This window comes from Miscanthus floridulus, chromosome 5 (assembly GCF_019320115.1).
Source record: "Miscanthus floridulus cultivar M001 chromosome 5, ASM1932011v1, whole genome shotgun sequence".
Taxonomy (NCBI): domain Eukaryota; kingdom Viridiplantae; phylum Streptophyta; class Magnoliopsida; order Poales; family Poaceae; genus Miscanthus; species Miscanthus floridulus.
Genome location: NC_089584.1, coordinates 25,274,120 through 25,345,557, shown reverse-complemented (window position 1 = coordinate 25,345,557; position 71,438 = coordinate 25,274,120). Strand labels below are relative to the sequence as shown.

Genomic DNA, 71,438 nt, shown 5'->3' with positions numbered 1-71,438 from the left:
TGCATAAATATATCCTACCTATGAGTTCCTACTAGTACAGGTCGAGTAGCTTGCTATGCTCAGGATGTCGGTAGCGTGAGTAACCTGCCGTTACTCAGCAAATAGGTGATTAACTATGATCACTCATGATGAAATGATGGAAAGGAAAATGGTGACCGGACAGGGATATGGTTTGGGTACTGGTGGGTGTAAGGGGTTGTGTCCTGCGGCCAACAGGACATGACTTGGTTACACTTTTTCCCTGTCTGTGTTAATTAAGGACCGGTCGTTGCAATGGACGCTAGGCAAGTCACAGATCTATTGTCCCGAGCGCATACTTGGGTATGGGCACAGGGAAGGCTTGTTGCTCTCTTGTCGTGGATCCAGCTCTTTTTCGGACCGACTGATGGGAGGCGGTGTGGTGGAGGTCCTTGCACCGCACTGAGTTCAGGGGACTTAGGAGTGGGGGCTTGGAGTCCAAGTTTGGACGGGGACCTGAACACCCGGGACAGGGAGAGTGATGGGTTGGTCCGGCTTGTGCCTGGGGTACAAGCGGGGCGTGTGTTTCGGGGCACCCAGTTGGGCACATTGGTTCGTGAATCGCCGCCGAGTCGGTATGGCTTGTCTTAACTCTAGCATCGTAGTAAGAACTGGAAGTTGAAAGGAGAAGAATGGAACTGATTGCTCAACTCTTGCTTGAAAGTAGAACAAGGAGCTTATATAGATTGACTAGATAAAAACTTAATATGGCTGATGATAATAATGTATCAATAAGGACTCACTATTAGTATTGCTTTTTGCTAAAAGAGAACTAGCAAACCATAAAGCCTAGCATATTCCTTGGAGTCGAGGAAAGTATTCCCACTGGTCGGATAAGTCTTGCGAGTACATTGTGTACTCAGGGTTTATTTACCCCTGTTGCAGGTGATGCTTGAGGAGTACCTTGTGTGGAGGATTCTTCTGGTGGGCTCAGACGAAATCCTCGTTATCTTATCGCTAGATGTTATCTTTTAATATTCCCTAGTTTATCATTCCGCACTCTGTATTTGGTATTGTAATAATGTACTTTCTAAGAAAACTCTAATGTATGAGATGGACTTGTGTTGTAACTCGTTTTCATTATTGGATCCTTGGGGAAAATGTGGATCTTTCGGAGTTCTCCCTCGGGGTGTGCCCGACGGACACCGCTCGTTGTAGTTGCTTTCGGGGTGCTTAGTGTCTGGTGGAAGACGAGCGCCTCCGTAAGTACGCTATTTCGGGTGGTTCTGCCACACTTCGATCTAATTACATGTGGTGTATATGCATTATGCCTGCTAACTTCGATCCCTTTCAAAGGTTATCATGAGGATTCAAGTATTGTGTACATTGTTTGCACTGCTTCTCAAGAGGATTTCACAAACTTTGCTTTTTGGATTAACTGTAACTTTAACGTTGATATTTAATTTTTACAGTATTATATCTTATCGTGCGATCCGTATGTTTTTAGTATAAATTTGTTAAGCTATCCCGTAGCAACGCACGGGCACGCTACCCCTAGTTTATTTATACAAGAGATCTAAGAGTAGGAAAGACTGAGAGCATCTCCAAGAGTTTTCAAACTCACTTCCAATCTTGATTTTTTAAGCAAGACTAAAATAACTGCTCTCCAACAACTCCCACTATAATCGTTATGCACTTGAAAAAATCAGCCCCCCAATCGCGCGGTAATATACGCGCGCAATATCGATCGGACAATCTAGAGATGGAAGGATGTTGGGAAGAATAAAGAGTATGATAGAGTTCCCATATAAATGTGGCAAGAGAGAAAGAAGCTATAAAAGGTGGGTAGGGTGATTTAGAATAGTTTGGGATTCCTGATGCCAAAATTGTCCTTCTATATTTTAGGAGGCGAGATTTTGGAAAAAAAAAAACTGTTGGAGAACTCAACAAATGTGCTCCTAACTTTTTTAGCCACTTGGAAAACTCATTGATTTACCAATTGATTTTTAGAAACTCTTGGAGATGCTCTAATGGCGGATCCTACCCAATATATTTTCAAAAAGTTAGTAGATATATATACACCTATATAATATAGTTAACCTTCACAATTGCTATTCTCTCCAACTTATTCATCCAAACTCATAGCATCTCACATGATCAATTTACCTATCGAATCCATCCATTCCCATCGGCCGCACCCGTGACCGGTATTCAGTACCATCTAGCCTTTCCCCAATCCCACATTCTCCACCTGTCCTAACCACACTGAGCCTGTCTCTGTGTGAGAAAACGAGAGGCACCATCGACGAACTAGGAACCCTAACATCTAGCACTGTGTGACCTTGGCCACTGCCTGCCAACCCCAGCCACCACCTGCCTGGAAAATAGAGATCTATTCTAGGGCGATTTGGTAACACCAACCATTCCTGAAAATATAGAGCATTTCTAGGGTAGACCGATAACACCAAACACACCTACAAATTGGTTATAGGGTTTGTTTGTCTTTGAAACTATTTTTAGAAGTGGTTTTGGATCTAACTGTTGATGAAAAACTTAGGTGCCATTAGAAATCATACATTTTTACATAGCGTTTGAAGATTATGGTTTCTGTGATCCAGATTTTATGTGTTCTCCTTGCCCCATTGCCCGATTGACGCGCTTTTTTACTTGACCTATAACAAACAATCATCAGGTTTGTACTTTGGATACCCTTATAACCATCAAAGGTCGTTGAAGTGTCTAATTCCCCTAAATAGGAGACATTGAGAACAAAGAAATTCTTGGAGCTATCGTCCTCTAGCATTAATATAATTCATTGGTGTTAAGAAAAACCTCTTGGGGGGAGGTTGGCCAGAGATTTCTTGGAAAAATACCAGCCCCCTTCGATCGAGTGTGGAAAGCTTGAATACAGAGAGGACCCTAATTATCTATTATTGATTGCATTGACCCTAAGAGGTTATATATATAGGTACATATGAGGGAGACTTGGAGTACAAGATATAAGTTCTACTAGGCTTAATCCTATTTTAACTCTAGGATTGTATCTTTATCTCTAGAGTTACCTCTATACAATATACATCCCATTATCTCTACACATGCATATAGATCTGTACTTCTAATATTTTCGATCAGTCATAGATGGAGTGAAGTGGCCAATAATTGCAAACTAGATTGGAGTCTTGTGTTTCCACTATCTTTTTCACTTCACCATCATTAGCTGCATCTCTGATGGATGATCCGACACCTAAGGCGGTGCCTGTGTCCTCTTTTGATGCCATCCTTTCTTTCTCCTCTAGTCCCTCCCGTAGTCATAGTGAGTGTCATGGACGAAGCGATGACATGGATGCTTTTTGACAGATGATATGTTGTAGACATGGTCCTTAGTTATTGATGTCTAGGTAGCCGACGCAGAAGCCGAGGTCGACTATCCACACGTAGCCAAAGGCACACAAAAGATACGCAATTTGATGGATTGTATAAGGGACATTTTGATGTTAGAGGATGCCAACTAGCTAGGAATGTCTGTCATTGCATGCTGCATATGTCAGGGGATATTTGGCTGATGCAGCAGTGGTACGCTGCATTTTGTACATGTGAAGTATGCGTGGTTTCAGTACGTTTGCATTGTTCTACACTCCAGGTATACATCCCGTAACGTGTATATTATGCTGCATTTTGTACGCACCTTGCATTGTATTGTATAGGTCGGCGAGGACACATCCATCTGCAGATCCATCACTATACGACATACATACGTATGTGCAACAATGCAAGCCGGTGAACGAATATGTAGTAGTTGCAGCGGTTAGCATGTGCAGTACGTGGCGCAGGTTTGCTGCCAGCAGTGAACGAAACAATGATTGAGCGTAGCAGCTATAACCCCAGTCGCGTGCCTGCAGTATCCAGACCAGTATGGGAAGCGCAGGGTTCAGGCTTCAGCACCTAGCCTAACTCGATCGCACGCAAAAACAGTTCACTGTGGTATGAATGAGGCAGCGAAAAATGCAAAAGCAGGCACGTACGCACGCAGCCAAGCTACAACAGCTAGACGACGAAATGATGAGCTAGAGCTGCACCGCAGTCGCACAAAGGCAACAAACTTGAATCTCACACGGTAGAGACTTAGCTTGGAGTTGCAGAGCTAACTGCCTGATTTAGTTGCAGAGCACATCTGCTGATCCGCATGCTAACTACTTGTTCGTTTCGCTGAAATTTGGCTTATTATGATGTTTATGATAAAATGTTGTGAGAGAAAAAATACTTTTAATTCGTTAAAAAATATTGTTGGAGTAGTGTGGTGCCTTGTGGGATGACTTTTTTACTGCCAAGGAGTGCTGGCGAGCAAGGAACTTGACGTTTCGACCGGGTGGGTTGTTACGGGCCGGCGCGCGTGCTACTGCAGGGGCAGGGCTACCTGCGGCGCTGCTGCAAACCTGCAGGTAAGTTAGTGGCCACTCCAGGCAGGGCTACCAATGCAATGCAGCTTCAGTCAGTAATGCAGTGCTGCGCCTGCATGCGCTATTGCAGTTGCAGGGTGCAGGCTACATCTGCGTGACCCGGCCAGCCGGGAGAGCGTATAATTGAGCCCGGAAAGCCTGGGTGTTGGTCGGCACGTTTGGGGCCCCGGCGGTCCGGCCGTCGCCGGCCGTCCAACCTCATCACCACGAGCCTGTTCGATTGGCTGGTTCGTGTGAGAAAAAAATATTGTTCCAGCTGAAAATTTACGATCATTTACGACAAACAAACAGGCTGATGATCATCTATCCCTCGTCCGATTATCCATTTATCCTTACTAGTACTACCGGACCAGTACTCTCTCTCTTCCAGAAAAAAAAAGTCATTAGATTAAGGCTTTGTTTGATTCTCTAGTCCATACACTAAAAGTTTTAGTCCATTTTAGTCTATGAACTAAAAGTGGACTAAAGTAGTGTTTGATTCCTTGAACTAAAATGGACTAAAGTAGATAGAGAGGGCAATAAATGAGAGGCATGGGTGTCCCTAATACCTTTTAGTTCATTTTAGTCCAGTTTTGTGGACTAAAGGACTAAAGGATTTTAGTCCACTTTTAGTCCAAGTGTTTGGCTGTTTAGTCCAACTAAAGTATAGATTTTAGTCCAAAATATTTTAGTCCATGGAAACCAAACACCCCCTAAATTTTCTCAATTTTAACTAAATTTATAGAAAATACGTGCAATATTTATATGTCTAAATAAGTTTATTATAAAAATATATTCAATAATATACCTAATGATACTAATTATGTATTATAAATATTAATATTTTTTTTATATATAATTGGTTAAAGTTAAAAAATCACTTATCAGGAAGCGAGAACGAAGTGTTCCAAATTTCCATCTAGCTAGATTACTCCAGCATTTTGAGCGATTTGTTTGCTGCCATATATGCATCCATGGATGTGCAAAGCATGCACACGCACGTCCTTTGCGGGCTTTAATTTGATTTTTCCATCGCCCATCGGCTTCAAATCAAAACTAACCGAGTCTGCGCGCGCGAGAAGAGCCCCGGCGCCCGGCCGTGCATGGCCCCTGCTGCCTCCCAATCCCATCAGAACCATGCGATGCATGCATGCACGGGCCTGCACGGCCGGCCGGCCGGCCGGCCCCGTTCATGTCCACGCGCGTCACCTCCCTCTCAGGCCTCAGTGGCAAATGGAGTAGACCACCTGCAGGTGGACCCATGCTGCCATGCACGACCCAAGGAAAATGCAACGACGACGGCGTGATACTACGAGAGAGAACATGAACGTGATCCATCCATCAATATCAAGGCTGCAAAAAACCAATGGCGGCTTTCATTTTCATGCACTTTGCATCGTCTCTTCTCCTCTTCTTGGTTCGTACTGCCTTAGCACTATTGGATACAGGATCTTTACCGAGTGCCTGGGGTACTCGGCGAAGCTCCAAAAACACTCGGCAAAGGATTTGCCTAGTGTTACACTCGTTAAACGTTTTGACGGCAAACGCTAGTTTGCCGAGTGTTTTTTGTCGCGCACTCGGCAAAGACGTTGCCGAGTGCCCAAAAAACACTCGGCAAACAATTTTTCAGAAAAAAATAAAAAAACAACCCTGCCGTCTTCTCCTCGCCGCCACCACGCCGGGGCCGGATCTGGTGGACGCGGTGGAGGAGCGCCGTCGGGAAAGGGAGAGGCAGGGGGAGCGGCGCCATGCCGAGAGAGGAAGGGGGAGGGCGCCACCGCCGGGAAAGGGAGGGGGAGGGTGCCATCGCACTGGGAGAGGGAGAGGGCAGGGCACCGCCGCGCCGGGAAAGGAGGGTCGCGCGCCAGATCCGTCCGCCCGCGCCGGGGCCGGATCCGGCCTCCCCGTGCACCACCGTCGCCGGATCCGCCCGCGCCGGGGCCGGATCTGGTGGAGGCGGTGGAGGAGGGAGGGAGGTGCGCCACCGCGCAGGGAGAGGCATGGGGAGCGCCGCCATGCCGAGAGAGGAAGGGGGGAGGGCGGGCCACGCCAGCGAGGGAGGAGGGGGAGGGCGGGCCGCGCCTGTGTCGGAGAGGGAGGAGGGGAGGGTAGGCCGCGCCGGCGCCGGAGAGGGGGGAGGGGAGGGCGGGGGCCACGCCGGCGCCGAGAGGGAGGAGGGGGCGGTGCGTGCCCGTGCACGGAGAAGGGAAGGGGGCGTGCGGACGCGGCGCGAGGAGAAGGGGAGGGGGTCGTGTGGGGAGACCTAGGGCGCGTCCGCTGGGGGTTAAAAAAGATTTTTTTTCGTTTGCCGAGTGTCCCAGATTTGGGCACTCGGCAAAGTTTTTTTCCATTTTTTTTCTTCTCCTTCTTTCCCAGAAAAAATATTTTTTTCTTTGTCGAGTGTCCTAAATCTGGGCACTCGGCAAAGATATTTTTTTCATTTTTTTTTCTTCTCCTTCTTTCCCAGAAAAAATATTTTTTCCTTTGCCGAGTGTCAAAAAAAACACTCGGCAAACCCCATCTTTGCCGAGTGTTTTTTTACACTCGGCAAACCTCCTCTATACCGAGTGTTTTTTTTTTGCCGAGTGTTTTTATCGCAGCACTCGGCAAAGAACTTGTTTGCCGAGTGCCCGAGAGAATACACTCGATAAACATAAAAACACTCGTTAAATTTGACGTTTCCGGTAGTGTAGGTTACCTAGGGCTCTATGCATATATATATACTTATTCATCCATTCGTTTCAAATCATAACTTGTTTTAGCTTTATCCTAATATATAAGTTAAATTTCTCTAATTTTGATCGAGTTTATAGAAATATAAACAAACATATAGCTCCACCACCTCTCCTTCGTCCATAAATACCCCTGTTCATATGGACTATTGTTGGCACGCAAAAATGTCCTGGCTGAAGGCATCTAGGCCCTAGTTGAGTTTCGGTGATTAATGATGATACGAGATTACTATGACTAACATTTGTTTTGTAGAGTCAATTTAAGTTAGGTCATGGTAATGGAAATTGATTGGGCAATCATGGTTGTCATGCCCCTATCGATGGAAATCGTTTCGGTTTTCAAATGAATGGACGATAAGGCTAAGGATGGACTAGTTCTAAGTGTCGTTTGATGTTAGAGAGACACTTAGAGTAGTTTAGGACTTTGTTTTTCCTTTGGCCATACTATTAAGGGGGGTATGGACTAGTAGCTTGACCTAGATGGGTCTAGTGGGTTAGGAGTGGTGCACACTTGTCAAACCTAGCACTAGGTAGCTCAGGAATAGCCTTAAGACCAATTGGAGTCAACTTCATTCACAAAGGATTTCGAGTTGGAAGTGAATGGAGGGTCAAATGACTGACTGGACGCTGGTCTAGATGTGACCGGACGCTGGAGGGTGAGTCCGGTTAGTTCATTTGATCAACTGCAGTTGTCTGGTACTGACCGGACGCTGAACAGTAAAGTGACCGGACTCTAGGTGCCAGCGTTCGGTCAACTCTAGAGAGGTTTTGGAGAGGGTTTTTCGTGACCGGACGTGTCCGGTGGGTGCTAACTGGATGCTGGTCAGAATCCGATACCTGACCGGACGCTGAACAGTGAAGTGACTGGACTCTGGATGCCAGCATCTGGTCAACATCAGTAAGGTTCTAGAGAGGGTTTTTGATGACCAGACGCGTCCGGTCGGTGCTGACCGGATAGAGTCCGGTTAGAGCTTAACGGCTCTCTCTAACACAGTAGCGGGTATAACTGATCGGAGTGTCCGGTCACACTGACCGGAGCATCTGGTCAACCTATAGAATGCGGACTCAGCCTCCAAACATTGTGTTTTGAATGACGGGATATAAATACTTACTCCACTCGTCCATGGGAGGCCTCATGCCCATTTGTTCAGCTAAGAAACACCTTTGGAGTGCAAGGGAGAGCAAGAGCCTAGTGGGGTGATTGAGATTCGATAATCCAAGATTAAGGACCTCATTAGTGCATAGGGAGTAGCAAGTGTGCATCCACCCTTCTCATTAGGCTTGTCTTGGTCAAGTGAGAGTTTGTGCTTGTTACTCTTGGTGATCGTCATCACCTAGACGGTTCGGGGGTGATTGGGAGCTTGGTGATCATCCGGTGGAGCTTGTGGATGACCCAAGTCAAGTTGTGAGCGGTTGTGGGTGATTCACCACGATGGAGTTTCAAAGAATCAGCCCGTAGAAAGCACTTGATCCTTGCATGGATCAAGGGGGAGCTACACCCTTACGCGGGTGCTCCAACGAGGACTAGTGGGGAGTGGAGACTCTCCGATACCTCGGGAAAATATCGCCGCATTCCTTTTCCTCTCTTTACTTTGAGCATTTATACTTGAGCAATTCTTTTCATGTCTTTACATTCCTAGAATTGTTATGCTAGAGTAGGATTGGAACCTAGAGTGTAAAATTTTTATGCAGGGAGAACAATAGAAACACATTTTAGGCACAAGGGGTGAAGTGGGCTAAGTGTAGGCTTAATTATTGCAAAAATTTAGAATTAACCCTATTCACCCCCCCCCCCCTCTTGGGCATCTTGATCCTTTCACCGGCAATGGAATTTGGGCTACACCATCAAGTTCTTGACATCAAGGACGTGCTATGAGATATTTGGTGCAACACAATTCATAGCACAAAAGCAAAAAGGGGAGAAGGAGATGGTGTTATCCGTGCCTAAACCAGCCAGGCCGACTGCCTTGTTGTCGGGCCGGTCACACTGCCTAGCGTCATGAAACCCAGCCTAGCTGACTTCCAAGTTGGCTTAGACGACTTTTCTGTTGAAGTCCAAATTGATTTGATTCCAAATCGGTTTTTGGATCTATTTCGATGTGGGAAACTTGGAGAACGCATTTTGGACATGTTTCCTACTGGGATAAGACCACCTCCTCTATATATATGAGAGGATCATGTCCGATTGAGTATCCCAACTTCTAGTCATAAAAAACACAACACATACCATCTTTTGCCCTACTTCCTCTCTATCTTGTTCGTCACATCTCTCGGTGAGATTTGGTGGCATTCTACGTGGCGTTGCCGACCCTCCACATGCTCCTCCCCGATGGTTCTTCCCAGGAGGTGTTCGGGAGTCTACCAGGCGAAGAATGGGCTCAAAACCGGCCTAACCAACCCCTCAGTTGGTTTCATCAATTCACTGCGTTCTTGCTGCGATCAAGGTTCGTTGCAACCTCGTGTGTGCTAGCCCTTGCTGGTGTGTGATCCAATTCAGCGTCAATACACTATTTGGCGACTCCGTTGGGGAAGAATAAGAAGAACACAAGCAGATTCAAACTACTAACAACATGTCGGATGATGATAAGACCAAGGGGAAGGAGGATCACACTGATCCCTTCAACCCAAAGAATGTCAACCATCCAACATCAATTGATGATCTTCCCGATGAGCTTCTCAGAAGGTTGAGCCTAAATTAGCTGCCTATCTAAAAGCTTTCCTTGAAAGTTGCACCAAGGATCGGCGAGATAGGATTACTCAATTCTATGAGCCTAACTTAAGTTATTCTATTGCTTCTACATCCGCTACACCGAAGGTAAAGGTTGGTGCGTAAAAAGGTAGATGATCCTTGCCCTACTCATGCTGATTATGCTTAGATGTTGCGAGGTCATAAGACGGTTAATGATAACAATCTTATGACTATTGTTAGCATGATTGTGTCATGTTTTGATAGACTAGAGGGTAAGATAGCCGATAATGTTGATCTATCGGCCAAGAAATCTACTTCTAAGCAACCACAATAAAGCATGCCCTACAATTTTTATGATAATCAAGGTCTTTATGTCGTGGCTAATAAAGCCAAATTGGCCTCTTCGGCACATCTATGCCAAAGTCACTGTTGCTCAAAATTCAGGTCGTAACACAAGAACCGATCATGGACCGGCAGTGAATCAAGCTTCGGCAAGGTATAATATGGTTCTTCCTAACCCACCAAAGTCACCAAGTCAAATTCCTATGCTTAGTAGTGCACCTATGGCTCCCATTACTGATTTTAATAAAACTTTGAATTAGTTTGAAGATGAATTGTCTAGATCCATTGAGAGTAGCTTGGGTGTACAAATCAAGCCTAGGAGGACCACTTATCACAAACCATACCCTTCACATTTTGATTTCTTGAAAGCTCCCGATGGTTGAACGGTACCAGATTTTTATAAATTTAGTGGTGATGATAATAAATCTACTATGGAGCGTGTGAGTTTGTTTCTTGCTCAAATGGGTGAAGCTAGTACCATGGATTTTTAAGAATGTGCAACATTTTCCTTTGTCTCTTACCTATACAACTTTTGCTTGGTTTACATCTTTACTCGCTTGCTCTATTAGTTAATGGGCTCAATTGGAAGAGAGATTTCATGAGTCTGTTTATAATGGAGTCCATGAAACAAAATTGTCACATCTTACATCAGTTCGTCAAGGGCACGATGAATCAGTCCTTAATTTTGTGAAGCCCTTTAGATATATTAAGAACTGATGCTTTCCTTTATCAATTTCTGAAAGAGATTTGACTTATTTGGCTTTTAATGGTTTGCGCTCTAGCATTAAATAAAAACTTGAGCATATGAGTTTCTTACTGTTAATCAATTGTTGCAAAAGGTTGCTGTGGTCGAAGCTCATTTGAAAGATACTCGTGATGCACATAGATCGCACCGTCCCAATATGCATGTCATAGAAAGTTATTATGATAGCTCGAATGATGAAAGTAAAAAATGTTGTGTTACTAAATTTGTTTGGCCTACACAAAACAAATTGGTTACTTGTTCTTCTCATAAGCCAGTTCAGAAGAATCGACAAGAAGATATAAAATTTACTCCATCCATCACAAAAAAGTGATGTTCTGGGATTTTTTAGATAGATTAGTGGAGAAGAGAAATGTCCTTAATACCCTTAGTATGACACACATGATTCCCTTAAAAGAAGGGATGTCACGTGGTTTACTTCCTAATTAAGACATGTTGCTTGCAAGCATGCAAAGATCTGAGGTAGGCAACAGACCGTAGCGCATCTCAATTGATAATTTGGCACCGGATCTGTGGGGCAAACTTTAAATCATAGAACATCGCTTTTTTGGGACAGAGGGAGTACTTTTTATCCTGCTAAATGCGACTGAATCTTTGATGAATTGCTTAGATTCGGTTATATTAAATCATCGCATACATTGCCACATCACTTGAAGAGTTGAAAAGAAGAGCTTATTGCAAAATGGCACAACTCTTTTTCTCATGCGACTAATAATTGCAGTGTAGGTCCAATCGTTTCTCAATGAGGGATGAGAGTCTTAGTCAACTGCAAGTTGATCAGGTTCTTTTCCTGATCAATGTGGTTGAAAAGGAGGATCCCGCTATTTTGATCCATTCAGAGCAAGCCGATATAACCATTGGCAAGAATGTGATTTATTGATGAGCCTCGGGAAGCACCAAAAGTTGAGAAGATTTTGGGGCACAAAATTGTGCTTGAGAAAGATGAAGATGGCAAAAACAAGCTCAAGGTCATAGCCAGATCAGCGAAGCAATTGAGCAAGAAAGGCAAGAAGAGGCGGTGGCGGCTCTGTAGAGGACGGCTAGGCCACGTATGACACTAGCCATGCAGAAAAGCCGGCTAGGCTGGTTCCAGGAACCGTCTAGGCTAACTCACGCAGCTCCAGCAGCTCCGGTTCGTGTAATTTGTGCACTTATGCTCCAAAGATACTAGAAATTGGCACGTGGAAATCCAATGAGGAGAAGAATAAAGGAAAAATCATGAAGCTCCAATGCACTTTTGACGGGCTCATGAGCAAGTATAAGCAACAAAACGTCAATTCTATGAATCGGCCATTAAAAAAAGATCCTACACCTCCTAAGCAAGAAGAGTAATCCAAGAAGATCGTGGTGTCACAAGTAGTACCTCCATTGTAGTAGAGGGTTACTCCACGTGTATCTCAAAGGGTTCCATATCCTACTATGGAGTTTGGGTACCATATCCTCCTACTATGGAGTTTGGGTGCCATATCCTCTGGCGGCACGTATGCAACATCAATAAAAGTAGAGAGAGCCTGCTGGTCATGATTCACAATGCTCTGTATTCAATCGATTGAGCTATGGCCAATCGACCTTCAGCAGTAAAAGCCAAGGATAGGTGATCATATCTAGGACTTTGACTCCTTAAGAGACGGGAAAGGCACCTATGCAGCAAGTCTTTATGCCTAAGAAGAAGGAAGAAACTCTCATTGCTCATACACCAAAGTCAGATCCTTCGGCATCTATTACAATCGGCTCCACGGAGGTCCCTATCACAAATAATGATGGGCTAATTGTAATTGGGGATCTGACTCCAGCAACAGCTCAGGATGGATCTACCCTAGCCCGTCTAGCCGATCGATCTAGAGCTTCAACATCATTGGACCACCAACCATGCAGCAGCAACAAAGAACGAGGAGTAGTAGTAAATGGGAAAAGGGAGGGTAAATGGTGGTGTAGATGCGTTTTTTGTCGATTGGATAGATGGATACTCAATAGGTCGTGATCCTCTCATATATAGAGAGGAATGTGGTCTTATCCCACTATAAAACCTTTTCCACACGCAATTTACAAGTTTCCCATGAGATTGGATGATTTTTTCTAAAGAAAAAAACATGACTTCAGGTTTAGACTACCAAAACTGGCTCAGACCAGTGTCCAAAACTGGCCAGGGCTGGTTTCTACTGTGCACAGTAGGCAAGATGCCAAAAACCGGACTGGGCCAGTTTGGGAAATCAACTTGGGCTTGTTTAGTTTTCACAAACCGGCCTAGGCTGGGTTTTTTCCTGGACAACACCAAACTAGGCCAAATTGCACCAAATTTTATCATTTTTGCTCTTTTCTTGTCTGCATGTGTTTTCCAATTCATCTCTTCAAGTCTCCTGTCATACTTTGGTCACCAATAAAAATGTTCTGGATATTTTCTGTAGTGACTTGAATGGAGTATTAAATTCAAAACGAGGACCACATATGTTCTAAGATAGATCAATGCACAATAATTGCACATAGTGGTTGTTTTTTCCAATTCATCTTCAAGACTCATGTCATATTTTGGTCATCAACAAAATGTTTTAGATATTTTTAGTAGTGACTTGAATGGAGTTTTAAATTCAAATCGAGGACCACCAATGTTGTCAGAGAGGTCAATGCACATTAGGCATGTTTGGTTTTCCCCTGCTAAAGTTTAACTACTAAACTTTAGTCACTTTAGCTACTAAGGGCATGTTTGGTTCCTCCCGTTTAGCTACTAAAACCAATGACTAAACTTCACCCCTGTTTGGTTCTAGTGACTAAAAGTGACTAAATGCCATTAAAGTAGTTCAACAAAGGCCAAACTACCCCTAATGATTGCCCAAATCAGGGTGGGGGACCAGCAATAATGAGGAGCAACTCTTGTCCACTGGTCACTTTAGCCCACTTTTAGCTACTCTTGGGTGACTAATGTGACTAAACTACTTTAGTCCCTTTTTTGTCGGTTTGTTTGGTAGTTTAGTAGCTAAAGTGGCTAAACTTTAGCAGGGGAAACCAAAACTGCCAAACAAACTGACTAAAAATGGACTAAAGTAGTTTAGTCACATTAGTACACAAAGGAGGTGCTAAAGTGGGCTAAAGTGCCCAGTGGACAGGGGCTGCCCCTCACTATTGCTGGTCCCCCACCCTAATTTGTGCATTCATTAGGGGTCATTTGGTCTTTGTTGAACTGTTTTAATGGTCTTTAGTAACTTTTAGTCAATAAAATCAAGCAGAAGTGATTAAAGTTTAATTATTGATTTTAGTAGCTAAATTTTAGTCGGGGAAACAAACGGGGCTATAGTAACACCAATGGTTCTGACACAGACGGTTTGATCCCATCAGCTAGGTAGTGTCCTATACGCAGTTACGCATGGGGAGTCGTAGCATTTTGCTTGGAAAGCATATATATTCCCTCGGAACCCCTTTTGTCTTCTTCTCAATCACCTTTAGAGGAACACAAGAACAAATTAAAGCAATGATCGACCATTTTCTCAGTCCTGTGTTTGATACTGATAGCTAGCATGGGTGCACCTAATTAAATACTTCCTCCGTGTTCAAAAATAAAGTCGTTTTGGACATGGCTTGAGTCAAACATTAAGAATATAAATCATGAATAACTTTTAAGTCGTTGAGTTTGGAAATGTGAAAGCCATATAGATAGATTTGTCTTAAAAAATACTTTCATAAAAATATACATATATCACTTTTTGATAAATATTTTTTATAAAAATAAGGAGTCAAAGTAATACTTTAAAGATCGTGTTGCTGTCCAAAACGACTTTATTTTTAAGTACGGAGGAGTACCTGATACTGACGTTGTAGTAAATAGTAGTTATTTAAACCTCCAACGTGATCGATCGTACTAACACAACCGCATAAACAGTAATTAAACAATCACAGATCTCGTGCCATGCATTCATGTCTTGGCTACGTGCAGCGATTTGATTCAGAGTTATTACTCGATATTTACATTCCAGTATAAAATTAGTTGCCCCTACATATTATGTTATAATAAGAGTAAAATGAGCATGAGGACGGGATGTTCAACGTATATATTCAAAGAATCAAAGGCTTAATAATTTCACTCAAATAATTAATTCAGGGAAGATGCAGTGAAAAACTTATTTAGTTTCAACAGTTACTATATAGTGTTTTTAAATATTGTAATGTGTCATCTATGTCCTATTGAAATGGACTTACTTTAGGCTGATCTGCCTAAGCTACTAACTCTTGTAGGATTGGACCTAAGCTGCATATATTTTAGGCTCTGCCTAAGCTACTACAAACTCATGTAGGACATCAGAGTTAAGTTTTTAGTTAAGTGCTAGCAGAAATTCAGATTTCATATTTGTATAGAGAATTAAGCAATCCAGTCCAATGCAAACTATAAATATTCAAGCTCTCCAAACAAAGCTTCTACCTTAACTTCTTAATATAGGGAGAAAAACAAATCTCTCCTAAACGGCACAATTCTTCACTAACTTAAAATTAAGATGCAAAAGCTAGCTAAGACTAACCAAAGGAGAAGTCTATATAGTCTCTCATGCGGCTATAGCATTCATGTCTTAGGGACTTCCATTGCATTGGCTTTTTGCTAAGGTACGGTGTTGTTTTTGACATCCAAAGAATCACCTACACTAAGGGTAGCAAAATCAATTTTTAAAGCTACCAAGTTGTAACATATTGAATCATTCATTAGAACACTACTAAAACAACATTGCAATGCTATAATTTACTTTATGGCACATGCACTACAAGATATGTAATCTTTCATGTTGTTTAAAAATTTAATTATTGTTTGATATATGATTAGCGTTCTTTTTTTTTCTCATCTAGCCAAAAGCTTCCTAGTGTAATTGAAATAGCTTCGTCGATACATTAGCCACTGTTTGGAGATCTTAAAAATCCAGTGGTGATGGTAACAAATTTATTTAGTTAGAAACTAGCTACCTACATACTGAAATAATAATTAGATTTCCATGCCCTATGAGAAATAATAGTGTTACAGAAATTATTACGGTTTGACCTTGCACTACTCTGGAAGACAGCATAATATGATTAGGTCATGATGGGTTAGAAGCTCCTTCAAAAAGTTTGCAATCATAGCATCAAATGGTACGTTGTTGCTCTGAGTCATGTTGATCTAACCATGTAATAAGTGTGCCAGAGACCGGTTTAATCGGACGACGGTCGAGTTGCCCTTCCGAAAAGAACTCGTATGCGCACACTTAAAGGCAGGCTTAAAAGGTCCATAGTCACATTTGAACCTTTTCAATCACTCTTTTCTTTTCTCCCGATGTCTTTCTGTTGGCTTTCAGCTCCTTTAAGGAAGTGTAGTGTAGGGCTCTCTCCTCTTTTTCTATTGATGTGATGTTTGCACAAGACCCAATCGAGCTGGACTGGTGCGCCGGGAACATGCAGGTCGATGTGTGCATACTTTAACTCACGATATTGTTGGCACCTGTTAATAAATAATTGAGATATATGCATGGACCAGGCACCACACGGAAGAATGTTTGCTACTCAATGTACGTATTCAATAGGTATATATATGCAGCTAAGAAGTTAATTAAGCAGATTGAGTTGTGGTAGAGACCAAACACACTACCTACTAACTAAAATTGTAGCTAGCTAAGGTTCGGCGTCGCAAATTTAGTTGTCAACCAAAACAAGCCCTAAGAGTCACAATAAGGATGTACCCGACATCGACGAACCTCAATTGGGTACAAACAAAATTTATATAGGCATCTAGTCCCTCAGTTTTCAAAATGTAAGATGTTTTAGGTTTGTCATAAATCAAACATCCGTAAATTTGACTAAATTTATTTAAAAAGTAGCAATATTTCTAACACCAAACAAATATACTATAAAGTAATGTGAATTTAATGAAACTAAATTCATATTATAAATGTGCTTTCTTATTTCTATAAGCTTGATCAAATTGAAGAAGATTGACTTAATAAAACAAAACTAAAATACCTTGAATTCTGGAACGGATGTAGTAGAATGAAAGTTAACACACAGCTTGGGAGTAACCCAATAATAATACATTGAGATTACTTATTTATACCTCATGTTTTCTCAAGAAAAAAATCATGAAACATGTGTATATGATGTCCGCTTAACTAATATGATAGAAGTTAACTTCATCCATTTATATGTCAGAAAATCATTTGGTAAACTTTTGTGTTTAGGGTAAAGTCCATTTTTCAACCTCCAGCTTGTACAACAGTCCGATTTTCAACCCTGAAGTACAAAACCAGGTCCCGAACGCCCTCCAACTATTGTAACCATAAAAATTCAGTTCTCTAGCTGGTTTCAAAGGTGATTTTCTATTTTATAAAACTAGAAGCATACCCCGCGCTTTGCCGCAGGATTTTCTTAAAATAAATCTGTTATATACATAGCATTACTATAGTATTCTATATAGTGTGTATATATATGGATTCGACTTGCATATTGTTTTATTGTATCAGCTCTGGTAAAAAAATCGGTAAGCTAATAGAAGAAAAACCCATAGAATATTTGATTACATTATAGAGGATAGGTGATGAAACAAAAAAAACTTATGTAGATGACTTGCATGTAATACATTAATTAAAGGTTAAAAGTTTGCACATGATAGAGATGACGTTATCATTCTTTTATAATTAATAAGGGATGACATGAACTTAGTGGGGAATGATGTGGGCACCTTGCATGAAGAGATAGAACATCTAGTGGGGTCACTTAGTAGGGAATGATGTAGACACCTTGCATGAAGAGAAAAATCATCTAGTGGGGTTTAGCTTTATAAGAGTATATATAGATCTGCTTTACTTTCTAAAATGTCATAACTAATTTATCTTAAATCATAAAAATTGAAACTAGTACCAATTTTATTTATAAAAAATTCTATCTATATGGTGGCGCACTATTTATAGTAGATCTTATTTATCCGTGCTCTTAGTGTTTCATTTCTTGTAGCCAAGTTTATTATTTAGTTTTGTGCTCTAGTCTAGGTTGATCGCATGACGAGTTGATTGCATGACATTTGAGGCATTACCTTATTTGAAACATATAATCAAGGAATCAACACAAAGTAAAAATGCTAGCCTATGCAATGCCTTAAATAAGATCTATACCTATGGTGAAGCATGGCATCGATGAGGTTGGTGTCGTCTTCCACATCTTCTTATATATTCATAGTGTGCCAGATTCTCTTGGTCAATCTCCAAGTTTGATACATTTACAATAAATCAATAGGTATAAAAGTTCTAAATAACTCTAAATAGATCACCAACAGATAGATAACAGTTTTAGAAACTAGTTTCATATTTTTCTGATTTACAATAAATTTGTAATAAAATTTTAGATATTAAACTATATTTTAGAAAATATAGAACTATCTTTAAAACCAACTAGATGACCAAATTTGTTCGATTCTAACAGTGAGAGAAACTCTGGTACCTGATTTCATATAGTTGTGCATGCAAGTTGGAGATTGGAGAATGGACTTGACATACCATTGTCCTTATCAATAGTTTTTTTTTTTTTTTTTGCGAATAGTCCTTATCAATAGTTAAACCACCTTCTTCTTCTTTTTTTGCTATGGGAAACTTTGCACGCGCCCTAATAGATGTTCTAGAGTACGTGCACTGCATATTTAGATATTGTAGCTAGCATGCTGTATATATACTACGAGGTACACTTTTAGAGCTGCAGTAAAAAAGGACAGAGAAACAGTGAGTGAACGCAATACATGGGATCGAAAGGCTCGGGCGGTAAGGTATCTGCCGTGCCCATACTTGCATTGGCATCTCATCACAATCTCCTGGCCTAGCCTGGCTAGCTTCTCCCTTTTGTGCAGTGACCCCGGCCGACATGAATGGATGTGGGGCTCACCGCTCATCTGATCAGTCCTCTTGTTGTTACTTTGTTTTCTTTTCAGTTTAATTTTCCGGGGTTTGTAGGGCAGCCGAGTACTGCATCGATGTTGGGCATTCTCCAGTTTTGTTCTTGGTCTTGCATTGGAGGAGGAGAACTGGAGAAGGCCCAGGGACCAACATTTTTGCAGCCCCTACCCCTTGCATTGCTGCCGTGGAATCATACATCACAATTACCGAGGCCACAGAAAGAGTGTTTTTCCTTGAGGAAAAGGGGTAGTCCCTTTATTCCAACCACACACATGCACAAAAAGTTGGTGGTGGTGGAGTACACTATAATTAAACTAACTCATATATATGTAAAGATAAAATTCAAATTAATACCACCCAATTCTCTATTTTGAAATGCATGCAAGTAGTGCCAGCTTTAATATATTCTTGACTACTGTCAGCTACTACTACCTTGCATTTCTAGCAACGGCTAAGAAAGAGATCCAAAAAAATCATCCAAAAAAATATATTGAGTGTTCGGCTATACTACTTCCAGCTTGTTTCAGCTTATTCTCTCTCACAGAATACTATCCCCAAAAAAATCCAAAATCTACTATTCTACCTACCAGCCGAACGCGCTGCATGTGGTGAGATTAAAGAGAGTCCCCTCCCATGTGAAGAGAAATATATATTGAGTGATCTTGACATGACAAACTTTACTTAACTTTAATTAAGCCCAACAACGTACTAGCTATATATTGGTATTATTGTTCAAAATCATTCCAATATTTTTTTTTTGTGAATTACATAATTAGAGGCGCAGACACTCAACACGTACGCATGCTCATCTCTATGAACACACGTATACAATACACGGCCGGCTGGGTAATAATCTTGTTAAATGAATCTGTAAACCATATATAGTACATTTTCAACTTGGTATCTTTTCTACTTCCATTTGGTAGCAACATGATTTGACATCTCTACGTCAACTCGTCAGACAGACAAATACTTATTGCACATACCAAAGACAAATAATAATTGACATTACTTTTGCCGTTTTCTGTGGACCATTTTCTTTTCTCGAGAACAATTTGTACCATTAGTACCAGCAGTGACTGATCGATAAGGCGTTTTAGCCCTATATATGACTAATACACCCGAGGGAGAAAAGACTTGTCTCTTTGGTGCCATATGCATGTTTTGAAGGCTATGCTTCGGGATCTAAAGGCCCAGATCCTACTAGCCGAAATGTTATAATGATGATACGAGAGAGAGAAAAAGAGAAGAGAGAGACATCAGAGAGAGAGAGAGAGAGAGAGAGAGAGAGAGAGAGAGAGAGAGAGAGAGAGAGAGCTTTTCTTGGCTAGCTGATGCCTTAAAAGGAGAGGAATGGGAACAAAGGTACCCAATGCAAGCAGATACATAAGGAGGGACGGACGGACGGGTAAAGCGATGAAGCCTTATGGGCATCTCCATTTCTCAAACCCGATAGAGCTTCCTTTGGTGGGGCGTGTGTTCTTGAGAGATTCTAAAAGCTCACCACCCATGGAGCTATACTAGTGCGACGACCTTTTCTTTCTCCCCTCTTGGAAGTAGCATCGATCGATTAAGATCCCCTTTACAGCCACCATGATGGCAGCTTCGTCGTCCTCCTCCAACCTCAGTGATCATCTCGTGCAAGATGACCTCGTCCCGTGGCCTGCTTCTTCTTCTTCCTCCCTGCCATTTGCTCCTGCTCCTCATCACAGCGCCATTATTGGAGGCAACCATGGCCAGCAATGGTGCCAGCATCCCATAACGCTGTAAGAACCTGCAGCTCTAGCACTACTACTGTTAAGTTTCTAGCTTAATTATGTTTACAATTCTCAGGGCCAAAATTGAACTGTCTTGAAATGTATTTTGGTTTGTTCTTTATCCACTGTGTGTCATCCTATTGACCTATTCTCCCTTCCTTTCTCTCAAAGGAAAGTATGCATTCATGTTCTTTGTTAATAGACTGGATTCTTCCTAGGATTTGGAGTTTTCCTCTGCATGCTTGTTCTCTCCCAGTCTCCCTCCCTGTTGTCTCTATGGAGTCTAGGGAATTGTAGCTCGGCAAAATGACAACTCTAGGCAGAAAGAGATAAATAGAACAGATGCAACTTATGTGTATGACTCCATCCACAAATTTGTTGGTTTCCTCCGCGACTCCGAAAGGTCGCTGTGCATTCTTCCTTTTGTCATGGACAGTCGTCGCCATACGACATATATACACATACACTTCTTGTTTGGCCTGGCCAGATGAATTCTTTACAAAAAAAATTATATATTTGATTCATTTTATTTTTACTGCAGAAACTGTGCTGATCGCTATCACTACGAGGAGCTTGAGGTGCTCCTCTCAGCACAAGGCGGCCACCATCACAGTCACAGCAGCCATCCTTCTCCAGTGATCCCTCCGCTCAGCTCTCTGCTAATGATGCAAAACCTAGGGTTCCAATGGAGCAACTGCGGCAGCTTCCTAGACACCTCGTCGTCCATGCCGCCCATGAACGTCCAGCAGCACGATGGCCACAACAAGATCAAGGAGGAGGACACGCTAATGAACTCATCAAGGTCATCGTGTGCGAGCACAGCTATAGCAGCTTGCCATGATGATATTGTCCTCGACGGTGGCGGCGGCGGCAGCCTCCATGCCATGGCCGCCGTTGCCGCCGATCTTGACGGCGCCACCGTGCTCCCGAGCGTCAACAACTCGCGGACGACGACGACGACGCACCAGATAAGGCCGTTCCCGGCGGCGCCGCCACCTCTCCCGGGCGACGCGTTCGAGATATTGGCTTCGTCGAGGCTGTGCAAGACCCTGCTGCTTAGCCAAGCTTCTTCAGTACTGCTCCATAATGGCACCATGCCTTTGTTGAGATCAGAGCATGTGCCCTATGGCCCTCCTCCTGCTGCTGCTCATCCCCATGGACCATCCATTGACAACTACAAGCAGGTCAGTCAAATTAAAGTACGGTGTGTAGAGCTGAGCTTGCATTGCTTGCACAGTTTTTTTTCCTCTGAGAGAAAAATCAAAGGAGAAGGATGAGGGTAGGAGTACTAGAGTAGCTAGCTGCCTATCTAGTAATGAAGCTGTAGGGCTAATAAGTGTATATTTTGCTTGTGCTAACAACAATAGTAAATCCAGCACCCTAAATACTAGCATCTGATTCAAATTGATGTAGAAATTTAAGGAGACCTCAACCGAACATGCCTCGTCAGCTGCAACTGCTGGTGCTGATTTTTTTTTCTTTGGCTGAACAACTACTGATGATATGTATCCTGCAGTGTCTTAAAACCCAATCATCAGTAAGCATAGCCCTTTTGCACTACTTTCTTGACAGGATCTCTAAATTATTGGCTTCATATATTAGATTTATAGTAGATAAACTTGAAATCATTTCAACTCTAAAAGATAGCATAAAATCTTTTTTCTGTGATTATAACATTTGTGATTTGTGGCATGTAAGTAAAGATACATGGTATTCCCTCCACCTCCACAAAACTATATGCTGACCTAGCTAGCCGGTTGCATGGTTGCCAAGACAAAACGTGTTTTTTGAAAGCATGAACTATGTGTGTACGGTATATAGTGATTATATGTACGCATGCATGTATACACATAGAACCATACGCCGATATATATATATCATGCAAAAGTAGGCGAGAGTTCAAGTCAGTAACAGTTACTAATAGCTCTAATCGATCTTATATAGGCTCGCATATATGTGCCTGTTTTGCTCATATTCTGTCTCTCTATACATATATGCGCTGCGCGCGCATGTCAGAGAGAAAAAAAAATATATACGTAATTTTATTTTGACCAACATTTAGTCAAATTATATATGTTTAGTGTATATAACAGGATTAATCGTTTTTCAACATGTTTCCAAACTATATTGCGGGTTTTAGTAATCATAAACAAATAAATAATATACTTTTGGAGAAAATAATGGTCAATCTGTTTTTAAAGCCCAAAAATAAAAGCAATGAGCTGTATTATATATACATATGCTGTACGAGTACCTAGCTATAAGCTACCTTACCTATACAGTATGCCATAATAACTAACAACATTTGTATGCCAAAAGACATTGCGCTTTCAGTCTGAGGACCATTATATTAGTTGTTCTCTGATCACGGACAGCAAGCATCATATCAGCTACTACATGCTCCTAGCTAGTATGGTAGGACGATTCTGATACTGATGAGAGATCGAGCTTATGGTGGCCTGGTAGATACACAGCTAGCTCATTGCGTGCCTGCTACCAGCTACATGCATGATATGATGTCCTACTCCTCATGCGTGCATGTCCTGATGTCCCTGAACAGTGTGCTGCCAGTGCATGCTCGCTCGCTCTCCTCCAGTCCTCCTGCTCGTAGCAAAGCTAGGCTAGAGCAACTGGGAGGGGAGCAAGGCTAAACCAGCTAGGCCCCGCCCGGCCGGTCCACGTTGTACAAAGAGGAGAGTACAGGCTCTCCTTTTGCTAGCTCTGCGTCCACGCAGCTTTAGGATCGGAGTGACCTCCTGCGTCATCTTTTCCGCCCAAGATCGTACCACCCATACCATATGCATATGCATATGCCCCTGCCCCTCGCTCGCTGCACTTGCATCTTCACTTAATTCCGCACGCATCTGTTAGTAGATCTGTTGTTCACAGGCTTTATTTAGTTTGCAGGACTAATAAAGCCATTTGCAGTGCTGGCGCCTTGTCATCATCTGACTAATTACACACACATTATGCATATATACCCTCCATAGTTGATTGCCACCTCTATTTACGATAATTTTATATACTAATTTACGATAATATCAATACATATTTATGATAGTTGGGTTACTATAACACATGGGGATATTTACCATAACGTTATAGTAAACCACTTAGTAAAGAGTTACTACAATCTCGTAAATTAACATAGTAATTATCGTAACTCAAAGTGGCTACAAAATAAGTTATTTTGTAGCCAGCTACAGGGTAGTAGTTACGATAATCACTATGTTAATTTACGAAATTATAGTAACTCCTTACTAAGTGGTTTACTATAACGTTATGGTAAATATCATCATGTATTATAGTAACCCAACTATCGTAAATATGTATTGATATTATCGTAAATTAGTATATAAAATTATCGTAAATGGGAGTGGCTACAGAATAACTTATTTGGTAGCTGGCTACTGAATATACTCTCCATATATATATATATATATATATATATATATATATATATATATATATATATATATATATATATATATATATATATACACACACACCCGTCTCGTCAGAAAGAAAGTATGCATGGGTGATGATGGCCATGAATATCGATACAGTACTGCACCCAGTCACGCAAAAGAGTGTAGTTGTGGAAATACATTGGTATGGTCACTAAGGGTGCATTTGGTTTAGAGACAATCTAGGATGAGATAGTCATGTCTTTGATTTTAGGGATGAGATGATCCTAGATAATATTTCGTTAGGAGTAAAGCTAAACTTCACTAGAGTGATTCAATTAAGGCTTCCTCTCACTCGAATTTTACTGTCAATCCAAGAATGTAACGTGGTCTTCTTCCCTAATTCTGGCAAGGTTAGGGTTAGGGTTCAGGGTTCAGGGACTTACCTAAATCAGGCAGGCTTAGAAGGATTGCTGGGGAAGACGCGGCCCAGTGGTGGTGGTGGGCGTGAGGGACGATGTGGGGCGAGGTAGCAGTGGCACCGCCAGCCCGACAGTGGGGGGAAGCTATAGGCAGTTGGGTGGGGCAAGGGAGGGGCGCGACAGAGATAGCATGCAGACCACCATCGAGTTATGGATGGAGATGACGAATATGGTGAGAAGGAGGCACATCCGATGGGTTTAGGACTGGGCCATGGTGGTTGGCAATGGATCCAACAATGGAGCCGGGCGCTAAGGCTAAGGTAGGGGGGAGCGGCGTGTTGAGATCAGGGTCAAGGTTGGCTACGGGCGTGGGCGTGGACAGAGGACGAAGAAGAAAGGAAGAAGATAAGGTGGAGAGAGATATATTTGATCTAGACCCTCTTTTTTTTGTATCTATGGGCCAAAAAGATCCAGTGATGGTTACCCTTAAATTACTCATTTGTTATATAGGTGTTAAAGGGGGATGGGGTGGTCCTTTCTACTATTTGGATGGATATATGAGATGATACTCCTGTCTCCCATTTCTAACATTCAAATTCAAAATGTTCCTATGCAAATAATTTCATATATTACTATACAATCAAATTTCCATAGTCTATGGAAATTATTTAAATGCCTTATTAGCAATTCAAAGAAAGTTCAAAAGTAGTCACATTTTATGAGTTTTAATAAATTGTACAAGGGCTACCAAAGAAATTTTCTATGAGCAAAAGAAAATTAGAGGTACTGAAAATAATGAAAAAAAAGGAACTAATATCCCACCTGCGGTCAGTCTCTCGTCAATCGTTTTCTTTGTTCTCCCTCCAACTTTTATTTAGCTACGTGGTGTGTACGTTCTCACTACTGATGTACGCGTGCGTGTGTGAGCTTTGCATGCAGATGGGTGCTGCGGGAGGAGGCCGCCATTGGAGCGCGGAGCACGACGCGGCGTGTCAAAGCAGGGCAGCAGCAGCAGCACGCCCGGTGCCGTCGCAGGCGCCGTCGTCGAAGAAGCCTCGAGTCGAGCAGCGGTCCTCCTCCCCTTCTTTCAAGGTACTCTCTCTAGGGTACTTAGGTCTGGTTTAAATTCATGGTGTAAATTTTTGGATGTTTGATACTAATAAAAAAACAAATTACAGAATTCATAAGCCATGAGATGAATTTATTAAGACTAATTAATCTGTCATTAGCACATATGTGACGGTAGCACCACATTGTCAAATTATGGACTAATTAGACTTAAAAGATTCGCCTCGCAAATTAATCGTAAACTGTATAATTAGTTATTTTTTTAGTCTATATTTAATATTCTATATATATATCCAAATATTTGATGGACATATAGTAAACTTTAGGGCGTGTTTAGATGCAAAAATTTTTGGGTTTTGGCCACTGTAGCATTTTCGTTTGTATTTGGCAATTAGTGTCTAATTATGGACTAATTAGGTTCGAAAGTTTCGTCTCGCGATTTCTCACCCAACTGTGTAATTAGTTTTTTTTCATCTACATTTAGTACTCCATGTATATGCCATAAGATTCGATGTGATGGGTACTACGCAAAAATTTTTGAAAACTAAACAGGCCCTTAGTGGGAACTAAACTAGGCCTCAAGCAGCAGGCGCATGGAGTATAATTCTGCGACGTCGTCGTCTCGTCTCGTGTCGTCTAGTCTAGTCGTCTCGTTTCGTCATTTCCGTCATTTCGATCACCAGCACGAGTACAGTTGACAGAAATCTATCCAAGCATGGAGTATATACTCATGCTGTTCTCTGATTAATTAGGTAAGGAAAGAGAAATTAGGGGACCGAATCGCTGCTCTTCAGCAGCTCGTCTCACCATTTGGCAAGGTAACTAATTAATATATATCAACATTTCTGCTACCCGTCACGATTCGGCACTGTTTTGGATGGCAAGTAGGACTATATATCATTAATTCTATACCTGACTAATATGTGCAGACTGATACTGCATCTGTACTCATGGAGGCCATTGGTTACATCAAATTTCTTCAAGATCAAGTCGAGGTAATTAACGAACCGGCTTAATTATCAGCCACGCTTAATCCATGAGTTTCAGTGTTTAGCCACGGTTACCAAACCGATAATAAGCATGCTGCCCTGCAGACTTTGAGCCGCCCCTACTTGAAATCCTCCAGAAGTAAGAAGCCCAAGCCGACACAGCGGGTACACCATACATCTAAATCAAACTTCGTTTCAAAATTTCAGAGAAATTTTATACTAATCCGATGTTGTTAACACCGTGGTGTGTGGTGTGTTAACCAGGGGTGTTCAAACGCGAATGCTGCTGGGGAGCAGGAGGAGACAAGGCTTGACCTCCGCAGCAGGGGGCTCTGCCTGGTGCCTCTGTCGTGCACATCGTACGTGACCAACGAGAATGGAGTCTGGGTGCCACCAAATTTTAGGGGAAACTAGGTCATGTCAGCTACTAGAGACACAACACAGCAGTGTACCAAGAACTAATCCACGGTTAATCTCAGTTCATCGACGGTTAATGTCAGTTCTCTAGGCGAAAAGGCATCCTCTGCTCTTGTGCTGTCTCTCTTTGGTACCTTTAACTTTTATGCTTAGCCGTAAATACCAGTCAGTACGTACACAATCTCTTCTCCTACAGACAGTCACACAGAGGCAGAGCTGACTGTTGACGATTTACCAACGAACTGCAGCAAACACAGAGCCCAAGCTTCATACAAATTTGAGGTCTTAAATCGTGAGCGATCAAATATACAGAACATGGATAATCATACCATGTAATAACAACATTTGAGGTGAATTTAGAAGTACATGTGAGTTAGTTGCATATCCAGTACGAACCCACTGCCTGTGTTATATTATGAACTGCGACGCAACAGATGCAAGAAAATCTGTAGCTGGAGCCTGCAGACACTTTGCTATGCACTTACACTGAAAAACGCCTCATGACGTCGACCCTTTGCTGCCTGTAGTCATGAAAGATTCACCGCAGCCACACTCCCCTTTGGAATTTGGGTTTATGAACACCAACTCAGACCTACAACAAGAACTTTAGTTAGTAACTGAAAACTGATGAACAGGGGGGCAAAAAGTAACTGTGTAGTAGGAGCCATACTTTAATGGATCATCAACATAGTCCATCTTGGTGCCTATAACATGCATCAAAGCCTTGGGGTCGATCAGTACTTTGACTCCTTTCTCCTCGACAAGCTCATCAAACTTCCCCTTTTCATCTGAAATTAGAGTACGATGTACTTGAGCAAGAACAGAAGCAGCCAAGTGTGACCAGCTGACAGCAGTTAAAACAGAACAAAGTTGTTAGGTATTCAACACAATGCAATGATGCTTCAGTGCCCCTTTTAGATAGCATGCATGTTCATATCTGGTAAGGCCTTGTTTAGATCACCTCCAAATTCTAAGTTTTTTCACTCTCTCTCCATCACATCAATTTTTAGCCGCTTGCATGGAGCATTAAATGTAGATAAAAAAAATAGCTAATTGCACAGTTTAGTTCGAAATCACGAGATTAATCTTTTGAGCTTAGTTGGTCTACGATTGGACAATATTTACCAAATAAGACGAAAGTGCTACTATTTATCGGGTTGAAATTTTTTGCAATCTAAACATGGCCTAAATCTCATGACATGGACCAATTGATGTAGGCAAAATCATAAAGGTACCTGTCACTCCATTAACACACCATAAGTTTCTACTAAAATTTTATCTGATACTAATGTTAGGGCCAGTTTGGTTGCCAAAATTTTTGGCAAAACGACACTGTAGCATTTTCGTTGTTATTTGGCAATTAGTGTCCAATCATAGTCTAATTAGGCTTAAAAGATTCGTCTCGTGGATTTCGTCTAAACTGTGTAATTAGTTTTATTTTTTTATTTATATTTAATGCTTCATGCATGCGTCCAAAGATTCGATGTGACGGGGAATCTTGAAAATTTTGGCATTTTGGGAGGGAACTAAACAGGGCCTTACACTTAGAAGCTAATTTTGCAGATATGGCCAGGGCGCCAGGCTTTTTGCAGCATTGATAGAGGCTGATGCAATAGTGACAAAAAAACGGTATATGCTTGCGAAGTCCAATTGGGTATTATAGTAGCTAGTAACTGAACATTGCAACCAATACAAGCATTGAAAAGCCATTCAGATTCCGATATTAAAATACTTAAACATGGCGCACCAATAGTAATGTTGCACTAGGAGGTCGAGCTTTGCAGAGACGACAAGGGTTTTTGTAGCATTCAGGGCAAACGAAGCACAGGTGCTGGGTGTGCTGCAGCACTCCCCGGCTGCATATATCAAGCAAAATTTACATGTGAATCATGACCAAAAGCAGTTAGGAAGTCTAAACTTAAACACTTCAGCACCTATTCAGTTAAAATACATGCACCAAGCACCCCTCTTTTAGCAATCCTGGCTCCGCCCCTGGTAGGCTGATATAATAGTGAAAAAAAAGGTTTAACTTGAGCAAGCTGCAAGCATGACCAAACCATCCAATCCGGTATTATCAGGGGCGGATTGGGGGGGAGGGGGCTGCAGCCCAGGTCCAGCCTCCTAAAAAGCTAAAGGCTCCCTTGTAAATTCAGCCCATGAATATGAGGCCAAGAAGGCCAAGCCCCACCCAAAGGTCCAACATCCACCCTCTGTTCTCCGACTATGGCAGCGCAGACGCTCCGACTCCCGACGCCTCTCTGTTCTCCGACGTTTCCGATCTCCGTGACGGCATCTTCCAGCAAGCTGTGCCAAGGCATCCCTGCTCCTGCTCTGGTTGGCTCTGTTAGATATGTATGTGCTGTGTGCGTGTGTATGGGCCTCCTGTGGCTGTGCGCCAGGCCCAGGCCGGCTTCCTGCCGTGCCTAGATAGATTAGGATAGGCAGGTTATCCCTTGATTGGTTCTGTTTCTATAAACCTCTCCCAAGGGCTGCCTATATATTTGTATACCTTGTATACCCTAATCAATCCACTATTCCACACAATCTCTATTGCTCTCTCGCCACTGGCCGGATTCATCAGCTGGATGTGAAGAATGCCTTTCTTCATGGGACACTTTCAGAGACCGTTTACTGTGCTCAGCCTGCTGGTTTTGAGGATTCCGCCCGCCCTAACCACGTTTGTCGGCTGAATCGCTCTCTATATGGACTTAAGCAGGCTCCTCGTGCTTGGTACAGTCGATTTGCCTCTCACCTGCTGTAGCTCGGTTTTGTGGAAGCCAAGACCGACACTTCTCTATTCGTGTATCACCGCGGCGATGACATGGTCTATCTTCTCCTTTATGTGGATGATATAGTCCTCACAGCGTCTTCGACACCTCTTCTTCGTCACACTATTGATGCCTTACAGCGGGAATTTTCTATGAAGGACCTTGGTGAACTCCATCATTTTCTGGGTATGCATGTGCAGCGGTCTGGTGATGGTCTTCTTTTGTCCCAGCACCAGTTTATGCTAGAGATTCTGGAGCGCGCTGGTATGACCAATTGCAAACCTTGTTCCACTCCGGTTGATACAAATCCCAAGCTGTCTGCTGCTGAAGGTGCTCCCCTTGTCAATGGGACTGATTTTCGAAGCCTCACCGGTGCTCTCCAGTATCTCACCTTCACTCGCCCAGATATTGCCTATGCTGTTCAGAAGGTCTGTCTCCACATGCATGATCCTCGAGAGCCGCATCTTGCTGCTTTGAAGCGCATTCTACGGTATATTTGTGGCACTCTTCACTTGGGTTTGCTTCTACGGCCCTCTACTCAGTCGGATTTGCTGGTCTACTCCGACACTGATTGGGCTGGCTGCCCAGACACCCGAAAGTCCACTTCCGGGTATGCGGTCTTCTTGGGCGATAACTTGGTCTCCTGGTCATCCAAGCGTCAGAATGCAGTCTCTCGCTCGAGTGTTGAGGCCAAGTATCGGGCGGTTGCCAATGTCGTTGCCGAGGTCTCTTGGTTGCGCCAACTCCTTGTTGAGCTGCACATTCCTCTGCGTCACACCGCCTTGTTTACTGTGATAACATCAGCACTGTTTGCATGTCTTCGAATCCCGTTCAGCATCAGCGCACCAAACATGTGGAGATTGATCTACACTTTGTTCGTGAGCGCGTTGCTACCAGTGATGTCCGCGTTCTTCACGTTCCGCCAAAGGCCTGCCTTCTTCGGTGTTCACGGAGTTCAGGTCCAGTCACGTTCAGGCTGCCGACGATCAGACTGCAGGGGAGTGTTAGATATGTATGTGTTGTGTGCGTGTGTATGGGCCTCCTGTGGTTGTGCGCCAGGCCCAGGCCGGCTTCCTGCCGTGCCTAGATAGATTAGGATAGGCAGGTTATCCCTTGATTGGTTCTGTTTCTATAAACCTCTCCCAAGGGCTGTCTATATATTTGTATACCTTGTATACCCTAATCAATCCACTATTCCACGCAATCTCTATTGCTCTCAGGTAGTCAGTCACCGGCCATCGCCCCCAGCAGGCCAGTACCCCAACGGGCAATCCCCAAGGCCATGGCCAGCGACCCTCAGCCCCTAAGGGGAACGATGGCCCCAGGCAGGTGGCAAGCGCTCAGCTGGTCACCATCCAAAGGGAATAGCAGCCCTAGGCGGCATCCGGCGGGCACCCAGCCGGCCAGGAGACCACTGCTCTCATCCCCATCTGCTGGTATGCCAGCTGCCACAGTGAGCCAATGAGGTAAAGAATGTTCTATGGTCTAGTATTTCAGTTCATGTTCATCCCATTTTGATTGCTGATTCCGATTGTTGGTACCAATAATTGATTCTAAATTGCTACATCGAGTGCCATTTGTTTACATCTATTGAAGATAAAAAAGACTAAAGCGCTTTCTGGACACAAGAAACGGTATAATATGATAAATTTGTCATGTACACAATGAGTGGTATGTAGTGTAGTACTTCATTTCTATTTATAAGGTTATATCTTGTTTATATGAAGTAGTATAACAATTTGAAAATTTTAATATATAATTATAATGGTAGGGAAAGCTATGTGAAATTGTGCATACATGTATGACCTTTGGTTACCAAATCTCTTATTTCGAATTTTTCTACACACAAAGTTGTTATATATGTCATCACGAGCATTTTTAATTTATATTATTATTTCTATTCATCGTTACATAAGAGAGAAAAACAATGTACCATGGCCGATAAGTTCAAGCGAACAGGGCCCATAAGGTTATCACTTTATTCATTTCCCCACCCTTTCTGTAGTGGATGAAATCGGATGTTGTTAATGTGAAACGATGAAAAACTGGTACAGGGAGTTGATCTGTGCGACAAGGAAGCAGTAAGTATACCGGCATAGTTGAGCGTGTAGGAGAGGCCGTTGCAGCCTCGCGCTTTGACGCCGAGCCGCAGGTATGGCCGCTGCCTGAGGCTGAGGAGCTGCCGGATCCTGGACGCCGCGGCGTCCGTCAGCGTGAGGGCCTGCCTGCGGATGGCCCTGTCGGCCGCGGCCCTCAGCACGGAGGACGACATGGCTATCTGGCGGTGGGTTCCACAGCAACCTCTCCTCCACGAACAAGCCGCGACGCAGGGTCCTAACGGAATCATGTATGTAAGAAGAAGAACAATAAAATCAAATCAAAATGGAGATCCTGATAAGCGGATGGATTAAGGGGACATGTGCCCTTACAAATTAATTCAAGATAATAACTAGGCAAACCAATTCCATATCATAATCTCATTCATTAGGATGGGAGAGCAGGCGATTCGAGGTGTTGATTGGGAATCTCAACGAGCTGTTCACCTGCGGATTCGATCGATGAATGGACGACGGACGCCCGCGCTCCGATTGGACCTCCTCCTCTTTGGGCGGCTGCTAGTTGGGTTGGGATGGGATTGTAGCCTTCCTCGCCACCGCCGCCGCGCCGTGCTGCTCCTCTCCTCCGAGACGCTGGGACCTGGGAGCCTGGATTGGAGGAGTCTGGAAGACGTGGCTGTTTGGTTCTGACCCTGGTGAAGGCGCCTGGGCCAGGCAGCTCCCCAGGCCGTCGATTTTGAGCGCCTGGCGGCCGGATCGAGCTGCCTGGGCGAGCTCCCCCAGGCCACGCTGTGAACCAAACACCATCTCGATTCCTCAGGTTCGCCCGAGGCCGACCCGCCCGACAGGCCAGCCTTTTCGATCGGCCCACCAGTGGCCCAGGACCAGCCCTATTTCGGTCGAGGCATATTTTGGTATTACGAAAAGTATAAACATTGACAATTGATTTTCCCATACAGAATTACAGATATACAGATTTACTTGCATTTTTTTGCGAGACCCAGTTACAGACGCAAACGCTCGCATACACGAACGCATACTCACCCCTATAAACGCGCGCGCGTACACACTGTTCCTATGAGCTTCTTCGAAGAACTGAGTTGGACCGACAAATCTCGAGATTTACATGAGCGCACACTCATCCTATGAATGCATGCAAACACACCCTACCCATGTGAGCTTCTCCAAAGAACTGAGTTGAACCAACAAATCTCGAGATTGACGAAGTCAGCACAAGCGCCTCGCTGTCGACGAACACATCGTCTACCACTTAAAAATAGCGCAATTAAATTCTAAAATAAATTAAAAAAAATACAAGCACACATGTAAGTCAGAGACTTAAACCCATGTGATAAGTTTCACCACAGAAGAACCCATTGCTACATGTCAAGCATCTAGCCCGATCCAACGCGGCCGTCAATTGGGCGCAAGCCAACAAATTTAGCTCAATGTCGCGCTCGGGTCAGGCTCAGGCCATAAAAATGTAAGTTTTTTTTACTCGATCCGAAACTTGAATGGATCTATGCGAAATATATTAGTTTAGTTTGGTTCCTCCAACCTTTTTCAAAAGCTTGCTACTAAATATCAACATTAAAGTGACAGTTAATCCAAAAAACAAAGTTTATAAAATTAACAGTCACGGAGAACACGGTGTCACAGACTTACAAACTCTACTGCATAGATCTTTTCGCACGTTGCAATGGGAACAAATAATGCCCTAATAATTATGAAGGAAAATATGTAAGATCAACTTTCACATATTCAAGTAGCCCACATCTTTAAATACATGAAAACAACCAACGTTAAGAAATGTGTAATATATATAAAATATTCTACAGATAGTAGCTCGTATCTTTAAATACATGGAAACGGCCAACGTTAAGAAATATGCAATATATATGGTTTAGTGACTCTTCCTGGAACCCCGGATTGCACGGGCTAGTGAGCTATAATAACATATACTAGTTCATCACGCGCGTCATCACGCACGCCGGCAAGGTACGAAAGGAGATACCTACATTCTAAAGACCACATGAGTCTTGCAGAGAAATGTTAAATGTGGCAGTGGCTAATCCCGTTGGGAACACCACAGCACTTCATAAATTTTCTGCAGCGATATTAATTGTTTTAGAAATTTTACTCACACATATGCATGTCATAGGAACTTTAATGATTTCAGCATATATATATTAGTGTTAGCCACCTTGTGAGCTAATAATAGATAAAAAAAAATTGAAGCTCCACAGCTTGATAACCTGATGGTAATTGACTCAGCGAGAAAATTACAAGTCAAAGTTATGATATTCACAAAATATATCACGGAGCATTAATTGTGACCAATTTTACCTTCCTTATAACAATAGAAGCTAAGCAAACAAAACAGCTACCAGCACCAATAAAATCCAAACACATAACGCCATTAACAAGGCAATCACTTGACACCTCTCAAAACAAGCTGTCATACTACACAGTCTGCCTAACTTCTGCATGTACAGATACATTTATTGGAAAGTAACTTTACTGGAAGAGAAAATGGACTTGTCCCTAATTTCAAAAGGTAGAGAAAACTACTAGAGCTCTTCTTTTCATGTTCCTTTTAAAGTTCAAAGTGATCCATAGAGGCTTACTTGCAGCCAATCAAAGAATTTATTTGGAGTTTTTTTAAATGCCAAACTTGTTGCTAAAAATCGCAGTGGAAGACTCTTCAATATGAACACCTGGGGAAGCAAAGAAAACGATCAGTTTAGTCCAGTAGTCCAGTCTTCCAGCCAATGTAGACACACACCACAAGATTTCTTTGATCCAATTAGAGACATTCCATCTAAGCAGCACAGCGATCATTATAACAAAAAGCACAGCCCTAAACAATAAGGTAAGCACCGAATGGAAAATACAGACCTAACGACATAAAAAGTAAAACATGTAAAATGAAATGGAAAACTAAATAAGCTTAGCATGGAAGTCAGAATGACTCACCCCGGCATATGAAACAAATTTAGGGATTTCAGTCACATCTTTCGGGCCCTCATAGTATACACCTGCACCAATGAAGATCAATTTCGAGACCTGTGAAACCAAGCTAAAATTAGGTAACTGGAATCTAAAACTGTGAAACTTGTAAGATCTGTCTTGTATGAAGGCTTGTGGCATAGTAGTAAAAATTCACATAAAAGGAACCACTACAGATACTCAGTTTAATCTTGTAGTATTCTGTAGTCTGCAGTAATAAAGGAATATAAACAACAAAACTATTTTGAGCATGTATCGCTTCCGGGTAGTTGACTGAAGAATCAATGGCAACAGCAGCACCAAGGCTGGGCCCGACCAACACTATAGGCCTTTTGATGTATGATTTCCAGAACAACACATACAAGATAAGTTGTAAGCGTCACATAACTGTAACTAAGAAAATAACAGTTCAATGTAACCATTAGCTAGTAGCGTCGGTTCACGACAACTCGATAAGAACTGCCTGGTCTTAATTGGCTGAACTGTTAGGCATAGGGAGGACGGTGGGTGTGGTGTTCATACTCTCTAGTACGTTGTGTTTTAATGAAATGATAAGCAGCTCTCCTAGGTGTTCGAGAAAAAATACAAAAGTGGAAAATAAACTGAAAACTATTTTAGCAACTCAGGAGAAAGCTGTGAATTTTATAACATGCCTGGCAATGACGGTGGTTCAGTTACTCTCATTGTAAGTAAGTTGTTACTGTCATGCTAAGTAAGCTGTTGAAATCAGCTACTATAACGCCCTAATGTTATAAGCAAGTTGTTCAAATCAGCTACTATCAGTACTTGAGTACCATCCTAGCGTTTGCTATATTAGAATCAGAAAATTAGGTCACCACAAGGAAAAGGACACACAATGTGGCAATTAGCAAAAGGTACAGATAAGCGAAAGAGGACGAACGGGGAGAGCAGCGACGTTGGGTCCCGGAGATGGTGTGTAAGCGGTAACCCTAGCGCTCCCGCGCGCGTCGCTGTCAACGACCGAGGCGGATGGAGGGGCCCAGAAGGTGACGGGTCCGGCCAACCAGGCGACAGATCCGGACACCCAGCAGGCGGATCTTGTGGAGACGGGGAGGGCTCACGCTAGATCCGGCTGCTCGCCGTAGATCCACCGCCTTCGTTGGCTGCGCGAGGTGGACACGGTGCTCTAGCCTCAGATCGGCCGGCGGGAGGGGCTCCACGAGCGGCCGGTCCAGATCCACCGCCGAGTTTGCTGACGTGACCTCCCCGTTGTCATGCACGGCCACCACGGAGGTTCCTCCTCCGTCGCCAAAGGCCTCTGGCGCGTTAGGGCGTCCGCTGGCTGGCCGCGCGGCTGTGGGAACGACCGGCGACGGAGGGGTGAAACCCTAGGCCGCGCGACCCGCCGCGCTACGTCGCGAGGAGGAAGTGGTGTGGTGGTGGTGGTGGTGGTGGTGGTGGAGGAGGAGGAGGAGAAGGAGGAGGGAGGCCGCCGCCGCGCGGAGGGCGGGCCACCGCCGAGGCCGCCCCATGTCGTCGCCTGAGCCACGTCATGAGTGGGGACCGAGGGAGGGAGGGAGAGAGAGAGAGAGAGAGAGAGAGAGAGAGAGAGAGAGAGAGAGAGAGAGCGGAGAGGAGGAGGGCGTCGGGGTCGGGGAGATCCGCCGAGGGTTTCGTAGCTAGCGTGCGCGTACTGTAGGGAGTGGCGCAGGCAACACGGGCCGTCGATCGGAGAATCGGACGTCTAGTGGAATTTCGGCCGACGTGGCCACCCTGGTTGGCGGCCAAAGCTCGCCGGCTTAATGATAGTAAATGTGTGTTCATCAAACAGTAGAATACAACAGATATATTAGAAACTATACTATGATGTGTTAGCGTCCTTCATCTTGCTGACACTTGAGGGTGGTGAAGGTCTCCATCTTATCCTGCCACACAGAAACAGGAAAAAGGTTTATTGAACTTTAGTTCATATCAACCACTCGCAAGAAAAATGCACGGTGAGGACTGAAAACCATATCCACTATTATGCACATGACACTCCTATAGGAACCATAACAAAGCCATGCAAGCATACAGTCCACATGATTCCAGCCCCGCTCAGGTTCCAACTTCCTACAGGAGAAGTTTAGTAGTATCTTCGGGCAGTAAAATAGATTCACTTAGTTTCGGTCTTAGAAGAAGCATAAAATGAAATGTAATATTTTGATTGAATAGGTTGCAACAAATCAAGTGTAATTTTCCAAGCACTAACATGCCACTAACTAAAAGAATACATTTGTCAACGGATCCCTTGTACGACACATAATTAATAAGAAAGAGAAGTGCTTAGCTCAAGATACAATAAATATATATGTTTGGCAGCATTATGAATCAGGTGGTCCAGGCAAAACAAAACCACCAATAGGTTAGAATTGATTTACATATTCATGAATGTACAAAAGAGTACAGAGAGCTTTTCACAGTTTAAGTGAATAAATTATTCATGATTTCTTTCATTACAGGGTCTCAAATATAAATACTATGTAGTAAAGCTAAAACTTTAATTATAAGATTATTTTCTGGTTAAGGTAACCTAAATATTCTCTGAAGTTTAACAGAAAATTAGATCTGCAAGTTTAGACAAACAACTTATACATTGCAAAAGTCCAAAACCTTAAATAACTATGAGTGCATTATGTATTTATGAAAATCTTTAATGAATCTCAACAACCACGTACTTTATATTTTATGTAGGATACCCATTAAAGTCTTCTAAAATAAATGGTCTAAGACTAAAATGATGAGAAACACACCTACCAATGGATGCGCGAGGGCGAGGGTGATGGGATAAGTCTCTGTGTTGGCTAGTCTTTGTGGGGCTACAGCATATGGTCCTTGTGGCTGCATGGTGGTCTTGCTGCCCATCAAGGACAGCATCCTTGACTGGCTAGGACAGCATCTTAGCATCTAGGACAGCATCTGTTTTAGGACAGCATATTAACATCTAACATCTTGCCATATAAGCAGGCTGGCTAGCAGCCTATAAATATGTATCCCCAACCCCTCAGGTTGGCATGGCATTTGTGTGAGAAATAAACCAGAAATTGCCCCAACTCCTAGTGTTATCCTCTCTCGATGAGAGTAAGAATTCTGCTACTACCAAGAGTAAGAATTCAGCGACTAACAAGTGGTATCAGAGTCATACTATCCTGTAGCCTGAGCATCTCCTGCTCATCTCCCTTCCCAGCCTCGCAATAGCCCCAGCTGGGAGCAGCAGCAGCTCCGGCCGCTCCTGCTCACTCCTCTCCCTCTGCGCAGATGAGCAGCAGCTCGTCTGAAGCAGCCCTCTCCCCACGCAGTAGCCCCCCGGTAGCGCGTCATGTCCGCAGGACAGTCTCAGCGCTCGGTCGCCTCGAGCACGCGGCGTCGGCAGGAGGCCGAACTTGCCGCGGCAGAGGAACGCGAGCGAGCGGTGACAGAGACCGCTGCGGCGTCGGCAAGGGCGTCGAAGCTGGTAGCGGCGGAGCTGGCAGCAGCCAGAGCGGAGGCGGAAGTGGCGGCGGCGGCAGATGCAGCGCATGCGGCAACAGCAGAGGTCGAGGTTCTGCGCGGCAGCATCAGCAGCTCCATTTCTGCTGACGACAGTGCCGACGCGGACCTCGAGCTGCTGGGGAGGGAGACAGCGCGAGCGCGGGCGGCGCGGTGGGCCACCGCGCACGCCCACGAGCGCGACGGCAGCCCAGACAGGCGCGGACGCGCAGGTGGTGCTCCTGGAGGAGGCACGCACGGCGGTGGCGCTCCTGGAGGAGGCGCACATGGCAACGGTGGTGGACGGGTCGATGGAGAGCGCGGCCTTCACAGGCAGCGTGGCTCTCTCTCCCCGGATCGGTACCGTGGTTACCACGGGCTCTAGACTGTTGTCAGGGATGTTGGCCCTAGCGGTGGGTGGCCTACCCTCACTAAGACCAACTACGTCAAGTGGGTTGCAGTGATGAGGGTAAAGCTCCAGGTGCGGCACATGTGGGAGGCAGTCCGGTACGGCGATGTCGACTACGACCAGGTGAAAGCTCTAGTTTGGTTTTGGTTAATTGATGAAACCCTAAGTGCTAACCTAGTTTATCAAGATGATTATGAGTAGGTAGCACTACTCCAAGTGATGAAGCAATGGTGAAGATCATGACAATGGTGATGGCATGGTGATGGTCAAATGCTTAAACTTGAAAAAAAGAAAGAGAAAAACAAAAGGCTCAAGGCAAAGGTATAAAATGTAGGAGCCATTTTGTTTTGGTGATCAAGACACTTAGCGAGTGTGATCACATTTAGGATTGATAGCCGTACTATTAAGAGGGGTGAAACTCGTATCGAAATGCGGTTATCAAAGTGCCACTAGATGCTCTAATTCATTGCATATGCATTTAGGATCTAGTGGAGTGCTAACACCCTTGAAAATGTTTGTGAAAATATGCTAACACATGTGCACAAGGTGATACACTTGGTGGTTGGCACATTTGAGCAAGGGTGAAAAAGATAGAGTCGAAGAGTAGGTAGTCGCGCTGGTTACAGAGTGACCGGACGCGTCCGGTATGATGACCGGACACGTCCGGTATTCGGTGGCAGACTCAGCGACCGGACGTGTCCGGTCGCCACACCGGACACGTCCGGTATGACTCAGAAAAACAGTGTTCCACAGTGAAGTCGATCGGATGCTGGCAGCGTCCGGTCCGGTGTGACCGGACGCGTCCGGTCGTCTATGGGTGCTTACTGTACTCGACCAGACGCTAAGGCTCGGCGTCCGGTCAGTCTCTACCTGACGCGTCCGGTCGGCCCTGGTGGCTTACTGGACTCGACCGGACTCGTCGATGGAGCGTCCGGTCAATTGAGTGTCTATGTCCAGTGTGAGCGTCCGGTCATCGGTAGTATGCGTGACAACGGCTATGATGATTTGAACCGGCCACGTGGCAGTCTGGGGCTACCGGACACGTCCAGTATGCCGACCAGACGCATCTGGTATTCACGACTAGAGCATCCGGTGCTGCGTCCAGTCAATTGGACTGCAGCGTCCGGTCGGCCCATGATTTGCCCAGTGAAGGGGTATAATGGCTCTATTTGATGGGGGCTCTATTTATAGCCCCATGGCCGGCTCAAGGGAAAACTCTTGCACATTTTCATTGACATAGCAACCTTGTGAGCTTAGCCAAAGTCCTCCCACTCATCTCCATCATTGATTCATCATCTTTGTGAGATTGGGAGAGAATCCAAGTGCATTGCTTGAGTGATTGCATCTAGAGGCACTTGGTATTCGAGTTGCGCTGCAGATTTTGCTTATTACTCTTGGTGGTTGCCACCACCTAGACAGTTAGAGCAGCGGTGGAGGATTGGCACAAGTTGGTGATTGTTTGTAGCCATCTCCAGTGATTGTGAGGGAAGTTGTACCTTCCCCGGCGGAGCATAGAAAGGTAACTCTAGTAAATTGCTCGTGTCATTAAGTTACCTCACTTGTGGGTCGGTTCTTGCGGTGTCCTATCGTGTGGACGAGGTTTGTGAAACACCTCTTAGCCGCCGAACCACCAAGTGTTGGTCGACACAACGGGGACGTAGCGTGTTGGCAAGCACGTGAACCTCGGGAGAAAATCGATTGTCTCTTGTCTTTGGTATTCTTCCAGTGATTGGCTATATATTCATCTTGTGATTGGTTTATCCCCTACACGTCGGTATAATCACCCTACTCACTTATTTATATTCTTGCAAACTAGTTGATACAAGCTCTTTAGTGTAATTAGAATTGAGAGCTTGCTTTATTATTTACATTCATCTAGTTGAGCTCTTTAGAGTAGCAAATTTGAGAGCCCTTAGTGAGTAATTACATAGCAAGTTTGTGTCCCTAAGTAATCATTGCAACTAGAATTGTTGGATAGGTGGCTTACAACCCTTGTAGAGCTAGAGCAAGTTTGCATTACGCTATTTGTCATACTAATCAAATTGCTCTAGTTGATTTGTAGATTTTTAAATAGGCTATTCACCCCCCTCTAGCCATATTAGGACCTTTCAAGTGGTATCGGAGTCGTGGTCACCGTTTGATTGAAGGCTTAACAACCTCGGTGTCAAATTATGGCTCAAGTTGTGTTCAACCATGTGGGGGGCAAACCACCGTTCTTTGATGGCACATGCTATGATTATTGGAAGAGAAAGATGAGGATGTATCTTGGTTCAATTAATGATCAAGTATGGAAAGTGACCGAAAATGATTATGCTATCATTGATCCTGACAATCCCACCAACCAAGATAAGACCAACAAGCAATGCAACACAATGACCCTCAACACCATATATAGTGCCATTGATTCCAAAATGTTTGAGCAAATCAAGGATTGTGAAAGAGCAAATGAGGTGTGGACAAGATTGGAGGAAACATATGAGGGCACACCGGCGGTGAAGAGTGCCAAGTTGTATATCCTCAAGGACAAATTGACAAGCTTCAAGATGAAGGAAGATGAGAGTATTCCGGAGATGTTCCATTGATTACAAGTAATTATCAATGACTTGAAGGCTTTGGGAGAGAAGATCAAGGATGAAGACGTCTCTCATCGGTTCTTGATGTTCCTACCTCCAAGATTCAAGATGTTAAGATTGCTAATCATAAGAGGAGGATTGAAGGATATTACCCCCAACTAAGTACTAGGTGATGTCATGACACAAGAGACATACCGTGTGGAAAGGGGGGGGGATGACAAGGATGACAAGAAGGAAGAAGAAGACAAGAAGAAAAGCATAGCATTCAAGGCTAGCTCATCATCATTAAAGAACAAGGGCAAGTCCAAGAAAGAATTAAGTGATGATGATCTTAGTGATATTAATGATGAAGCTATGGCTCTCTTTGTGCGCAAGATAGGCAAGTTTATGAAGAAGGGCTATGGTGCAAGAAAGAGAAGAGATCACTCCAAGAAGAAAGAGTATGTGAGAAGATGCTATAATTGCAAAAGCCCTGATCATGTAGTAGCAAATTGTCCATACAATAGTGACAATGATGAGGATGAGAAGAAGCACAAGGAGGATAAGAAAGAAAAGAAGGAGAAGAAGGAGAAGAGAATGACCTTCCAAAAGAAGAAGAAGGGTGGAGGCTATGTGGTCACATGGGATAGTGATGGCTCTTTGGATAGTGATAGCTCTAGTGATGATGACAAGAAATCTATCAAGAGAGCACTAGCAAGCATCGCCATCAACAACAAGCCCTCCATCTTCGACACTCCATCGACGTGCCTCATGACAAAACCTACCAAGGTAAAATATGATGTGAGTGATGATGATGAATGTGAAAGTGATGCTTGTAGGAGTAACGATGATGATGAAGAGTACTCCAAGGAGGAGCTCATGGACATGTGTGAGCAAGTGCATACTTGCTTTGAGATGAAGAGAAAGGAGTGCAAAGAATTGAACAAGAAAGTCATATTTCTTGAGCAATCCCTTGATGAGCTCAATGCAACTCATGAGAGGCTAATGGAAGCCCATGCGAAGCTTGGCAAAGATCACTCTAAGCTTGAAAAGGCTCACTCCTCTCTCATTAAGCAAGTCAAGAAGGAGGAAGCCAAGAAGGAGCAAGTGATAGTAACATGTGATGTGGGACTAACATGTGATCTTATTGATGAATCTTTTCATAAACCCATTATTGTTGCTCCCACTAACACTTCTTGTAGCACAACCATTACCACTCCACCTATGAATGATACATCACTAATGGTGGAAAATGAAACCCTCAAGAAGGAGGTGAATGAGCTCACTCGTGCCTTAGGCAATGCCTATGGTGGAGATGTCCACTTGCTAAAGTGCTTGGGTAGCCAAAGGTTTTCTCTCAATAAAGAGAGATTAGGCTATACCCCCAAAAAAGGCAAGATGGCCTTTGTCACTCCCAAAACTAGCTTTGTGAAGGGCAATGGTCGGTTTTGCAATAGATGCAAGCAAGTTGGGCATATAGAGTAAAATTGCAAGACTAACAAGAACAAGCTGCCTAATGTATCCTCAATCAAGTTTGATTCTTGTTACATGCTTTATAAGGGTGCCAATGGTGTGAAGGCTAAGTTCATTGGTACACCAATTGTGCGCCCAAAGAAGAAGGCCATTTGGGTACCAAAGACCTTGGTGACTAACCTACAAGAACCCAAGCAAATTTAGATACCTAAAAGGAATTGATCTTCTTTTATAGGTAAATTATAAAGCCGGGGGAAGGCATTGGGTGCTTGATAGTGGGTGCACACAACACATGACCGGTGATCCAAGAATGTTCAATTCAATCAATGAAAGCAAGAGCAATGGGATTGATAGTATAACATTTGGTGACAATGGCAAAGGCAAGGTCAAAGGGCTTGGTAAGATTGCAATATCCAATGATTTGAGCATTTTTAATATGCTACTAGTAGAGAGCTTGAACTTCAACCTATTGTCGGTAGCTCAATTGTGTGATCTTGGTTTCAAGTGCATATTTGATATGGATGATGTAGAGATCATAAGTGTAGATAGCTCTAACTTGATATTCAAAGGATTTAGATATGAGAATCTATATTTAGTTGATTTCAATGCTAGAGAAGCTCAATTGTCAACATGTTTAATCACTAAGTCTAGCATGGGTTGGTTATGGCATAGAAGATTTGGTCATGTTGGAATAAAACAATTGAACAAGTTGATTAAGCATGACTTAGTTAGAGGCTTAAAAGATATCATATTTGAAAAGGATAAGCTATGTAGTGCATGTCAAGCCAGAAAACAAGTTGGTAACACACATCCTAAGAAGAGCATGATGAGCACATCCAAGGCATTTGAGTTGATGCATATGGACTTGTTTGGACCAACCACATACACTAGCATTGGTGGAAACAAATATAGATTTGTGATTGTGGATGATTTCACTAGATACACATGGGTGTTCTTTCTTGGTGACAAGAGTGATGTATTTACAACATTCAAATCATTTGTCAAGGGCATTCACAATAAGTTTGAAACAACAATCAAGAAAGTTAGAAGTGACAATGGTAGTGAATTCAAGAACACTAGAATTGATGAGTTGTGTGATGAATTTAGAATTAGACATCAATTCTCGGCCAAGTATACTCCTCAATCAAATGGGCTAGTTGAAAGAAAGAATAGAACCTTAATTGATATGGCAAGATCAATATTGAGTGAGTACAATGTGAGTCATTCATTTTGGGCCGAAGTAATCAACATGGCTTGCTACTATAGCAATCGACTCTATTATCACCCCATGATGGAAAAGACATCTTATGAGCTATTGAATGGAAGAAACCCAACATAGCATACTTCTAGGTTTTTTGTTGTAAATGCTATATATTGAAGAAAGGTACTAGATTAAGCAAGTTTGAAAAGAAATGTGATAAAGGTTTCTTGCTTGGTTACTCCACTACTAGCAAGGCTTATAGAGTTTGGAATTTAGCTAGTGGTACTCTTGAGGAGGTTCATGATGTGAAATTTGATGAAACAAATGGTTCCCAAGAGGAAGATGAAAACCTAAATGATGTAAAAGGCACTCAATTGGTCAATGCAATAAAGAATATGGACATTGGTGAGTTAAGGCCTAGAGAGGTGATTGATGGTGAAGATGACAAGAATCAAGTGCTCTCTAACTCAAATATGCAATCTAGTGGTTCTCATGATCAAATCCAAGCAAGCACTAGTAATGGCAATGTGCAAGATCAACAAATGGCTAGTTCATCATCTCAACCAAGTGATCAATCTAATGCAAGCAATCAAGTGCAAGTGCTTCAACCAACCAATATTGTAAGAGATCGTCTATTGGACACTATCATTGGTGATATTTTAAGAGGTGTGCAAACAAGATCAAGATTGGCTTCATTTTATGAGCATTTCTCATTTATGTCATCCATTGAACCTAAGAAGATAGATGAAGCTTTGAGGGATGTTGATTGGATCAATGCTATGCATGAAGAGCTAAACAACTTCACAAGAAACCAAGTATGAAATTTAGTTGAGAGGCCTAAGGATCATAATGTGATTGGAACTAAGTGGGTCTTTCGGAACAAGCAAGATTAAGATGGGATAGTAATAAGGAACAAAGCAAGATTAGTGGCTCAAGGTTACACTCAAGTTGAAGGTCTTAACTTTGGAGAAACATATGCCCCGGTTGTAAGATTAGAAGCAATTAGGATCTTGCTAGCTTATGCTTGTGCCCACAACATCAAGTTATACCAAATGGATGTGAAAAGTGCATTTCTAAATGGGTACATCAATGAGCTTGTGTATGTTGAGCAACCTCCCAGTTTTAAAGATGAGAAGAAACCCAATCATGTCTATAAGTTGAGAAAAGCTTTGTATGGATTGAAACAAGCACCTAGAGTATGGTATGAGAGATTGAGGGATTTCCTACTCTCTAAGGGATTCAAGATAGAAAAGGTTGACACCACTCTCTTCACCAAGAAGCTTAGGAATGACTTGTTTGTAATGCAAATCTATGTTGATGATATCATTTTTGGGTCAACAAATCAAGAATTTTGTAAGGAGTTTGGCAAGATGATGGCAAGTGAGTTTGAAATGTCCATGATTGGAGAGCTTAGTTACTTCCTTGGTCTTCAAATCAAGCAAATGAAGAATGACACATTTATAAGTCAAGGCAAGTATATCAAGAACATACTCAAGAAGTTTAGAATGGATGATAGTAAAGCTATTAGTACACCAATGAGGACAAGTGAAAGCTTGGATAGTGATACTAGTGGCAACATGGTGGATCAAAAGATGTATCGGTCTATAATTGAAAGCCTACTCTATGTGACCGCATCAAGGCCGGATGTGATGTTTAGTGTATGCATGTGTGCTAGATTTTAAGCCTCACCAAGAGAAAGTCATTTGAAGGCAACTAAGAGAATATTGAGGTACTTGAAGCATACATAATATTTTGGATTATGGTATCCCAAAGGAGCAAGATTTGAGTTGATTGGATATTCGGATTCCAATTATGCGGGATGCAAAGTTGAGAGAAAGAGCACATCGGGCACATATCAACTATTGGAAAGATCACTTGTATCTTGGTCATCAAAGAAGCAAAATAGTGTAGCACTTTCAACCACCGAAGCGGAGTACATTTCGGTCGGTAATTGTTGTGCTCAATTACTTTGGATGAAGGCTACTTTGAGTGACTTTGGAATCAAGTTCAAGCAAGTGCCATTGCTATGTGACAATAAAAGTGTCGTAAAGCTCACCAACAATCCGGTTCAACACTCAAGAACAAAGCATATTGATGTCCGCCATCATTTTATAAGAGATCACCAACAAAAAAGGGACATTTGCATAGAGAGTGTGGGCACCGAAGATCAACTTGCCGACATATTCACCAAGCCACTTGATGAGAAGAGGTTTTGCAAGCTAAGGAATGAATTGAATATACTTGACTTCTCCAATATGTGTTGATGCACCCCCATTATTTGACATGCCTCTCCTTCGAGCAATCCAAGGTAAAAGTTGATTAGCATGGCATACATCCTTGCTAAGGACATGATTAGTGCATCTAGGCATATTTCACATTTGAATAGGCTCATTCATGAACATTAAATGAACTTGATGCTTGTATGGTACCACTATTGCTTGTATGTTTGAAATAATCTAGTGGTAGCATATGGCATGTTTGTGGGCTTGTAAACCTAGTGTTTGATTTGGAAAATGAGCTATAAGTGTTTAACTCAACATGATACAAGATAACCCTTATTTAGAGGTGTGAAGAAGCTTGTCCTTGGATCAAACCGAGTTAAATAACCTTTGCAAGTACTCTAGATTGAACAAATTGGGAAAATGATCCTCATTTCACATGGTTTCACCCCAACATATCTATAATTTGAGGACATCCCTATCTATACTTTAAGCCTTTGTGATCATTGATGACAAAGGGGGAGAAATAGTGTATAAAGATAGTGAAACAAAGGAGGGAAGATAATATATGATAAAAGAAGGGGATCAATTAAAATTTTGAACATACAAATAGGGGGAGCAAGCTCATAAACTTGTATGGTGCATTTGAATGAGCATTACATATGTTTGCTTGCATGGCATAAGTTTTAATTTCAAATATCCATGCTTGTGTGATGTATGCTAGTTGTAGGTTTGAATGTTGAAATGAAAAATTAGCATGCATAGGCTAAGTAACTAGACTTATGTTCATTCTATGGAAACTAGACTTGCATGTAATATTGATCTCACGGGGTATTCTAGTTCTTGTATATGTCTAGTTACTAATGGTGCTGCGTCCAGTCAATTGGACTGCAGCGTCCGGTCGGTCCACGATATGCCCAGTGAAGGGGTATAATGGCTCTATTTGATGGGGGCTCTATTTATAGTCCCATGGCCGGCTCAAGGGACAACTCTTGCACATTTTCATTGACATAGCAACCTTGTGAGCTTAGCCAAAGTCCTCCCACTCATCTCCATCATTGATTCATCATCTTTGTGAGATTGGGAGAGAATCCAAGTGCATTGCTTGAGTGATTGCATCTAGAGACACTTGGTATTCGTGTTGCGCTATGGATTTTGCTTGTTACTTTTGGTGGTTGCCACCACCTAGACAGTTAGAGCAGCGGTGGAGGATTGGCACGAGTTGGTGATTGTTTGTAGCCATCTCCGGTGATTGTGAGGGGAGTTGTACCTTCCCCAGCGGAGCGTAGAAAGGTAACTCTAGTAAATTGCTCGTGTCATTGAGTTACCTCACTTGTGGGTCGGTTCTTGCGGTGTCCTATCGTGTGGACAAGGTTTGTGAAACACCTCTTAGCCGCCGAACCACCAAGTGTTGGTCGACACAACGGGGACGTAGCGTGTTGGCAAGCACGTGAACCTCGGGAGAAAATCGATTGTCTCTTGTCTTTGGCATTCTTCCGGTGATTGGCTATATATTCATCTTGTGATTGGTTCATCCCCTACACGTCGGTATAATCACCCTACTCACTTATTTATATTCTTGCAAACTAATTGATACAAGCTCTTTAGTGTAATTAGAATTGAGAGCTTGCTTTATTATTTACATTCATCTAGTTGAGCTCTTTAAAGTAGCAAGTTTGAAAGCCCTTAGTGAGTAATTACATAGCAAGTTTGTGTCCCTAAGTAATCATTATAACTAGAATTGTTGGATAGGTGGCTTACAACCCTTATAGAGCTAGAGCAAGTTTGCATTACGCTATTTGTCATACTAATCAAATTGCTCTAGTTGATTTGTAGATTTTTAAATAGGCTATTCACCCCCCTCTAGCCATATTAGGACCTTTCACCAGGATCGACGGGCGCTGGATGCCCTCATCGCTGTAGTCCCATCCGAGATGTAGTTCTCGCTTACCAACAAGCGGACTGCCAAGGAAGCTTGGGACACCATCGCTGCGACATGCATCGGCAACGATCGCGCCCGCAAGTCCACACTACAGGCACTTCGCAAGGAGTGGGAGAACCTGGCCTTCAAGCCAGGTGAGGATGTTGATGACTTTGCTCTCCGTCTCAACACTCTGTTGTAGAAGATGGTGCAGTTCGGCGATGACACCTACGGCGAGGAGAGAGCTGTCGAAAAGCTCTTCCGCTGCATCCCTGAGAAGTACAAGCAGATGGCTCGCTCGATCGAGTCTCTGCTGGATCTCTCCATGATGTCGATCGAGGAGGCGATAGGTGAAAGGTCCTAATGGCTAGAGGGGGGTGAATAGCCTAATAAAAATTTCTACAACAACACTTAACAAAATGGTTAGAAAATTATGAAGCGAAGCAAGTGTTGCGCTAGCCTACTCAAAATGCAAGCCACCTACCATAATTCTAGTTTAGATAGTATCTATTCACACAATAGCTATGACACTACCCTATGTTAGTGTGCTCTCAAAGGCTAACTAAAGAGCCACACTAACCAAGCAAGCAAGCTCTCACAACTAGCTACACTAAAGAGCTTGACAACTAGTTTGCGGTAATGTAAAGAGAGTGATCAAGAAGGTTATACCGCCGTGTAGATGAAGAAACCAATCAATCACAAGGATGAATAACAATGAAGACCAATCACCCCAGAATCAATGATGAACACAATGATTTTTTACCGAGGTTCACTTGCTTGCCGGCAAGCTAGTCCTCGTTGTGGTGATTCACTCACTTGGAGGTTCACGCGCTAATTGCCTTCACATGCCAAACTCTCAATAGGGTGCCGCACAACCAACACAAGATAAGGATCACATAAGCCACGAGCAATCCACTAGAGTACCTTTTGGCTCTCCGCCGGGGAAAGATCAAGAACCCCTCACAATCACCATGATCGGAGCCGGAGACAATCACCAACCTCCGCTCGACGATCCTCGTTGCTCCAAACCGTCTAGGTGGCGGCAACCACCAAGAGGAACAAGCGAAACTCGCAGCGAAACACGAACACCAAGTGCCTCTAGATGTAAACACTCAAGCAATACACTTGGATTCTCTCCCAATCTCACAAAGATGATGAATCAATGATAGAGATGAGTGGGAGGGCTTTGGTTAAGCTCACAAGGTTGCTATGTCAATGAAAATGACCAAAGGTGTGAGCTTCAACCGGACATGGGGCTTAAATAGAAGCCCCCACGAAATAGAGCCGTTGTACCCCTTCACTGGGCACAACGCGGGGTGATCGGACGCTCCGATCCGATCGACCGGACGCTTACCCTCAGCGTCTGGTCACGTGATTCATGCCACGTGTCCCCTGCTTCAAATACTGTTCGTTAGATTTCAACGGTCATCTGTTGACCGGACGCAGCGCACAAAGTGACCGGACGCTTAGCCTCCAGCGTCCGATCGTTTCCATTAAGGTTCTAGAAACGGTTTTCTTCGACCGGACCCTGCCAGTGTCCGGTCACACAGTGACTTCTCTCTGCGATGCCCGATAACAGGATCGGACCTTGAACTTCAGCGTCCGGTCAGTCCAAGACCCAACGTCCGGTCGTTTGATCGATGCCAGCGTCTTCGCTGCCACACTTGACCGAACACGCGGTCCCCCTGAGACCAGCGTCTGATCACTTAGTGACCAGCAAGACTAACTCTATTTCACCACTAACTTCTTCACCCTTGCTCAAATGTGTCAACCACCAAGTGTATCACCTTGTGCACATGTGTTAGCATATTTTCACAAACATTTTCAAGGGTGTTAGCATTCCACTAGATCCTAAATGCATATGCAATGAGTTAGAGCATCTAGTGGCACTTTGATAACTGCATTTTGATACGAGTTTCACCCCTCTTAATGGTACAGCTATCAAACCTAAATGTGATAACACTCTCTAAGTGTCTTGATCACCAAAACAAAATAGCTTCTACAAATTATACCTTTGCCTTGAGCTTTTTGTTTTTCTCTTTCCTCTTTTCAAGTCCAAGCACTTAATCATCATCATGGTATCATCAACATCATGCTATGATCTTCATTTGCTTTACCACTTGGAGTGTGCTACCTATCTCATGATCACTTGATAAACTAGGTTAGCACTTAGGGTTTCATCAATTCACTAAAACCAAACTAGAGCTTTCAATCTCTCCCTTTTTGGTAATTAATGACAACCCTTTCACAAAGATATGAATTAAAATTCAATTGAATCCATGTTGCTTGTCCAAGCATATTTACCATGTGTCCACTTTTTAGTCTTTTTAGTTGTGCGAGATGTGTCATGAGTTAGTTTTGACTCTAGAACAAGCACAAACAAAACATGACATGGACACCCAACCAACGCCATGTCTACAGAGAAGCATGAGCAGGAGTATGGGGTACTGAAGGGTCGAGATGGCGACTAGAGGGGGGGTGAATAGTCTTTTCTAAAACTTAATCGCGTCGGCTAACCGATACAAATGCGGAATTAAAACTATCGGTCTAGCCAAGACTATACCCCACTATATATGTTGACTAGCACATTGCAAAGATAACAATTATGCAACAAAGGTGCCGGGCTAGTTAGAGCTCTCCTAAACAATTCTAGAAGCAAGGTTACACAAACCTATGCCACTAGTACTTTAAGCAACAAGAGAGCTCCTACACATGCTAGTAAGCAAAAGCACAAAGCTAACTAAGCAATGCTCAATAACAAGGCAACCAATGCCTAATTAGAGAGCGCAAATACTCAGCTACACAAACTAAGCAATGTGACTAACAAGGTTACTAAAACCAAATTAGCCACGCAAGGGAGCTACTTCTATGCTACACAAGCAAGAAGGTAATTAGCAAGCTACACAAGCTATCTAATTACAAGAGCAACTACACAAGCTTAATATGTATAAAAGTAATTGCAAGCTTGTGTAATGGGGATGCAAACCAACGGGAAGAACAAGGTTGACACAATGATTTTTCTCCCGAGGTTCACGTGTTTGCCAACATGCTAGTCCCCGTTGTGTCGACCGCTCACTTGGTGGTTCGGCGGCTAATTAGCATCACCCGCTAAGCCCGCACGTCGGGCGCCGCAAGAACCTACCCCGGAAGTGAGGGTAGCTCAATGACACGCTTTACTAGAGTTGCTCTTCGCGGCTCCCGCGGGGCGAGCACAATGCCCCCTCACAAGCACTTCTCCGGAGCGCCGCACAAGCTTCTTGCGTGCTTCGACAGAGACCACCACCAAGCCGTCTAGGAGGTGGCAACCTCCAAGAGTAACAAGCACCACCGGCTTGCAACTCGATCACCTAGTGCCACTCGATGCAACCTCACGATGCAATTGCACTAGAATCGCTCACTCATACAATCGGATGATCGCTATCAAGTATGTGTGAGATGGAGGGCTCCTAAGCACTCTCAAGCATGGACACAAAGTCCCCCAAGGTGCTCCTTCCCAGCCATGGCCGAAGGCCACTTCTATTTATAGCTCCAAGGGCTAAACTAGCCGTTACCCCTTCACTGGGCAAAAATCGGGCCGATCGGACGCTCCGGTCGTGTTGACCGGACGCTGGACCTCAGCGTCCGATCGCCCGTAGACGGCCACGTGTCCTGATTCCAACGGTCACTTGACCTGACCGGACGCAGCAGCTTCAACTGACCGGACGCTGAACCCCCAGCGTCCGGTCGTTTCCAGTAAGGTACCGACCTCGACCGGACGCGTCCGGTCACACTTGATCGGACGTAGCCAGCGTCCGGTCATACTCCAGCTTCTGTGTCACCGTACGTCAGCCTGACCGGACGCAGCCTGCCAGCGTCCGGTGCTTTCAGACCCAGCGTCCGGTCAGTTGACCGACGCCAGCGTCTTCGCGATCAACTCGTTTTCACTTCTAACTTCTTCACCCTTGCTCCAATGTGCTAACCACAAGAACTTGCATCCGGCGCAATAGAAAATAGGCATTCTATTTTCCCAAAAGCGCCGAATCCATCTCAACCCTACAAACACCTCCTCCTTTGTAAATGTGCCAACACCATCAAGTGTACACCACCATGTGTATGTGTGTTAGCTTTTCACAATCATTTCCCAAAGGATGTTAGCCACTCAACTTGCCACGCCACTCGATCCTAGCGACGATGGAAAGTTAAATCACTCGAGTGGCACTAGATGACCGATATGCAAACAAGTTTGCCCCTCTTGATAGTACGGCCATCTATCCTAAACCCGGTCATAAACTTCTCTACACACCTATGATCGGTGAAATGAAATGTCCTAGGTTATACCTTTGCCTTGCGCATTCCATTCCATCTCCTCCAATGTTGATGCAACACATGCACCAACATGATCAACAATGATATGATCCACTTCATATTATCACGTGATCATATTGGTTCATCGATCTTGACTTTACTTGCTCTTCACCGTTGCCATCGTCCATCGGCGCCAAGTCTTGCTCAAGCTTCACCGCCACGCGGTCCATCACTCCAAAGCCTTCGACTTGCCCTTCACGCTTGCAACCGGTCCATCAAGCCAAGTCTTGTCTTGATCTTCTCCACCTTGATCACATGACTCAATGTCATGTCTCATGTGCATTTAAGCTCCTTCATCATCACATGTGTGAGCTTTGCAACATCTCCAAGCCATTTTCACCTTCATGGCATATGTTGCTCACACACATGTACCTGTGGACTAATCACCTGTGTATCTCACATAAACACAATTAGTCCACCTAGGTTGTCACTCAATTACCAAAACCAAACAAGGACCTTTCAGGTACTCTGCGCAACCCTTGCACATCGGTTTGCAGCCAATCCATGGCCAGTGGGCCTTGCCCTCCAGGCCTGCTGCCACCACTACCAACCGACCAGATAGCCAGCATACAAAAAAATACAGATCATCTCTCATTATCAATTTTAGAGAAAATAGAGTATGAAAGAACAACATCCTACTGTTTTGAGTACCTAAATATGCAATCCATCATTCTAAGTAATGACGGGGCCCAAGAAGCTACACAAGCATCACAGAAAGCATATCAGGAAAATAAAGAAAAGGCACCTGAGCTCAAAGGCCACAAGAGCCGTGGTCGCACGACGACGACAGGTCCATCACGGGGATGCCATAGCCCTCCATTGCAGCAGCTGCAGCCTCGGCCTCCACCATGAGCGCCGGGCTAACAGTATGAAAGAACAACATCCTACTGTTTTGAGTACTTGAATATGCAATCCATCATTCTAAGTAATAACAGGGCCCAAGAAGCTACACAAGCATCACAGAAAGCATATCAGGAAAACAAAGAAAAGGCACTTGAGCTCAAAGGCCACAAGCGCCGTGGTCGCACGGCGACGACATGTCCACCACGGGGATGCCATCGCCCTCCATTCCAGCACCTGCAGTCTCGGCCTCCACCACGAGCGCCGGGCAGACAGCCAGACAGGGACGTGAGGTGACATTGCTTGCGGATGGCATCCCACGCATGGATGTGTTCTAAATATAATTATCAGCAAGGTTCAGTCTAACAAAAGATCAAGTAAGATCATCTAATGCCATAAGTTCGCCATAGATTAGTGATCAAAATTCCTAAAATGCTGGAACCAAAACTCTCAAGTGTGTGCATATGCCCATTTAATAGAAGCATACATGTAAAACAACAATAAACGGCCATAGGAAATCCAAACCTGATGATCAAGTAAACCAACAAGCAAAACATGGATTCACTTTGCTACTGCTCATTAAATCTATTTTCAAATTCTGAACACGTATCCTGCTATACAAAGGAGACATAGTCACCAAGTTCTAGATTCCCTAACCCTATTAATCAAAGTTTCTACCCAAAAGAATATCTAGTTCAATTATGCTCTAAGTGGAAAATACCTCGAAATAGAGATAAAGAAATAATGCTTAAAATACCAATCTGAATTTCACAAACATGCCCATTTCTTGAAGGTTCCTCTGTTACTGGCTTTCTCCTATCACATTCAACAGATTTCACTCTCTCTGTGACAGAAAATCAAAACTCAGATATTTTGCATACTACTCTTCATTGTCACCCATTTTGCAGCCCCTTGAAAGGAAAGATGGGCAATGATACAAAAGACTAATGGCAAAGTTAAAACTGCTATTCTGTCGAACCTAGCCCAACAGATGAAATGCTATTGCGAAGACTCTTTCAGTTTGTAGAATTACAAAAAAAAAAAGGAGTGGGATTTTGATAAAGCACCATTAGTAGCGGTTAGCATAGGATCTACAGAAGTAGATGTGCATCATGTTTGAACACCTATTTTTCTGAAATTGCAACTTTGGTTCATCAATCCTCCATTGTTCCTCACCCGGAAACCTGAATTTTTCTTCATTACCTGCAGCAGAGATCTTGCAACAGGGCACCTGACAATAGTATGGCTATCTTGGCTTTCTAAACCACTTATCATCAACATATCATGAAAAATTATTTCAGTTTAGAGCAATCCATATAGCAAATTAATTTTACCTCCTGTGTTAAGTTTAATTAAGTTTACAGCTTATTTTCCTCTATGGTAGATCACAAATGCAGAAGGAAACTTGGGTACCTATTCCATTCAGTGGTTGCTGGAGTGTCTCTCTCCTGGTTTACTTCCTTCTTCACCTCCTTCAAAATTATGCACAAAGAAAATGGAAGTAGCTAGAATTCAGGAGTTCCATAGAGACAATATGAATTAAAATTAAAGCAAAGCATGATGAAAAAGCTGACATCAATGAGCTGCACTTCGACATGATATGCTGCTGATACTGAAGGATAAATTCAGAGTCCTCCGTCACGTTTGTGTAAATTTGTGTAATAGTAGGCAGTAAGCTCCGTGACACCACATTGTGATTTAAGTAATTGGATTAAAAATTATAAAATGTTTTTTGGTGAGAACCACCAAAATGCAGCGGTACACCATTTCTCTGTATTGTTTGTTTGAAAGCTAAATCATAAGTGTAAGCAGATTAGAAGCAGAAGGCATAATACAAGTTGACGACAACCACACAACACAAATACGAATCAAGAGAGCTCCAGATTAGGGGGAAATGAATGGACACGAACTGGAGGTCCTCAAAGATCCAGATGAGGGGAAAATGAACAGGCACGAACCGGGACGCGGCACACTGTTGACCGGCGGCGTTGGCGCGGGAGATGGCGGCGGGGGTCATCGCTGTTGGGGGAGAAGCAGGTGTCGTCCTCTGCTCTTCTGGTAGCAATGATGGTGCGGCTACGCACACGGATACGGGATATTTAACTTTTTACCACGATAACGGATGGCTACTTCTTGAATAACAGGTTTAAAATTGATGCTATGATTTTAGCAGCTGAGAGAGAAAAATAATACATTTTTATCATAATTGCTGGCATAGCACGCCACCTCAGCAGGCCAGCATGGTAGGCGAAGGGAAAATGACCACCCCTGCCCCTGCCCTCTCTATCCTTCCCCATGCGTGGCCCGGCCCACTCCAACTCGCCCTTCCGCTCCTCCTTTCTTCTTCCTCCCGCTCTGCTCGCCGACGCCGCCACCCAACGCCGCCGCACACCCCGCCGCGCCCAACGCCGCCCCCCACCGCGAGCCATGTCCTCCCCAATCGCAGCCAGCTCCTCCGCGGGAAGGGCCAGGAGTAGGTTGCAGCAAGGGATCCAGAGCTCCAACACTGCTTCCATGACCATGGATCCGGTTGGTGAGCTTAGTGGCTTCCCGCTGATCATGTGCCCGGCCTGCGGTATTGCTAGGGTGGTGGAGGGGCGGACGAAGAAAGACAGCGAAAACCACGGCCGTCTGTACTTCAAATACACGAGGAACGGGGTGAGTTCTGTATAATCTCATCTATTCCCCCTCGCTGGCATTTAGGGCTCTAAATCTCCCTCTAATCCTAGTTGATATTTCCAGTACCCGAAGCTTTATGGATACTACCAATTCGAGAAGGGATATTTTCAGGATTTGCAGCATAACGGCATTATCCTGGTTCGGTCGTCGAACTGGGAAGAGATGAATATGTCACAGGAAGAGAAAGTTGACAGTCCAAATGGTGACAAGAGGGGTGACAAGAAGGGGAAAGAATTGGAGGAGAAGATGGAGTCACTGATTTGGCAGATGAACATGTTCATTGCCTGTGTTGTATGCTTTGTAGTTGGATGTGTACTGATGTATGTTGTTAGGAAGTGACAATGTAGGCATGTTTACTGATGTATGGCTGCTGCAATGGGGATGTAATGAAGTGACAATGCATGAATGAATGGCAATGAAAAATGTGTTTGAATGAAAATAAAATATCTGGTTTCATGCATCTGTGTTCAGATTTTGGCCATATGAAATCCAGCATAGCAATTCACAATAGGCAGATAGCATGAACCAAATAAGCTCAAACATAGTGATCAGAAGGTCTTAGTCACACAAAAGAGACAATTTTTGGGCCTTTACAACCAAAATAAACATGTCACAGATGTTGCTCTCATTTCTTCCCCTTTTTGGTTGGGCTCTTCCTCACCTTTGTAGCTAGCTGCTTCTTCCTTGGAGTTATTTTCTTAGATTGCATGTCCATAGAAGCACTTGTTGTTTCATCGACCTCATTTAGCACCTGTAGATCCCAGCAGAGGTTCCTATTTAAAGGACATACCAAGTGTTAGATGATATTCATAAATATGCAATTTTATAAGTATGGCATACCTTCTAGTTGCTGCATTGGTTGAGGGTGGTGCATGTTGAACCTCAATTGGAGCCACATCTAGGACTTCTCTCTCTGCAGCTGCTACAGAAGCTTTAGCTGCAGCTTCCTGAGCCTCCCTAGCTGCCTTAGCTGCTGCTTCTCTAGCCATTGATGCCCTTGTTCTTGGTGTATTTTCTCCACTAGAAGTAGGGTCTATTTGCCTCTTCTTTCTTCCAGGTTTAGGGGCTGATTTTTTAGTCCTTTTTCTGCAATGTAGTTGTTAGGGTCTATGGTTAACTGTTATAATTGTACTTAACAGTAGGGGCAGTACATTACCTTTTTGTGGTGCCAGTTAGTGAACACCTCTAGCTTCCACTCATGTGGCCATACTCACCACAACCAAGGCATTTCACCTGTCTTGTTGCTTTGCCACTTCTCTCAGTTGGGGCAAGATGTTTGTTCTTCTTCTGTCTGCCTTGTTCTCTCTTCTTCATATCATGTGGGTAGCACTTGAAGCCCTTGTCCACCTGGGGCCACTGTCCACTATCTGTTATGCCGGGAATAATCCCATTGTATGCAGCCTATAACTTCTCAATAGAGTAGTAGTTGTTCACATACATGGCCATATTTGGTTGCCTCAGAGTTGTGATTAAAGCCAATGCATGAGGGCAAGGCTTTTCAGTCACTTGCCACTCTCTACATGTGCAAATATGTTGTGTTGGATACATAACATGCCTTCTAACCTCTTCATCTTTGTAGATCTCAGTCGCTTCTGCTTCTTTTGGGTGATTGTTAGTCACTTAAAGATGGTCTAAACCCCTGGAAGCTGCATTGAGTTGATGGATAATTGCAGGTAGGATTCTAGGAGGCAAAGCATTAGCTATCTTCCTCCTCTTTGCAAAAAGCCTGAGTGTCTTCTCTCTAATTGCATCAGCCAAGCAGTGAACAGGTAGATCCTTGTGCTCCTTGATCCAAGCATTCCAACTCTCAGCCAGATTATTGTTTATGTAGTCACATTTGATGTCTGGACTGAACTTGCTCCTTGCCCACAACAGCTTGTGATGATCTTTGAGCCAGTCAAGCACACTTGGGCTAGCTTTTATTACCTTGTCAAAGAAATGGGTAAACTTGTGTGGTGCATAAGCTTTAGCAGCAGGCCACATGTTCTTGGCATAAACATCACCATGGTAGTACTTCTTCATATTTTCCATAAGATGCCTGAAGCACTCCCTCTATTCATAGTTTGGGAAAACCTTGGCAACTGCAGCTTCAAGGCCCTTGCAAGCATCAGTGCAAACAGCTAGCTTGTCCATGGGGCCTATTGCCTTGCTTAGTTGCTCCATAAACCATGTCCAATTTTCCTTAGTCTCAGAGTCAAAAAATCCAAAAGCCAATGGGTACATCCAATTATGTCCATCCAAAGCTTGAGCTGCAGGCAGATGTCCATTCCAAAGTCCATTCAATGCTATTGAGTCTATACTGATATACGGCCTGCAACCATATCTGAAACCATCAATTGCAGCCTTGAAACAGCAGAAGAACCTTTTGAAATGTACCTTGTCCTCCATAGTCTCAGTGTTTATCTCTAATATACTCCCAGGTGATCTCATCTCAACCTCTGCCTTGAATCTGTACAACCAATCAAATGAATCATCCCATTTACCAAACAACTTGTTTGCTGCCCTTTGTCTACCATAAACTACAGTCTAATAGTTGATCTGAATCTTGTACTTATCCTGAAGGGCTTCCTGTAATGCCTTAGGACCCATGCTAGGCTTCTTCTTGAGTAAGGGTATAGCCCTCTCTGCCACCCAAGCCTGAGAAGCCATTGTACACCCCTCCACTCTTGATCTAGAAGCACAAGTGTGTACACCTTCATTTATCTGAACTTGCAAAAGGATAGAAGAAGCCTGCATAAGTAAAAAGCTAAGAGAGACAATTAAGTCACTAGTACTAAAAAATAAGAAAATGTACCCTAACACTCCCATCATGTTGTGTCCTAGCTCTAAAAATCCAAGGGCATCCAAGAGCAGCATAGTGTGTCCTATATCTTTTCTTATCAGAATGAGCAGTACCAAGTTCAAACTTCTTTACAATGACATGCTGCTTCACTGCTAGCCTCAAATCATGCATACTAGGGTATGATATTCCCACAGACAGGTCAGGATTATCCATGTCCCAATCAAGCACAGGCTCATCTGATACATTGCCATCCACTGGAATAGCAGCTTCACTCATATCCTGTTGCATTTCAGCTGTCATTGCAGGAATAGGTATTGCTTCCCTTGCTGCTTGTTCTGCCCCCTCATCTGCTGCCCTAAAGCCCATTGCCTCATATACTTTGTCCTCATCTGCAGCTGCAGTAGCATCACCATCATGACTTTCATCTTGTTGTATGATCAGATTGGCCCAATTAACTGGTTCTGGTATATCAGGAGGCACAGATGGAGGCGGCGAACTGCATGTATCACTTGTGCCCTCTGCATTATTACCAGGAATTCCACTGCCTTCACCTGTAGTGACCCCAGATGCATATCTACGTGAAGAACTAGCATTACCAGAGGTTGCATGTTTACTGACAACATCAACTACAAGAAAAGCAACCCTTTGTGCCCATCTATCCTTCACCAACTGCTGAAAATGTTCATCCCTTCTCACTTTCCATTCAGAACCTATACTTTCATTGTCAAGTACCCACACTGATAGAGTTTGTGATGGCCCCCATATGATCTTTGTGGACATGTCATTATAAAATTTCTCAAGAGTATACTGCCCAGTTCTGTCCAACCACAACTCATGCTCTTGCTCGGCCATTTCTACTAGCCCATACTCCCCATCAGCGACATAATTAGAAACCTTAACAACTAGCCTAAACGCGTTGCCAGGATCAATCCTAACATAATGCATCAACAAGAAATAAATGAAGAGTTAGAGTACATCCTACACTGCACGGCTAGCGTACAATGGGAGGGACTAATTTAGCTTACCAAACAGGACAGCCACTCCAATCCATTGTTTGAAGAATCCAATGCACAGCGGCCTGAGAAGCAGAGAAGCCCAAAAACCAAATCAAATCGACGAACCCTAACCCTAACCCCAAAATCAAATGGCAAACGCGGACCTGGGAGAGAGGGCCTCGAAGGCACGTACCTTCACTCCAACGCCAAGGTGCTCGGGGAGGACATGGCTAGCGGTGGGGGCCGGCGTTGGGCGCGGCGGGGTGTGCGGCAGCGTTGGGTGGCGGCGTGCAGAGCGGGAGGAAGAAGAAAGGAGGAGCAGAAGGGCGAGCTGGAGTGGGGCGGGCCGCGCGTGGGGAGGGATAGAGAGGGCAGGGGCAGGGGCGGTCATTTTCCCTTCGCCTGCCATGCTGGCCAGCTGAGGTGGCGTGCCACGCCAGTAATTGTGGTAAAAATGTATCGTTTTCTCTCTCAGCTGCTAAAATCGTAGCGCCAATTCTAAACCTGCTATCCGAGGAGTGGCCATCCGTTATGATGGTAAAAAGTTAAATATCCCCACGGATCTCTAGTCGAGAAAAAGGGACACCTCCAACCGTCGCCGTGCTTTCCCGGACTTCTGCGGCGGCGGTGGCGGTGGCGCCCAGCACAGCGCCGCGAGGATCCTCCTCACAGACGTGGCCACCTTATCTGGATCCGCGGCCTTCACCCTGCCGGGACCCTCGCTGCTTCACTCGTTCCCGTGCAGTGCCGTTGCCGCTACCATCGCCCACCTCCTTCTCCACAGACGACGAGCATGCTGGTGGATAGAAGCTTTGGCCGGTGGATGACAGGGTTCGGGGATCTAGGGGTTGGTGGACGGTGATGGCGGAGCTACGATCTCTGAGCGTTTGGCGGTACCTCTTGCGACGGGTGGAGCGGAGAGGGGCAGGTGGGACGGTGAGGCCAAAGGCGAGGGCTCGCGAGGGCGGTGGAGGGAGCGAGGGCTTCACCAGTGGGCAGCACGTGCGATCGCAGGCTTGGGCGGACCCACCTGCGCTGCGGGATCGTAGGCTTGGGAGGAGGTCCCACCTGCGGGCGCCGCGGGATCTCACGCGTGGGCAGACCGACGACGCGGGATAGCAGGAGGCAGGACGATGGACCCACGTTGAAATGTCACATTCAAAAAGTGTCTATGCTTTGTTCTTTTTAGTTGTAGGAGATTATTTCTCATGTCCTTCATGTGCAGAAAGATTAAGAGTTGACATAAAGAGTTATTGAAGAATTGTTTTTTTAATCTAAAAACTCAAAATTTGGAGTGGGTTTTGAAAACTCTTGAAGATGCTCTAAGAATAGAGTGTGTACTCTCTTTCCTCATGCGTCAAAAGTGACAATAGGGAATTTTGTTAATTTGCTTTTCCTATTGATGCTATAGCTATTTGTACACTATGTATAGTATATAGAAGTCAATATCGACCATTAATTCTCGCTTGCTATGCTTTCTTTCTATCTATAAGTCAACATCATCTTAAGAGCACTCTAAATACTATCATCTGACATAACTATTGTACACTAAACGTATGCATAATTTGACTGATCATTGGTCAAAAATAACAGAGTCAAACTTGCTATGTTTGGCTTCAAAATTTTAAATAAAAATCTCTAACATAGAACAATAGAGAGCATAATTATATGGCATTTTGTTTTTTAGTTATATAGTTTTTCTATATATCTAAATATACGCTGTGTCTAGATACATATAGTAAAATAAAGGCAAAACGAATTAAAGTTTGGGACACATCTCACGGCAGTGATAGAAGGGTTAATTATGTTAATTCGTTTTTCTTCTTGACATTGAAAATACAGTGCTGTTCGTCTAATATAAAAGTGTGTGTTATTGTTGAAACGCATCTGCTGCTACTCAATTGGACGTATACTGTTATTTTGGTTTTTTCATCAAATACATAGTTTTTTTTCTATATATATCTACATATATGACTTGTATCTACGTATACATAATAATAATTTTGTGTCTAAAAAAGATAGAACGACATAATATTTTAGACCAAGGGAATAGTACTCTAGCACACACATTTAGTGCAACAATCAATATACTCCATCAGATTGATTCATTCTTAGGAGTGGCCCTGCGGGCTGCGGTTACTTCAACAAATCAACTAATGTGCTTGCCTGCCTGCGCGGCTGTCCGTCCTTCGCCATGCCAGCAATCAAGCATGGAAACCAATATTCTAGTAAAAGTAACAGACTAGCGGGGGAAAGGTAACGGCAACAACCAACAATGGGAGGCCGTATAATGGCCTCTTGCTCCAGGGTGGTGATACGAGTCTTTAGGAGTGCTGAGAGATACAACAGCTGGTGCAGCATGCAGCTAGCTACAGCTACAGCAGCATTAGCTCAGTTCTTGAGCTCGGGGAGCAGCAGGCCCCTGGCGTGCATCTGCTTGTACATCCACTGCCAGTTCTCCGGCCGCACCTCCCCGCCGAGCGCCCGCGTCACCGACCCGCCGCTGCACGCCCCAACCTTGCAGCACTCCTCCAGCGGCAGCCCCATCACCAGCCCGTACAGGAAGCCGCTCGCGAACAGGTCGCCCGCTCCAGTTGTGTCCACCGGGTTGCTCTCCCCGATTGCCGGCACTTGAACGACCTGCATCCATTCATCCATCATCGCTGTTACATACTTGTGGTCAATATCTTTTTACCGCCAAAAACAAGGACACGTGGTCAGTGCTCAATACTCAACACCAGTTGGAATAAAAACAAAATGCATCTGGAACATATCTCTGTACATTTTTATTCTAGTATTACTATTCTACTGTTATAGGTTCTACTACTAAATACTCAGCCTGCTCATTTGCCACGATTTTGGTATTGTGCGTCGTATCAACTGAAAAGACTTGCTGTCATTCTCCAGAAGATATACCAACTAAAATGTCATTCTTAAGAAGATCGTCATCTAAATTGGGTGCGAACATTATTGACTAACCATGCAGAATACAACTGGCCAACAACTGAAACTCACCTGTTTGCCATGCTTTGCCATGCATCCCTTTGAAGAAAGTGTCACCACAGCCCATTTGCAATACTTGCCCAAGAACGCAAGTGCCTCCTCTGGATCTGATTCCAGACCTCCCCTGCAGATAAAAGCAACAGATGAACTCCAGGCACCTACCTTAGATTGGTTGCACTATGTCACTTCAAAAGATGTGAACGGATAATTTTATCCAATTGAATTCACCATTCTTTCATTGCTTTCCTACTTAGATGCATTAATATACGATTTTAGAAAGACTCACCCTATAACCTCTCTAGCTTCATCCTCATTGGCGAAGCAAAGGTCAATGTTACCAGTCTCCAAAAGGTTAATGAGTTTAGACCTAGAGTCGCGAACCATCTGCATGTAGCCAGTCACAAAGAAACATGAGACAGTGTTTACAAAGTTGACTTCAACTGAGCAATACGGTCAGTAATAAAGATGCATACAGACCTCAAAACTGGCCAAATCTAATGATACTGAAAGGCCTTCCTGTTTTGCAATCCTAATAGCTTCAATAATTTGTTCCATGTTCTGTTGCGCATATCTCACAATAAGCCACTGCATCATAGCAGTGAAAATTCAGTCTTAACAGAGACATATGCTCTGAATGTTTCTCCTAAGAAGAATACATATATCACAAAATGAAATATGCACAAAAGGGGGAAAAAGGAAGGCACCTTGGAGCCTTTGAAATCCTCCTTTCTAAATTCATTGGCCTGTTTGATGGAGAAATGATCTCAACAATCATAATATTGTTAAGAGATATAAGTAACTCTATGAAACATTTAACACTATCAAATAAGGAGATACCTGTATCTTGACTGCGGTAGATAGGCATGGCCGCATGGTGCGATTGCCACTTGCATCGACCAAGCACACACACTATAATAGAGCTTTTCAGCCTTATCCACTATGCAGTAAAATAAGGGCAAAAAAGATAAATTCTGGCTTCAGATATTAGGCTACCTGAGCAGTGTGCCCTTTTTTGGCCCTTAATCTTGTGAGATCTACACCACTAAAGCTCATATTGTTGACAAACAAAAGGCCCTGGTTGTCATCTCCACAAGCTCCAATTATTCCAGTTGATATGCCAAAACCAGCAGAGAGCCCACGGATTGTGTTGGCAACACTTCCACCGGCTATTGTAGTTATTGGAGTGAGATCATTGCGGGAAGGAAGGATGTGGGCATTCACTTCATCAAGAATATGATTCAGCTCCTCAATGGACACCTGTAAATAGAACCAATTGCAGATGAAAACTCTGAACCTAACACAATAACACAGTTTTGCTTTCCAACGTGAATGATGTTACTATGCCAGGTTAGTTGCACTGTAGTAGTGAATCTTGATATCATATAAAACCAACCAAGGCTCAGAGGAATAATGGATGATGCAAATGCGACCACAAAAAAGTACAATAAAATAGACTGTATGCATGATTCTTCAACCTCCAAACAATAGTTAAAAGGCTGCAGAAGGTAATCAATTAACAAAACATATAATTTCCACTTTTCTTGGGTAACTTTGCTTCCTAATTTATTTTCAATGGTATCAAAGAAGAAATAGCATAGTTATGTTCCTGCACATGTATGCATGTGCTTTCGCCGTGTTTATAAGCTAAAGCCAAATGTCTTCCTCTTGGAATCATACTAACCAACAGGAAGGAAATTGATAATATTTCAGCATGATCAACTGAAGAATCTTTGACTCTCAGATCATAAACAACAGAGTAAGTGGATTCGATAGATAACAGGGAAAACCTCTAACCTATTCCACACAATCCAAAGATATAGGTACATGGTTTAACATTATAAAACCAAGTGGGAATCTAAGCGTTATGAAATTATCATTTCATCTATCCAAATAAAAAAAGAAAAGAAAATTGCAATATAGATATTACACAAGGACTCAGCAGTCACATCATAAGAGGGGCTAATTCTTATTGGTCTGAGTGTCTCGAATCACATAGAACTGATATTAAGACTCAAGACCATTCCAAGTGTACTTTTTGCGGATCAACGCTGCACAACTTTGCGAAGATCAAACATAGCGATGACACATTTAAGTATAAAAAATTGACAAGTTGGATCTGCAGCTATATTTCTTTGCATAAAAAAGTCAAGGATCCCTGTCGATAGTAGCAACCAGTTTCTTTCATTACAGAGTACAGACTTTTACCAACTCTGGGGACTAAACAGTTAGGTGTCAACAGACCAATCAATTTGGGAAACGTTAGTCCATGCTTGACCATTCCTGAAGTGTGCAGTGCAGATCATGCCAACCATCAGGCAGGCCCTTTTTCAGTGAAAGCAACACTAGAATTAATCAATAATAGCTGCAGTTAACTAAAGCACAGACCACGTCAAATTTAGGAAATATCTGCCTGTACACCCCAAAAGTACTTGCCTTTTGAATTATTCTGTTCAAGTACTGGAAGAGTGGAACCATGTGGAACAAAAGAACAAGCAATTTATTGACAATTCAAGGGAGACATAACATAATTCAGCAACCCATTCATTAGCCAAAGCATTTTTTTCCTAATGAACTAAACAAAATTAGCTGCAAACCATTTCAAGCACAGAGATGCAGCAATAACGTATGAAATTCCAATTTCGATCAGACAGGTTTCTTTTTGTGGCAGGGACTTAGTTTTTTTCAGAAAAATATACAGAAATCTCATCACAAAATTTGAATGCATTAGATGTTGAAGAACAAACGATCCAAACATCACATACTCACATGGCCAGCCGACAACTTGGAAAAGGAACATGGTGGGGCCGCGATTAAAGCTAGAATTCAGCACTAATGCAAGAACCTACCTCAAAGGCTCAAACAACCACATGATGGCAAACGATCCATCCTGAGACCCAAAAGGGGAAGAAAAGGAAGGGAAGGGTGTAGAATTCCGAGGATGTGTTGGCCCTTGAAATAGAAAGGAATCTCCGATAACAAACAACATTAAGAGGAAGGAGAGCATCTGGCAATCATACAGCAGTGTTACTCTACCAGACCGGGCATTGCAAGGTCGAATTGGGATTGTGATTTCAATTTGTGAATTAAATGGACGATTGAACATGGAGCAGTTGAAGCGAAGCGAATTATAGCTATACGGCCGTGTTGCGCGTGGAGGGAGGGAAGGAGGAGAACGAAGTACCTGCTGCGAGCCGCCGCGGTCGCCAGGGACGCGGTCGAGGAGGGACCAGTCGACGCGCGCGACGTGGTCGATTAGCGCCGAGAGCTGCAGCCCCAGCACCGCGGGCGGCGGCGCCGCCGCAACCTCCCTGCCGGGACGGAGGGAGGAGGGAGGCTGCTGCTGCGGATGCCCTGCCTCCGCGCCCATATGGTCTCCCTCCGTTGGCCAAGCCCACTCCTCGAGCGGAGGAGGGAAAAGGTCGCCGGCGGTGTGGAACGAGGGCTCTGTCCGGAGCAAGATGGGATTGCAAGCCTCCGAGGGGAGGGCCGTCTTCGCTCCCGTTTTATAGGAGGTGAGAGGGCGGACACACAAGCTTCTTGGGCACTCTTCATCACTACCCTTGCATGGATCTCGATGCATCATGCTCCATTACGTTGATAAATCTGCCATTAAGGTTCTAATAACTATTTTTTCTTGTAATAATTACCTAGGCGACCCAAGTGGTCAAGCCACACCACTGTTCTATCGAACCATGACTGCACCACGTGTAACAATGCATATCAATAAACCTAACAATGCATATCAATAAACCCCCTCAACCACCCGTGCGTGAGCAAAATTGTGAGCACCAAGGTTTTTAGGGCTTATTTGGAAGGCAACCCGCGTGAAGGTGACACCTACCGCGCCGTGTCGTGAGTGTAGCAGACAAAAAGTTCGTTGAACTTTTAGTGAGCCAGCGCGTGAAAATGAATGGGGGTGCAGGCGTGGAGTGGAGAGTGTGCCGAATGTTTGGAGTTGCGGCACGAAAAACACCTGTTGGAGAAAGTGCGGCTCGCCTGGCTTGTTTGGAAGGCAACCCACGTGAAGATGAGGCCTTCCGCGCCGTGTCGTGAGTGCAGCTATATATGGCCATCGGGCCGGCCCGGCTCGGCACGGCCCGGGCACGGGCCAGGCATGGCCCGCTGGTGTCGGGCCGGCACGGCACGCCGTGCCCCCCGTGCCGTGCCTTACCGGGCCTCGTGCCCCGTTGACAGCCCAAGCACGGCCCCTCGGGCTGAAATTCGGGCCGTGCCGCCCGCACAGCCCGACCAAAACTTGCGGGCCGTGCCAGCCCACAACCCAAATTGTAGAAAACCACTCATCAGATTCTTAATCAACAGCACATTCATAATTTTGACAAGTCATTCACAGAATCACAAAAACAACTTAACTATTTAACAACTTAACAGCAAGACTCAAACACAACAAAAGACAAAGATTTAAAGATAGAAATGAGCTGTGTGCAATGCTGCCTCATTAAAAACCTTTTTGGGTAAAACTCACCCTTGTGAGAAACCCCAAAAAGGAAAAAAGAGTGCAGCACAGCTCTTATAATGTTCAAATGTTCACAATACAAATACCAGATACAAGCATTATGTCTCAACTCTCAAGCCTCACAGGTCTCAATCTCAACTCTCTCAAACTGAACTCTCAACTCTCAGCTCTCAGGTAGCAGCAGAAGCAGAAGCAACAGAAGCACTTGCAGATGTGCTAGCAGAAGGAGGCCCAGATCCATCTTCAGGAACATCAAGATACAGATTCTCAAAGGACTCTGCCAGCTCTTGGTTGTCAGTAGAATGTTGAAGTCTTCTATCACCCAGCTCCCAGTCCTTAATGCAAGCAAGCATCTCCACATGTTCAGGCAGAAGTCTTCGGCGCCGCTCCTCAATAATCCTTCCTGTTAAACTGAAACATGATTCTGAAGAGACAGTAGAAACAGGAACAACCATAATATCTCTTGCCATTATAGAAAGAACAGGATAGGTTAGTTTGTGGTCACGCCACCAGAGAAGCAAATCAAAATCATCCTCATATGCAGTGACATTGTCACTATCCAGATAAGTTGTGAGCTCACAAGCAACAGAGGCAGCAGATTGAGTTGAAGTGGAGACAGAGGCAGGGGGAGGATGACCAACAACAGCTGATGATCCAGGGCCGCCAAAGATCCTTCCCCATGCTTGTTTCCTCTTACCTGAGTTGACTGCAGGATGTACAGGCCTTTGAGACCTTGTAGAACCATACTTGCTGTCATACTTGGCAAATAACTTGTAAATTTCAGTTTTAACATCAGCATAATATTTATTGTAATCAACACCAATGTTCTCTTTAAGTATTACCAGCACATTAAACAAACCTCTCAACTTAGCTCTAGGATCAAGAATGAAAGCAATAGAATATAACAGAGGTATATTTTCCCAATACTTAAGATATTTAAGCTTCATAGGATAGACAACAGCCATTAGATTTTGATCTTTTTCACTTTCATGCAAATGATGAGCAATGTCAAGCATATGGTGCAGAATTAGTGGACTAGTTGGATAGTAAACACCAGATAGAACACATGTTGATTCATAAAATAATTCCAGGAACTCCAATATCTTGGCAGCAATGAGCCAATGTCTTGGAGTCAACAATGTGCAGCCAAAATTTGCATTAATGAACACAGAAAAAACCTCCTTGTAAGGTAGCAAGTGTTTAAGCATAAGGTATGTAGCATTCCATCTCACATCCATATCTAAACCAAACTTTCTAGGTCTAACACCCTGAGCATTGCAATAATTCTTAAACATGGCAATTCTGTGATTAGATGAATTTAAGAAGTTAATAGCAGTTCTAAAATCCTCTGTGTAAGTTTTAAATCTCTTTAAACCAGATTTCACAATTAAATTAATGATATGGCAAGCACAACGCTGATGCATAAGATTATATTTACGTTTATTAGGATCTGATGAAGTAGGTGTCGGATCAGAACCTAAATAACATGCAAACATGGGTGTCAAAGTCTCCATTGCCTTAGCATTGGAGGAAGCATTGTCTAGAGTAACAGAATAAATCTTGTCAATCATACCAAATTCCTGAACCACACAAGCAATTTTTTCAGAAATATTCTCACCAGTGTGCTTCACCTCAATTAACCTGAGGCCAATTACCTTTTTTTGTAGCTCCCAATCTGCACTCACATAATGAGCAACTACACTAATGTAGTCCTCCTTAGCATTTCCAGACCATATGTCAGATGTCAAAGCAACAGATGATGCACCAGACAAAACATGATTCTTAAGCATATTACGACGTTCAGTAAATAGAGCACGAAGGTCTCTAGTGGTGGACTGTCTAGACACCCTACGAAACCTAGGGTTATGAGCACGTTGAATGTACTCCTCAAATGCATCTGTATCACCAATACCCAAAGGCAAATCAAGCCTAGCAATCAATCTGCAGAGTTCAGTTCTAGCTACCTCAGGTTTATAATCCTAGTTATGCACAGAACCATTAGGATTGTAAGATAGCCTAGATTGAACCCTATCACGTTGATCAGTTTTCTGCCTACAAGAGTTCTGGTGCCTCTTCAAGTGACCAGTGCCAGCACTAGATCTAGCAGACAAAGTTGACTTACACATCTTACATTTAGCTTTAGTGCAAATCTGTACTCCATTCACAGTCTCAAATATCTCTTCAAAATCATCCCAGACAGGAGATTTACGCTTACCAACCTTACCATTACCACCAGCAGCAGCAACAGATGGAACAGAGCCGTTGGAGTTGGAGCCGACCGGGTTCGCAGACGCCGTCGCCCCTTCACCACCGTCGCCGTCTCCGAGATCGACACCGAACAACGCAGCAGCGTCATCACGGATGTCGTCGTCGTTCTCGCCCTCAGGGGCCATGCCAGGCGGAAGCTCGCCATCGTCTTCAGCCATGGCCGCCTCTCCAGCACCGTACCTCAACGGTGCGGGTGGCCGCCTTGTTCCTCGCTCTATGCCACAGCTAGAGCTTGAAGCATCGGCTACCGACCTGCGAAGGAGGAAGGAATAGTTCAGTTAGAGATCTCATAAAAAAAGAAGAAAGATGGGGATTAGGGTTAGCCGGTTAGGGTTAGGGTTAGGTGCTTACCTTCGCAACCGGAGCCCGGTGCCGGAGAAGAAGACGACGATGGCCCCACGGCCAGAGAAGACGACACAAGGTCAGCAAGGACGGCGAGCGGCGGAGGAGGGACAAACGGGGTCAACAAACTCACATAATCACCGAGATCTAGAGGGGAGAAAGGTAGATGGAGAAGGGAGAGGTAGAGAGGGTGAGGAGCACGCCGGCAGCGGCGGTTCGAGGTCACCGGAGTCGGGGTCGACGACGGCACAGTGGATACGGTCATACGGCGAGGCGAGAGTGCGAGCGGCGGCTGCGGCGCAGTGGACTGGAGAGTGGAGAGCAGGAGAGGAGAGGAGTCAATCGAGTGATTTAGGTTTAGGGTTTGTGAGGGGCGCGGCGCGGGTGCCGGCTGCCTGCCTGCCTCGCGCTTATATGGCAGGGGGCCGGGGAGGCCAGAGGCCAAAGCGCCGTTGGCCTTGGGCCTTGGCCGCTGGGCCGCTAGCAGGCCGCGCGGGAGCCGGGAGCTGCTACCGGGCCGACCTTGGGCCGACGGCCTCTTACCATGCCGGGCCGGGCCAGCCCGCGGGCTTGCGCAACGGCCCAGGCACGGCCTGTAGCTACGTGCCGGGCCAGCCCGGGCCCTGAGACCCTCGTGCCGGGCCGGACTCGTGTCGGGTCAAATTAGCAGGCCGTGGGCCGGGCTACCGGGCCTCGGGCTGCATGGCCAACTTTAAGTGCAGCAGACAAAAAGTTTGTTGAACTTTTAGCGAGCCAGCGCGTAAAAATGAATGGGGGTGTAGGCGTGGAGCGGAGGGTGTGCCGAACCTTTGGCGAGTTATGGCACGAAAACACCTATTGGAGAAAGTGCGGCTCGCCGTGTTTGGAAGGCAACCCGCATGAAGATGAGGCCTGTCGCGCCTTGTCGTGAGTGTAGCAAACAAAGCCAGCACGTGAAAATGAATGGGGGTGCAGGCGTGGAGTGAAGGGTGTGCCGAACCTTTGGCGAGTTACGGCACAAAAATCACGTGTTGGAGAAAGTGCGGTCGCCGGGCTTGTTTGGATGGCAACACACGTGAAGATGAGGCCTACCGCGCCGTGTCGTGAGTGCAGCAGACAAAAAGTTTGTTGAACTTTTAGTGAGCTAGCGCGTGAAAATGAATGGGGATGCCAGGCGTGGAGCGGAGGTCCGGTGTTCCAAACCTTTGGCGAGTTGCGGCATGAAAAACACCTGTTGGAGAAAGTGTGGCTGGCCTCATCTTCGTGGGGATGGTTCTAGTCAATTTCCAAATGGAACCTTAGATATGTTCAGCATATCTCTAGCTACAACAATAATAAATAAGCAACACACCTAGCTCTTGAATTAGGAATACTCATCTCCTGTATAATGGCATCACTTTGGTCTTATCTTTCACATCTCATCTCCCACAATTACCACCGTCGTATCCGTTAGGCTATCGCCTTAACCCTCCTCACTTGTTATCATCCACCATCCTAACCAACGACCCTTGTCATCCTGCCCACAAGCCGTCTTTATTGTTGAGTCTACCTTCCTCTCTAGCATTCATCTAGCTTGACAATGGGAAAACCTCGCTAGAGGCCCCAAATCCTGACCTAATGGCATGACGCGATATATGTAGAAGCCACCTCTCTCCACAAAAACAGTGAAGCCCATCACATTTAGAGACTACCACAAGATGGTGAACAGGAAAATAAGTGTTAAGAGTGGATGAAACACACGGAAAATTTTGAGTGTTCAAAATGGATGAAGCACTCAATACATATGTAACTT

The 71,438-nt window shown here is 44.0% G+C and overlaps 4 protein-coding genes, 1 long non-coding RNA gene and 1 pseudogene across 6 annotated transcripts; 2 read left to right on the top strand and 4 right to left on the bottom strand.

Moving 5' to 3' along the window:
* The first annotated feature begins 6,142 nt into the window (after positions 1–6,142).
* On the top strand, positions 6,143–6,661 carry LOC136454426 (glycine-rich RNA-binding protein 7-like). Its single transcript, XM_066454855.1, has one exon. The coding sequence runs from the start codon at positions 6,143–6,145 to the stop codon at positions 6,659–6,661; it is 519 nt and encodes a 172-aa protein (XP_066310952.1).
* Positions 6,662–20,088: 13,427 nt separating this feature from the next.
* Positions 20,089–26,961, top strand: LOC136449714 (transcription factor bHLH110-like). The gene is made up of 7 exons (XM_066449871.1): positions 20,089–20,569; positions 21,102–21,744; positions 25,329–25,481; positions 26,210–26,275; positions 26,387–26,452; positions 26,552–26,611; positions 26,711–26,961. Exons 1-7 carry the CDS (start codon positions 20,397–20,399, stop codon positions 26,858–26,860), a joined length of 1,311 nt encoding a protein of 436 aa, XP_066305968.1. The 5' UTR covers positions 20,089–20,396; the 3' UTR covers positions 26,861–26,961.
* Positions 26,962–27,139: 178 nt separating this feature from the next.
* Positions 27,140–32,391, bottom strand: LOC136449715 (iron-sulfur assembly protein IscA-like 1, mitochondrial). Its single transcript, XM_066449872.1, has 4 exons — positions 32,175–32,391; positions 31,723–31,965; positions 27,534–27,651; positions 27,140–27,455 (listed from the first exon to the last, which is right to left on the bottom strand). Exons 2-4 carry the CDS (start codon positions 31,901–31,903, stop codon positions 27,362–27,364), a joined length of 393 nt encoding a protein of 130 aa, XP_066305969.1. The 5' UTR covers positions 31,904–31,965; positions 32,175–32,391; the 3' UTR covers positions 27,140–27,361.
* Positions 32,392–36,467: 4,076 nt separating this feature from the next.
* Positions 36,468–55,214, bottom strand: LOC136451809 (uncharacterized). Its single transcript, XR_010758651.1, has 3 exons — positions 55,083–55,214; positions 53,030–54,596; positions 36,468–36,583 (listed from the first exon to the last, which is right to left on the bottom strand). It is a non-coding gene; the product is annotated as an uncharacterized lncRNA (long non-coding RNA).
* A 2,641-nt stretch (positions 55,215–57,855) lies between these two features.
* On the bottom strand, positions 57,856–59,989 carry LOC136454425 (uncharacterized; annotated as a pseudogene).
* Positions 59,990–61,473: 1,484 nt separating this feature from the next.
* On the bottom strand, positions 61,474–66,181 carry LOC136451807 (uncharacterized). Of its 2 annotated transcripts, none has more exons than XM_066452486.1 (8): positions 65,765–66,181; positions 63,577–63,840; positions 63,421–63,492; positions 63,288–63,326; positions 63,061–63,168; positions 62,870–62,967; positions 62,596–62,707; positions 61,474–62,220 (listed from the first exon to the last, which is right to left on the bottom strand). In XM_066452486.1, exons 1-8 carry the CDS (start codon positions 66,164–66,166, stop codon positions 61,972–61,974), a joined length of 1,344 nt encoding a protein of 447 aa, XP_066308583.1. In that variant the 5' UTR covers positions 66,167–66,181; the 3' UTR covers positions 61,474–61,971. The 2 variants fall into 2 exon arrangements, with proteins under 2 accessions (XP_066308583.1, XP_066308584.1); XM_066452487.1 differs by having other exon boundaries at positions 62,130–62,267.
* Between the last annotated feature and the right edge of the window lie 5,257 nt (positions 66,182–71,438).

Excerpts from the sequence above, each read along its gene's own strand:
- LOC136454426 (XM_066454855.1), top strand. The coding sequence starts at position 6,143 with ATGCCGAGAGAGGAAGGGGGAGGGCGCCACCGCCGGGAAAGGGAGGGG.
- LOC136449714 (XM_066449871.1), top strand. The coding sequence starts at position 20,397 with ATGATGGCAGCTTCGTCGTCCTCCTCCAACCTCAGTGATCATCTCGTG. Across the intron at positions 25,482-26,209 it reads CCTCCTCCCCTTCTTTCAAG|GTAAGGAAAGAGAAATTAGG; the intron begins GTACTCTCTCTA and ends CTGATTAATTAG. Across the intron at positions 26,453-26,551 it reads TTCTTCAAGATCAAGTCGAG|ACTTTGAGCCGCCCCTACTT; the intron begins GTAATTAACGAA and ends GCTGCCCTGCAG.
- LOC136449715 (XM_066449872.1), bottom strand. The coding sequence starts at position 31,903 with ATGTCGTCCTCCGTGCTGAGGGCCGCGGCCGACAGGGCCATCCGCAGG. Across the intron at positions 27,652-31,722 it reads CTACACGCTCAACTATGCCG|ATGAAAAGGGGAAGTTTGAT; the intron begins GTATACTTACTG and ends CTCTAATTTCAG. Across the intron at positions 27,456-27,533 it reads TATGTTGATGATCCATTAAA|GTCTGAGTTGGTGTTCATAA; the intron begins GTATGGCTCCTA and ends TTCTTGTTGTAG.
- LOC136451807 (XM_066452486.1), bottom strand. The coding sequence starts at position 66,166 with ATGATGCATCGAGATCCATGCAAGGGTAGTGATGAAGAGTGCCCAAGA. Across the intron at positions 62,708-62,869 it reads GAAGCTAGAGAGGTTATAGG|GGGAGGTCTGGAATCAGATC; the intron begins GTGAGTCTTTCT and ends TTTTATCTGCAG. Across the intron at positions 62,221-62,595 it reads TGGCAAAGCATGGCAAACAG|GTCGTTCAAGTGCCGGCAAT; the intron begins GTGAGTTTCAGT and ends GAATGGATGCAG.